At 40.1% G+C, this 72,089-nt stretch overlaps 1 protein-coding gene and 1 long non-coding RNA gene across 3 annotated transcripts; one reads left to right on the forward strand and one right to left on the reverse strand.

Moving 5' to 3' along the window:
• Positions 1-12,552: 12,552 nt before the first annotated feature.
• ZBED5 (zinc finger BED-type containing 5) lies at positions 12,553-18,007 on the reverse strand. 2 transcript variants are annotated; one of them, XM_003254946.2, is made up of 3 exons: positions 17,635-18,007; positions 15,926-16,039; positions 12,553-14,902 (listed from the first exon to the last, which is right to left on the reverse strand). In XM_003254946.2, exon 3 carries the CDS (start codon positions 14,728-14,730, stop codon positions 12,649-12,651), a length of 2,082 nt encoding a protein of 693 aa, XP_003254994.1. In that variant the 5' UTR covers positions 14,731-14,902; positions 15,926-16,039; positions 17,635-18,007; the 3' UTR covers positions 12,553-12,648. The 2 variants fall into 2 exon arrangements, with proteins under 2 accessions (XP_003254994.1, XP_003254992.1); XM_003254944.2 differs by having other exon boundaries at positions 12,582-14,870.
• On the forward strand, positions 17,955-40,760 carry LOC100593708. Its single transcript, XR_001114916.2, has 3 exons — positions 17,955-18,133; positions 26,553-26,619; positions 39,863-40,760. It is a non-coding gene; the product is annotated as an uncharacterized LOC100593708 (long non-coding RNA).
• The last annotated feature ends 31,329 nt before the right edge of the window (positions 40,761-72,089 follow it).

Genomic DNA, 72,089 nt, shown 5'->3' on the forward strand with positions numbered 1-72,089 from the left:
AGGGTCTCACTGTATTGCCCAAGCTAGTCTTAAACTCCTGGGCTCAAGCGATTCTGCTGCCTCAGCTTCCCAAAGTGCTGGGATTACAGGTGTAAGCCGCTGCACCCAGTCATGGACTTTTCTTCTATCACTTCTTTAATATTTCCTCCATAAAATTATCTCATGTGTCTCTCTTTGGAACTATGAGATACTAGAATCCCTGCATTTATTTTACATGTCTCTGAAATCACCCTCCACCATTATCTTTGTTCTTTTGGAGTAACTCTTTAGCTTACTGTTCCAGTTTTGCTAGTTTGCTCTTCATTGAAGAAGTCCATTCACTGTTTAGTCCACCTTTTAATTTTTAAAAATTACATTGTGTTTATTTATTTTTTGGAGACAAGGTCTGGCTCTATGCCCAGGCTGGAGTGCAGTGGCACCATCTCAGCTCACTGCAACCTCTGCCTCCTGGGCTGAAGCCATCCTCCCACCTCAGCCTCCTGAGTAGCTGGGACTACAGGCATGCACCACTACCCCCAGCTGATTTTTGTATTTTTTGTAGAGACGAGGTTTCGCCATGTTTCCCAGGCTGGTCTCAAACTCATGAGCTCAAGCAATCCACCCACCTTGGCCTCCCAAAGTGTTGGGATTACAGGTGTGAGCCACCACACCTCGCATAATTTTTTTAAATGGTAACAATCTGTTTAACTGGTTCTTTTTCATCATTACAATAGTCTCTCCTATTCCTCTGGGGATATTCTGTATATAAACTAAATTAAAAAAAAAAAAACATGTGAGGTGCTTAGAAGAATGCCTGACACCACACCAGGATGCACTAATTATTAATAATTATCATTTCACAGATCCTCTTCTGTTTACTCTGATAACTACTTGCTTTTTGTTTGTTGACTGGTGTCATGCTTTCATGGTACTGGTCTTCCTTGGGCATTTGGTTGTTCCTAATTTTGTTCTCATCTTGTTATTTCCTGTTCTCTGTGTATGACGCCATTTCTGTTTATCATACTTTGCTCTACTGATTGTGAGGGGATAAAATGTAATCCTGGACAGGGTATGCCAGTAGCTAACATTCTGAGTGTGAAATGAGGCTTTCTTTCCTGGACACAGTGTAGCCACTGGGGTACTGCCTGGCTTATTGGCCCCGAGTTTCCAAAGTCACTGTGCTAGCTAGGGGCAAATACCATTCTGGGGTACCCTTGGCTTTGAAGAATGAATGAAGGAAGGAACCAACCCAACCAGAGGTTTCAAATTCCATTCCCCAAAAGTTATCCTTTATCGTTGTTCTAGGACACTATGCCATCCCCACCCCTGCCTTCTACTCCCCTACTCCATCTATCACTTCACTTTTTTAAAATCTATCACTTCTGAGCCTGAACTATTACTCTGCCAATTTGATCCCATCTCCCTTCCTTCAGAGACTCCTCAAAATTCCAAGTCCGCTGGTAATTTGGACTCTGATAATCTTCAATAATCTTGAGCAGACTGGGCGTGGTGGCTCAAGTCTATAATCCTAGCATTCTAGGAGGCCGAGGCAGAATTCCTTGAGGCCAGGAATTCGAGACTAGCCTGGGCAAAAGAGCAAGACCCTATCTTTACAAAAAATTGATAATTAGCTGAGCATCATGATGTGCACCTATAGTCCTAGTTACTCAGGGGGCTGAGGTGGGAGGATTACTTGAGGCCAAGAGTTTGAGGTGGCAGTGAGCTATGAAGGCATCACTGCACTCTAGCCTGGAGTGAGATCCTGTCTCTTAAAAAAAGAGGAGGGCTTTAAAAAAAAAAAACAGTGCCTTGGTCACCTGATAAATTCAGATTCATGGTTCAAGACTCAAATACAGCATTTATCTCTATGAATTTGTCTTTGACTCATACTTCATCATATTTTTCTCTGAACCTACATAGATCCTTGTATAAATCTTTATTGTTATTTGCAAATGTCTGTCCCTGTACCCCATTAAACTGTGAATAAATTAACAAATGAAAGAAATGCTCTCCACAGGTCTATTAGTAACACTAGCATATCAACTAGATTATTTTCCTTAGATGGTCTTGGTGAGAGGTAACTTCTACTTTGTGTGCTTTTAAAAATATGAACTAAAACTTGGAATTTATTATCACAGACTAAGAATGAAAAAGATTTAACTGTCCCTATCTATTAAGAAAATTGATTAGGATGAACAATCCTAGGAAAACATTAGAATGAAGATAACTTATTCTATGACACGAAACAAACTTTTTTTTTTTTTTGAGACGGAGTCTTGCTCTGTTGCCCAGGCTGGAGTGCAGTGGCATCATCTCTGCTCACTGCAACCTCCGCCTCCTGGGTTCAAGCAATTCTCCTGCCTCAGCCTCCTGAGTAGCTAGGATTACAGGCGTGCAGCACTGCACCTGGCTAATTTTTGTATTTTTAGTAGAGACGGAGTTTCACCATGTTGGTCAGGCTGGTCTTGAACTCCTGACCTCATAATCTGCCTGCCTCAGCCTCCCAAAGTGCTGGGATTACAAGCATGAGCCACCATGCCTGGCCAAACATGTTTAATGCTTTAGAAAAATTCATCTCTAAGCAAGTTTATGCTAACCATAAACATAAAATAATATAAAATAAAAATACATACAATTCTATGTATTCACTGAGAGAAGAGTAATAAATGGAAATACTGTGTGCTTTGTAGTCAGACAGATGTAACCTGGAATCTCAGGTTTGTTACTCATTAGCTTTGTAAAACTGGATAAACAACTTGAGCACCCTGATCCTGAGGGAGACGCCTTCTAAAGTGGCTCACTGTGATTTCTGCCTCCTGGTATTCATGCCCTTGTGTAATACCTTCCCCTTGAATATGGGCTGGATCTAGTGACTTGCTTTTAATGAATAGAACATAACAAAAGTGATGGGATGTCACCTCCAAAACTAGTTTACAAAAAATTATGACTTTAGTCTTACTGGTGCTTTCTCACTTGTTCACTTTGATGAAACCTCTGGAATGTTGTGAGCTGCCCTGTAGAGGTCCATGTGTCAAGGAATTTCCAACAGCCTGCAAAAAACTGAATCCTGCCAACAGGAGTAAGCTTGGAAGTGTATCCTTCCCTAGTGGAGTCTTTTTTTTTTTTTTTTTTTTTTGAGACGGAGTCTCGCTCTGTCGCCCGGGCTGGAGTGCAGTGGTGCAATCACAGCTCACTGCAAGCTCCGCCTCCTGGGTTAATACCATTCTCCTGCCTCAGCCTCCCAAGTAGCTGGGACTACAGGCACCTGCCACCATGCCCAGCTAATTTTTTGTATTTTTAGTAGAGACGGGGTTTCACCGTGTTAGCCATGATGGTCCCGATCTACTGACCCCGTGATCCTCCCACCTCAGCCTCCCAAAGTGCTGGGATTACAGGCGTGAGCCACCGTGCCCGGCTCTAGTGAGTCTTGAAATGACTGCAGCTCTTGCTAACACCTTCATTGCAGCCAGTGAGAGACTCTGAAGCTAAGCTCCACCTGATTCCTGATGTATAGAAACTGTGAGCTAACAAATGTTGATGTTTTAAGCCACTACGTTTTGGAGTAATTTGTTAAGCAATATGTAACTAACACATAGCCTTAGTTTCTTCATCTCTAAAATGGGATTGATAGCTTACCTCACAGAGTTGTTATCATGATTAAATGAAATACATATATAAAGCATTTGGCATCCAATATGTGATCAAAAAGAACAAAAAAAAGGTAACTTATTAACTCAAGTCTACTAAAAATCTCTACCAGGGAATATTGTGTTATAACATTGTATTAAAATAATGATATTTGATAATGAGATAACATTTTACACAGGGATTTTACATGTATTACATTATTTGATTCTCAGAGCAGGGCTGTAAAACACAGAATATTTTTCCTCTTAAAAGAGAGGAAGAAACTGAGGGTCAGAGAACTTAAGTGACTTGAACAACGGTCCAGACTAGAAAGTGTCAGAGCTCAGAGTCAAACCTAGTCCTTTTTCCACCACTAACATATCGATACTAAACACCCATTTAATGAACTATTAGGCATCAGGCATTATTTTAGGCCCGAGAATACAGAGGTGGATAAGAAAGTCAAGGTTCCTGCCCTCATAGATCTCACATTCCCTGTTCTACTCTATAGAATTGGAAATAACAATTTAAACTTTTCATTAAACATTTCTTTAGTCTGAATTAGCATGTTTTAAAATATTTTATGACTTGGAAATGCTACATTAACTTTGTCCAGATTCCTAAGCCCATTTCACTAGCAGTGACGTAATACAAGGCAGAGGCATGGTTGTATATTTCAGTGTTTGACTGGCTAAATACAAAGTAAATGCTCCATACATACACCAAACAATTGTTCATTGATTTTCACAATAGAGTTTGTGTCTTGAACTTCAAGCCTTAACAAAGGTTTCATAAGCACTATTCATCTCTCATGTTCTTGCATAAAGTTTAGTTGGTGAAATTCTGACTTTTTTCCTAGAGTACAAAATTAAGCAGAAATAGAATAGGTAGAGTTTAGGGTGCTGCACTATTTAGGAATTGCTGGAATTACTTGATGCATGCAGGAAAAATGTGAGAACTTCATAACTGGTAGTCAGTCTATTGTGAAAATATTATTGTAGTAGGACTCAAAAGAGACTAGAGTTCTATATTATATTTGACTGGATACTGAAGCCTGAGAGCAGCTCGTTTTCTAAAATAAGTACACAGTATGACTGTCAGAAGTGTTTTTCCCGCCCCCCCCCCAAAGTCTTTTTCTGAAAAGGAATGTTGGCTAGTCCTTCAACATAAGTGACATTAAAAAAGAAAATGAAAAGGGATGTCGGCTTAGTTCCTGATGACAGCTGAGTGGCCAAATTATGGTGCTTTGATAGACCATAAATATTTTAAAAAGCTGAGATGGGTATTTGCAAAGTGAGTGTCTGTTAAGGTACATGTATTCTACAGCCATCTCCACTCCTGCCTTTCAAAACAGGCAGTTGGTTGAGGAAAAAAAAAGGTGCATAAATGTTGCTGAATGAACCTGGGAAAATCTGTCAAGAATTCCAAAAACTTTCGAGACTTTGACAATATACCATTTTTTACTTCTTAGAGTATAAGAAGTGATGTCTAACCTTTACATTTATACATCTAAGAATAGCAAAAGCACTTTGCATTTTAAAGGCCTCCTATAAAGTCCCAAAGTGCTTCCGGAAGGTTAGGTGATTCTTCCGTAGCTATAAAATGGTTAATTGCCTAACAACTAGGAAGTGCTCTGGAAATGGACATCCAGAGTGATCCTTAAAATATTATTTTAGTAGCATTGAGAAAAGCCTTGAAATAAAATCTTATTCTGTTATTCCAAGCTTACTCAGTGCTATATTATTCAGATCAGGGTTCCCCTTACAAACTTTGGGCAGGATGATAGGGGCTACTTCTCTATGTGAAGTCTTGAAATCGTATGATTCAAGGTGATTCAAGGTGGAGGGAATTTAAAAATTAAAAAAATAATTCCAACAGTGAAATTCCTAAGGGTGAGTCTTTGCTCTTCTACCCACTAAGAATTCCGGGTTCCTCTTCCCAAAAGAACAGAAGAGTAGGGAAAGATTTGTGACAGCCAGAAGGACATGGTGTAGCAAGCCAACTTGGAAGAGTTACTAGAGATGGCTTAGCAAATATTCATGCCTTCACTCAACTAAAACAAAAACAAAACAAGTCAAATTTGGGCATTTTTTATAGATCACAGGCTTTTGTTTGATCAATGCACATTTCTTTATGACAAAAGGTAACGACAATGATTTTGCATATTCCCAAATTTGGAAAGTTGTCCAATTTAACAGTCTCAAGGAGCCTAACATGGTGCTGTGTGGGATGAAAAGAGGTTCAAAGTATGATCCCTGTCTTAAAATTAAGATACAGAATCTTTCAATTAATATGTATATTTTCTAAAGTGGGGTCCTTAAACTGCTGGATCTCCTCAGAAGTCTTTTGAGGGTCCCAGTATCATCCAAGCTTGGAGCTTCTCAAAAGAAAGGGTATATGATACCAATAGGTCTACAATACTCATTACAATAGCTCTTCCCTCAATTCCCTCATATATTTGTAAATACTCCCTAAAGCAGGTAACCTAACCCTCACCCCTTCCCTATGTTTAAGAACCACAGTGGCTTCCTAACACAGTTGAAATAAAATCCAAACTCCTTATACTGGCCTATAAGACCCTGAGTGCCCTGCCTCCTTCCTACCTACTGACAATTTCTATGATGCATTCCTCAGCACACCTCACTCTTTCCTGCATCAGGGTATTTGTACTTGCTTTCTTTCCCTCTGGAATATTCTTTCCCCAATCTTCATTTGATTGGCTCCTTCTTATTACTGAGGTCTCAGCTCAAATGTCATTTCCTTGGAAAGACCTTAGATCACTCGCAGTAAAGACCCTCCTTCATTTACTCTTTTGAAAAAATTTCCTTGTAGCACTTATTGTCTGTCTCTCCCACTAGAATGTAAATTCTTTGAGAGCAAACACATCTTTTTTGTTTCTTGGTGTTGCTATAGATTTAGTCTAAGTTTGATACTTCTTTCAGCATGCCTGAAATTTTAGCAAGTTAGAGACAAATGTAGGCACTCAGGTTACCACATAAGCCCTCTGCCCTCTTCGTTGTGTTGTGGCTTTAACCACTAGCTGGGTAAATAGAGTGGCATTATCCTTGCTCTCACATACACAGGACACTTATCTCTTCCTTAAGAGTGAGGAAGTATCTCTTTTTAAAGCCACCATACTATTGTCTTTGCTTTTCTCTGGTTTGTATTGAGTCACATACTATTCCTGGACCAATTCTGTGGTCAGAGTAATACTATACCTCCAGTAGGCTTTTATCCAGGTTTCTCAACAATTTTTCTAAGGGCAATTGCATTACACTCACCAGTGTCTTTCAAACAGTGGTCCATAACCTGAGAATGAATTAGGAAATTAACTCTTGGGTTATAACCATTACTTAAAAAATTAACTAGACTATAAAATTTGAAACTGCATAACATATATGACAAGTTAGTATTGTTTTATGAAACTTTGGTGTATACACACAAACACACCTGGATCACCATATAAAATCTACTGGTGGAATGGAGTCAAAAAAAGCTTGAAAGCTACCATCTTAGACAAAACAGGTTGACTCCTAAAGCTGGAGTAGGGTCAGCTTCAGATTATGTAGGGAAAGAATGGATATCTGAAGTAAAATCAGGGTATGATTTAGAAGAGGAAAATCCATGCTGGGGAGATAGCTAACAATTTCCACTACAGCCTGCTTGACACTTTAGTTACTGGATTCCAATACAGTCATAACCAAACATTTTCCCCTCCAATGTCTTCTAAATTTCAAAGTATTTATCCATTCCAAAAAGGCACTTCATTCTTTCCATCCAACAAGTATCCATGATGGGGCAACTCATACATTTTATCATTTGGTTGGTGGAAAGTGTACATCTTATCACCCTAACCTTTACTTATGTTTAAATTTTGACCTTATTGATAGGAACTTTAGAACTCAGTCCATTTATTTATTTATTTTTTTGAGACAGGGTCTCATTCAGTCACCCAGGCTGGAGTGCAGTGATGCAATCACATCTCACTGCATTCTCTATATCTTGGCCTCAAGTGACTCTCCCGCCTCACCTCCTGAGTTGCTAGAACCACAGGCATGCACCACCACTCCTGGCTAATTTTTTTATTTTTGTAGAGACAAGGTCTCGCCACGTTGCCCAGGCTGGTCTTGAACTCCTGGGCTCAAGCAATCTTCCTACCTCAGCCTCCTGAATAGCTAGGACTACAGGTGCAAGCCACCATACTTAGCTAATTATCAATTTTTTTTTAGAGATAGGGTCTTGCTATGTTGCCCAGGCTGGTCTTGAATTTCTGGCCTCAAGGAATCCTCCCACCTCAGCCTCCTGAATAGCTAGGACTACAGGTGCAAGCCACTATGCTCAGCTAATTATAATTTTTTTTTTGTAGAGACAGGGTCTTGCTATGTTGCCCAGGCTGGTCTTGAATTATTTCTGGCCTCAAAGAATCCTCCTTTGGCCTCTCAAAGTGTTGGGATTACAAGTGTGAACAACCATGTCAAGCTGAGAGCTCATTCTAGTTCAACATCTTTCACTGAAGAAACTAAGGCCTAGAGAGGGGAGTGTACTTACCTAAGGCAGTTAATTAGTAGCAGAAAACGTCTGTCTCTTGACACCCACTTAAGAATTCTTTCCATTGTACTAATTAACAGTATACTTATGCCAACTTTTAAAAATAAAGGTAAACAAACGTGTAAGTTCCAGAGGCAGCTAGGTTTACATAGCTGACAAATTCTTTCAAGAATTGTAGCTGACTTACATTTGGGGCAGCAAAGCTGCATTTTTAAGGCAACAGGGGAATTTATTAAAGAAATGCTGCTGGCTGGTGGCTCGTGCCTGTAATCCCAACACTTTGAAAGGCTGAGGCGGGAGAGTTGCTTGAGGCTAGGAGTTCCAGGCCAGTCTAGGTAACATACGAAGACCCAGTCTCTGCAAAAATAATAATAAAAAAGCTGGGCATGGTGGTGCACACCTGCAGTCCTAGCTGCTCAGGAGGCTGAGGTGGGAGGACACCTTGAGCCCAGGAGTGAGGTTACAGTGAGCTATGATTGTGCCACTGCGCTGCAGCTGGGATGAGAGACCCTGTCTCTAAAAAAAGAAATATTGCTTTTGAAGTGTTTGAAGGGCAAAGACTAGTTACTGCCTTATCTGTTTAAGTGAGGTTAAGGCAACCAGCATGCATCACCACACACAGCTAATTTTTGTATTTTTTTGTAGAGATAGGACTTTGCTATGTTGCCCAGGCTGGTCTTGAACCTGTGAGCTCAAGTGATCTGCCCATGTTGGCTTCCCAAAATGCTGAGATTAGAGGCGTCAGCCACTGCACTGGGACAAAGTTAATTTTTGTAATGTTACATACAGTAGGAATTGTGTTTTACCTTAATACTTCACTTTTTAAGCTAGGAAACTCAATTCACTGTTTACGTTTTATGTTATTAGAAATTTACCAAGATTTGTGAATGACACATCATACCTACAAAGAGCTTATGGTGTATTCTTGTACGTGGGGTGGTAGGGCAAGACAAACTTATGAAATAATCATAATTAAGAAATCAAGGCAGTTTCAATTATTGTAAATATAGGGATTAAAAGTGGGAAAGTCCTTTTGCGTTGGACACAATAGGGGAATTTTACTGTTTTATGCATCAGTTGGAAGAGCAGCTATCATTTGAGGGTGCCATGAGAATATAATTTAGTCCCCAAATAGCTCTTCCATTTATTAAATGGAATGCTATTCATTTCTTCCTCTAAGAGTTGTTCTCTCTTTTGTGTGAAAGGGTTTATCAAAGGTTTCCCTCCAGCTCCAGAGAGTGCTTCATTATTACAGTCTCAGGGACATTACAGTGGCAGAAGGGTAACCAAAGGGTTTTGGAAGTATGGAAGAAAGGGAGGCTGGCAGTGCTTGTTACTTGGTTTCCTTTGGTTTTATTTAGAGAAAAAAAAAGCCAATTCTGAAGGGTAGGTAGGGTTTAAATATAAAGGAAAAGAATCTTCTCTTTGGGATTCAGTCACGGTAACTACACTTAGGTTAGGGTAATCTAGAACTAGTTGCTCTTTGGAACTCGACTTGTCTGTTGTCCACCAGACCCACCTTCAGGTGCTAAAAGTCCATTCTCACTAGCTGTGCATGGTATCCATAATTTAGTCCTGATACGTTACAGATGAGGTGAACAGCTGGCATCAAGAACCAAAATGGCTAGGGTCAGCATTAAAAAGGTCTAGTAGCAGACAGCAGGGTCTCAGATAATGGACTTGGACTTAAACGCAGAAATCTAGAGTCTCCAAGGAGGTTAGGGGAAAAGGACTGGATAACAAGAATGGTTTTATATTTTAAGAGGCTGATGTCTTGGACCAATAATCTAATCAAGGGCTCGAACTCAGCAATCGCAGCAGTCTAGTTACCAGGCTTGAGGTATATGCTGGATACAGATATTAAGAAACTGCACATTCTTCTCAAACTAGGGTATAATTCTGGGACTAGTAAATAAAAAGCATTGCATATACAAGAAATTATGATACATCTTCTAAGGAATTAGTAGTTAACAGCAATTTACTCTATATTTTACATGAAAATAAGCAGTCATATTTTAAATTAGACAGCCAATTTTGGGTGAATTTAGAAGTAAACACAAGACTTCAAAGAAATGTCCAGATTCTAGTAGGAAGTTTCACGCTGTACTTCCAAGTCACTGTTTGATAGTCTTAGAAAAAAGTTCCGACGGCAGTGATGGGAAAAAGCACTGTCTTTGGGACTTATTTTAAACTAAATCCTGCTAATTACCTATGACCTAGGTCAAGTCCAAAAATGACTGAATCCCCTAAGATTGTTGTAAAGATTATAGATAAATACAAAGCAACTATTAAAGTGCCTGACGGGCTGGGTGCAGTGGCTCATGCCAGTAATCCCAGCACTTTGGGAGGCCTAGGTGGGCAGATCACCTGAGGTCAGTTCAAGATCAGCATGGCCAACATGGTGAAATCCCGTCTCTACTAAAAATACAAAAATTAGGCCAGCTGTGGTGGCTCATGCCTGCAATCTTAGCACTTTGGGAGGCCGAGGCGGGTGGATCACCTGAGGTCAAGAGTTCGGGACCAGTCTGGCCAAGATGCAGAAACCCTGTGTCTTCTAAAAATACAAAAATTAGCTGGGTGTGGTGGCACATGCCTGTAATTCCAGCTACTCAGCAGGCTGAGGCAGGAGAATCGCTGGGGGGTGGGGGTGGGCGGCGGGGGGGACTGAGGTTGCAGTGAGCTGAGATCACGCCACTTTACTCCAGCACAAACAAAATTAGCTGGGGGTGGTGGTGCACGCTTGTAATCTCAGCTACTTGGGAGGCTGAGGCATGAGAACTGGTTGAACTCAGGAGGCAGAGGTTGCAGTGAGCCGAGATCACGCCACTGTAATCCAGCCTGGGTGACAGAGCAAGACTCTGTCTCAAAGAATAAATAAAATAAAGTTCCTCACAGATAAATAAGTGCTTAATAAGGCAACAAGGGGGAAAAACCTGGGCTAGAAGTATGTAATCTTGTTGCCTTGGATCAGGAAATGTGCCATGGTCTGGTAAACTGTTGAGTCTCCAGAGAATAAAAATCCAGATTAGAAGTGTGAAGTGTAGATTCAAGTTTAACTGGAACATGGTTGGATATTGCAGAGAACTAATATATGCTGTACACCTATTCCTGATCATCTACTGTTAGGAGCTTTATATTTATACATTCACATTTAATCTTGATAACAACCCTTCAAAGGAGGTGTAATTGTAATTTTATAGATGAAACAACTGAGGTTCAAGTTCAGATTACTGTACATTACAAAGTAAAGTAGGTACTTGAACCTAGTCATTTTACCACATTCTGCCTTAATGGTGGAGGGTGGTACCTCTACTCCCTAAAATGGAAGTTTCAATAAATGAGATTAAATAATGGTTATCTACAGTAGTTCTTGACTACAGGAGTAACATAAATATTTAACACTGAGTTGGTGAACTGTGTTGCATGACGTGATGTAGGAAGAGTAGCCCAGAGACAGGAAATTCAGTCAGGAATTTTTTACAATATTATAAGAACAAACTGATTTCTGGTCTAAGCATCTCTAACTACAGTAAAGTCTCATTGATTTATACTGCATGTGGAATTTACAATAATCTATATAGGAACTGAGAAAAAAACAAAGTATCTGAAAATGCTCTTCACACTTCATCCCCTCTCCCTCAATAGTTCAGCCTGAATCATAAAACTATGACATTCCTCGATGACTTCTGCATAATGGTCACATTGAACTCTAGTTAATAGAATAAGTGAGCCAAAAAACCCAAAGGGTAGCAGTGTGTACACCTGCTACCATACCAATCAATGAATGTAGGAAATCCCCTATTCCATTTTTTGTTGGTTCACTTTCACCAACATTTTTTTCCTTTACTGAGCATCTAATTTAGTAAAGCCTTTTTCCAGATAATGGAGATACAGATTTGGATAAGACTCGATAAGACTCTCTAAGAGCTTAGTCTGAAAACGTTGGGAACCATGAGACCATCAAGGAGTTCACAGTTGAGACAGACGCAAACATTAAATACAAGTGTGAAACAGCATCAAAATAGGAAGATATAGAGAATGAAAGTACCTACAAGTCAAAGTGTTGAAGCAAATAGGAGCCTATCAGAAAGTAAGACGGGGACAGAATCGTTTTTTGAGACCTGAAACGATAAAACAGTGTGATATGTTTAGGGAATGGCAAGAAATTCCATGGGATTGGAGAGCTGCAGGGTAGACAGGGAAAGATTGGTAGGGATTAGATCCTGAAGAGATATGTTAAGGGACTGGGACTTTATCTTGTGGATCATTATTTCCCAGTTATGATCATGGAACTCTTTAAAATTACAATGTAAAGAAATACCAATAATAACACAATATGTTTAAAATTTTTGATTCTTTAGCTTTCTTAAAATCTAAATAGTAAAAAAAATTGAATCATTTTATTTAAAACCCCCAAATACCAGAGATGAAGTAAATCATCTTTTATTTTCATCTTACATTTGGTTATCATGAGACATGCAAACTCCTCCAATTTTAATGAGAACAGTGTTTTTGTGTCTTTTTATCACATATCCGCTTAATATTAGGTGTAATGTTGCTAAGTCGGATTCGCATATGAGGTGCAGCATCAAGTCTTTTCCTATATTTTGTTTTTGTTGCAGCGTAATATGAAAACCCCGTTTCACACAGGTGCATTGTAGCAAAAGGAAGAAGTACACGCACTGCACGCCTTGCAATGCTTGGGTATTCCTGAATTAGGCTACTCCAAAAATCATTTAGTGAAAGTTCACTAAAATTTTGCTTCACTTGAGAATCAGATGTTAAATCAATCAGGCTCTCATAGTCCCGTGCTACTAATGAAGCTGGTTTAACAGTAACTGTAAATGGATTTCTAACCCAAGCATTATTGTCATTTGTTACAGGAAAGTATTTTAACAGAGTAGAGCGCAAACCCCTTAGGTGCTGCACAATGGCACTGCAAATATCTTTATCAACTGTAGAATTAATTTCAGTCAAAAAATCACTGAGTGTAGGAAAACAATCAAAGTTTTCTTCTTCTACAGATGAGGCCCAAAATTCCAATTTTCTTAACAATGACGACATTTTATCAAATACTGTAAAAACGGTCACATTTTTTCCTTGCATTGACAAATTAACTTCATTTAATTTAGTAAAAATATCTGCAAGATATGCAAGTCTTAGCAGCCAAGATGAATTTGTTAAACAATCAGATAGTCGAAAAGCAGAATCCATGAAAACCAAAAGTTCACGACGAAGTTCAAAAAGTCTTACAAGAACTTTACCTCGAGAAAGCCACCTCACCTCTGTATTTAGAAGAAGTGCTGTGTGCTGAGCACCCATTTCCTCACATAAAATTTTTAATAGTCTGGATTGATGTGGTCGAGCTTTAATATAATTGATGATTTGTACCGCCTGGTCTAGCACATTTTTTAGAGATGTAGGCATTATTTTAACTGCTAGTGCATGTCTATATAACAGGCAGTGACTACTGGTGCTTTCGGGAGCCACATATTTTATTAAGGTGACAGCTTCAGCAATTTTCCCATCCACTGCCCTAGAAGCATCACTACAAACATCAACACATTTTTCCCATTCAATTTCATGTTTCTGCATAAAACTGTTGATACAGTTGAATATTTCTTCACCGGTAGCATTACTTTGCAAAGATTCACACAGGAGTAGGTCTTCCTCAATAGACTTATTAAACCTGTAACGAACAAACACAAGCAGCACAGCAAGTCCTGAAACATCAGCTGATTCATCTAGTTGCAGTGAAAACCCATCACAAATTTTCAGTCTACAAACAAGCTCTTCTTCAATGTCAGCAGCTAGATCCTTAATTCGACGTGCAACAGTACTGTTTGATAGCTGTACTGCATCTATTTTTTTACTATATTGTTCATCAAACATCCGCATCACTACATCTTTTGCACAAGGTTTGATAAGCAATTCTCCAATAGTATGAGCCTCTCCACTCAGCGCTATATGGTAACTTACATTGTATGATGCTTCTGTAGCACTTTCGTTATCTGTATTCACAATTTTAGGTGTTGGGGGTTTATTATTTTCAGGTGAATCGAGATGTTGCTTGAAAAAGCTTATATCTTTGTCTTTATATGCAGCATGTTTAGTTTCCAAATGTCTTCGAAGCTTACTAGGGGCTAAAGAGCTATTTGATAAAATTTTCTTACATAATACACACTGAGCATGAGGTGCATCTCTATTTCCGAAGTAAGTAAATCCAAAAGACAAATAACTTTCATCGTATTTTCTTCTTTTTGGCTTTTTACTAAATGTTATTTTGTTGGAATTGGATATAAATTTGACCCTGGAAAGCTCGCCTTCTGATTTTTTAGAAACTGAAGGTTGCAACTGTTTATCTTCACTTTGTAATATTCCAACCTTCTGATCATTTGATTCAGACACAATCTGATAACAGAAAGATTCCACTTCTTGTTTAAGACTTCCTTGTTTCAGCAACAGATCCATGGGCAATGAGTTTGCGGTACAAAACATGGTTAATTTAGAATAGACATTGAGTATCGCAAATGTGTTGAAATTATAAGACAGGATACAAAGAAGAGGAGCAATCATCAAAGAGATGATATACAGCAACACATCAGTTAATTTGTAAATGCTGCCTATTCATCAATGCGCAGATGGAACATCATACGTTCATGTATCAGGTGATCTCTCATGCGATTTCCTGGTGCTCTCAGGTATGGTACACCTTTCTTAAAGGTAGATTATCACATAAAAATAAAACCTATAGAAATGAGTTTAGCAGTCTTAATCTCATATTTAAATAAACATATTAAAATCAACCATAAAGAAAAACTAATATTAGCATCAATCTTTTTCTCAAAACATTTATTAACTTAAAGAATATTAATATTCTATAAAACATAATTTGGGAATCACTGAGCCAAGAAATTATTAAGAATTGTTATACATATTTTTAAGAAAGGGACCTTGAAGAATATGTCCCACGGCAGGGGTTGGCAGGCTTTTTTTGGTCAAGGGCCATATAGTCTCTGTTGCAACTACTCAACTCTGTAGTTGTAACATGACAGCAGCCATAGACAATACATGAAAGAACGGGCACGGGTGTGTTCCAATAAAACTTTACATACAAAACCAGACAGCATGGGCCATAATTTATCAGCCCTGTCTCATGGTATGTAGTATTGTGAAATCTCTTTTAGCTTTCGATGCCTACTGCCATTAGATGTATTAGTTGTTGATACTATTATATATCTGAAGTCCCTTCAGGGCTAGCAACAATTCTGAAGAAGTGAATTAAACACACACACAGTTCCAAGTTTTGTGAGATACATAATTCTACTGTATCCTAAATGCTATGTGTTAACAATGAAGAATTAATTGTATATCAAAAGTTAGGTACTGTTTCTCTGGACTTAAGTTATATAAATGTTTACATTATCCAAGTTAAGACTCAATGAAAGTAATGTGTATTTTTATAGATTACTCTGCATTCTATTTATACAACAGGTGAAGACTTAACCAGGACCTAAAAAAAAATATAAACTCTCATTTAAGAGGTTTATTTCTCATATAATAAAACAAATCAAAATTAAAAGGATAATGCAATCTAAGGATTGCTAAAGAATACTATTAACTCTATAAATTAAGGCATAAAATTATGTCTGTCCAAATATAGCTACTTTTGATTTAAACTTTATAACCTGGCTATACAGTAAGTTTTGTATTCTCATGTTAGATCTTGAGTCAAAATGGTTCTCCTATTAAGGGGTAGAGGGTAAGATACCTGAAATAAGGTGTTCTCCTTTCTGTAATCCCTCTCTCCACCTTGGCAGCTTGAAATGCACTCTTCAAAAGAATAAAATTAAAGGATGGGGTGGGAAGGGGAGTAACCAAAAGCCTAGAATGAGAAAAATTAAAATTAGACACAGTAACAAGCAGAACTAACTATAAACCCGTAAAATGGGTTTATTCTTTCTGGATCTAAGCAGTGCAAATGATTCTTTACTGCAATGCAGATCTTGGACTGAAAGAGAAGACGCCTAGCACAGTAAAAATTCTAACATTTTCATCCTGTTCAATATCTTGGCAATTTAGGTGCTTTGAGATGTTCCCCCACCTACTGACTTCATAGAAACATGTTAAAACAACACCACCACCAGACTTTCAAGAACTTAAAACTAAACCTAATTTTTAAAAGTACAGCCTCATCAACATCTCTAAAACTAGGCCTTGAACCTAAAATGGAATTATACATAGAACTATTACATGAAACAGTCCTTTCACTACAATCATTTTTAGCCCCCCAGTGACCAATCTCCTCAGGTAAACGATGTTTAATGACTGATGATTGTTTACTGTATGCCAATTACTGCTAAATCCCTCATACAGGTTATCTCATCTATGAAGAGACAAGGATTAATAACCCCACTTTAGAGATAAACAGACAGAGGTTAACACATCTTGCTAACACCTCTTGTAAGTGAAAAACCAAGTTCAGAGCCCAAAAAGTTTGACTGCATAGCCCATGTGTCTAGCCATTACTTACGTGTTCCTGAATACTTTTAATTCCTCAACTACTAAAAAATCTGGTTACTAGGAGTTGGGCTATGCAGAGAAACCGATGAACAATGGGTTACAACTGCCAGAAAGCCGAGGGTCTCATACTAGCAACAGCATAAAGCCCTACTTCTCATTGGGAGCAAAAAAGCAGATTCTCCTTCCACAGTCTCCTTTTGGATTTTGCAACGGAGAACTTTGTGGAGCTGCTGGTTCACGTAAAAGATTAGGATCCCTCTCGTTGCCAGAGGACACAGAAGAGGAGGAAGCTTTTGTTTTCAGAAAGGAGGTCCTCATCCCCACCTCTTCAAAGGTGTTTCCCCGAATTTCTCGAGGACAATCTGGACTCCTTTGAGAGTAAAGTTTCCTTTCCACTCCCTGAAGAGCGGGGAAAACTTCCGTCTTTAGTCTCCTTCCGGTTAAACTGACAAGTATCAGTCCTTTCTCTCCTATCTTCGGGCGGTTCCGGCTGGGAACAATACCCTCAGGGTCAGGAGGGCAGGATCTGAGTGCAGGCCAGCCAAAAACATGGGAACGGATGCTCCTTCCAACACCTAAATGCTTTTTTAAACGGTCACCTGGATGTGCAGCCAAGGCCAACTATCCCTCAGCTCCTCCCTGTCACAGGTGCGCGCTGCCCACAGACTGCCACAACTGGGGGGCTCCCTACGAGTCGCAGCCCACCCTCGCCTCAGGACTTCTCTCGCGTCCCCGGGCGACCGCCTCCGCTAACGACCACATGAAAACGTCTCAGCACCCAACACCATCTCTCTATTTCATCTCCATCAGCGATGGAGAGAACGGATTTCGCCGCGGCTGGGCTGCACAGCAGCGCCGCGGTCCCCAGCTGAGCCCGCGACCGCCATTTTAGGCAGTTCCAGCAAGCGGCCATTTCAGAGCGCACCGCTTAGCCGCGGCGGCGGCTCTGCTCCTCACCTTCACCGAGGCCTGAACAGGGTCAACAGCCAGTCGTCGTGGACTGGAGGGGGAGGGGAGAGAGGGAGGGGAATGAAAAACAAAACAGAGAGGAAAGAAGGATTCGGGGACAGGGTGATGCTCTCAGCTCAGGGATATCGCCTAGGCCATCTCCATAGAGATCCGATTCGCGGCTGGCGCGGTCGCTGGTCTGAAGATAAATTTAGCACTCTAGAGCACCCGAACCCTACAGTCTTCACGAGCGACTCTGCTGCCGCCCAATCAGCGCCAGATTTGCGTCCCGTCACCAATCCGCGCTGAGCAGCGGGGCGGAACCAAAGGAAAGGACCAAGCTCGGTTGAGGCGCGGCCCAGCCGCAGCCGCAGCCGCAGCTGCCGCTGCCGTTCTGTCTTGGTGATAGCCGAGCGGCTGGATAGGAAGCAATTGTTCTCAAACTTCACTAGCCCCGTCGGCGCGGACGCTTGTCGAGAATGCAGATTCCTGGGTACTGCCAGATACGGTTGGTGATCTTGTAGGGCTGGAGTGGAACCCATGAATCTGCATTTTCATCATTTCTGGCCCTCTGCCCGGACTGGGGTGATTCACGGGGATTCGTAGTGGCCCCAAAGGAGCACGAAGAACCTCGGCTGCTGTGCATTTGCCACCTCTTTTGTTCCCGGAGGCCGCACCCCAGGTCCAGTTTACACAGCTGCCAACTCCTTTTCTTGGTTCCCACTGGAATCTGGGAAGAAAACTCGCCCTTTGCTTCTCCGCCCCACACCCGACGACGGAGTGTCTAGGGGTCTGGTCGGCCTTGGCTGTGCGGAGGGTTAGGCCTGACGAGCGGGCGCTGATGCGGCGCAGACCCCGCCAGACCTCTTGGGTGGCCCGGGGTAGGCTGGGGAGCAGCGGAACAGGACTGGATAGGGAAAGCGGCCCCGCAGCGTCCACGGGCAAGCTGAAAGTCTGCTTGATGTCTTTGCATCACGGTGGCGCCCTCCCCGCAGGAACGCCCGGCCGCCTGCACCGGGCGGTTGCCTGCAGGGAACGGCCAACCCGCCCTGAAATACTTTTTTTGTGGGCTGCAGCTTTCGGGTATTTTAAGCCATGGTTCTGTGCCCTTCCTTGTTTTCAAAAACACCACAGCCAAAGGCTGCGGGTTGTGTGCTTTGGTTTTGTGTTAAGTTCTGTGGTGGAGACCTGGAGTCTGTTTTTCCAAATAGGCACCTTGAAATAGATGCGCTTCTTAAGGAGGGAAAGTACGAGTGGGTCCTATTATTTGCGATGTTTTAGCCTTTCCAGACTCCGTACAAATGACTAAATGAATATTGGATCGTATTTTCAGGTACTGCACCAATGATGGAAAATTCCCAACTTGGGGTCAAAAGCAAGGGCAGCTTTCGTTTTTCTTAAATATGCTTCTGATCAAATATCTAAAGTGTTGAAAGAAACGTAACCCTTAATAACACAATTTACAGGAGTGCATAATTTCCTAGGACTGACATTTAGTTCCAAATGTTTTAAAGTCAATCACAACATCATCTCACCCTGTAGTAAGCTGTCCGTATATTCTCATTATTATTTTTAAAGTATTTCTGTTAAATCAGCTTCATTTGAACTTTAACCATAAATGCATAAATCGTTTTTGGGAAGGGGGTACAGTCTTGCTTGAAGAGCAAAGGATTTTATTTTGTAATTGCAGGAGTTGTCTCGCTTCAGAATAATATTGGAATAATATATTTTCATGTTTCATATTTTAGAAAAACCTTTTACATATGTGCTCCGAAACCAATCTTTTTTTTATTTTTTATTTATTTATTATTATTATACTTTAAGTTCTAGGGTGCACAACGTGCAGGTTTGTTACATATGTATACATGTGCCATGTTGGTGTGCTGCACTCGTTGTCATTTACATTAGGTATATCTCCTAGTGCTATCCCTCCCTCCTCCCCCAACCCCGCGACAGGCCCTGGTGTGTGATGTTCCCCACCCTGTGTCCAGGTGTTCTCATTGTTCTATTCCCACCTATGAGTGAGAACATGTGGTGTTTGGTTTTCCTGTCCTTGCGATAGGACAGGAAACATCAATCTTTACACATCTAGTTTACATCTTCATGAAGAGGGAAAACCCAAAATATTAAACTGTTAGGCAGAATAGTGTTTAAATAAGTTTAGGAATTAGGTCCTGATATGATTTGACTCTGTGTCCCTACCCAAATCTTATATTGAATTTTAATTCCCACGTATGGAAGGATTAAAGTGATTGGATTATGAGGACGGTTTCTCCCATGCTGTTCTGACAGTAAGTGAATTCTCACGCGATCTGATGGTTTTATAAATGGTAGTTCTTCCTGCGGTCTCACATGCTGTCTCTCACCTGCAGCCATGTAAGACCTGCCCTGTAAGACGTGCCTGCTTCCCCTTCCTCCATGATTGGAAAATTTTGTGAGGCCGCCCAGCCATGAGCAGCTGAGTCAATTAAATCTCTTTCCTTTATAAAGTACCCAGTCTTGGTATTTCTTTATAGCAGTGTGAGAATGGATTATAGGGCCCCAAATCTGAAGTGTCTCATAATTAAAGTTCATGAAACTTAACTTTTTTTGTAATCGTTTTATCAAATTATTATAGAATATTGATGAGACAGATAAGAAAAAATACAGACAATGTGGAACTCAAACCAGTAATACATAGCTAGCATTTATTGAATACATAATGTAGGCCAGGGAGCTATTGTATACACTTTTTTTGTTTTTGTTTTTGTTTTTTTGAGTCAGGGTCTCACTCTGTTGCCCAGGCTGGAGTGCAGTGGCACGATCTTGGCTCCATGCAACCTCAACCTCCTGGGCTCAAATAATCTTTCCACCTCAGCCTCCTGAGTAGCTGGGACTACAGGTGCATGCCACCATGTCCGGCTAATTTTTGTATTTTTTTATAGCGATGGGGTTTTGCCATGTTACCTAGGCTGATCTCGAACTTCCAGGCTCAAATGATTCACCTGCCTTGGCCTCCCAAAGTGCTGGGATTACGAGTATGAGCCACCAGGTCTGGCCTATACACTTGTAAATGTATTAAGTCTTTTACTGTTCACAACAATTTTATCAGATGATTAACCTTATTTTACAGATAAGGAAATTAAGCACAAAGAGGTAAATAACTTGCCCCAGTTCCAAGAACTAATTAGTGGCAGAACCTGGATTAGGTGTGATGCTGGTTGTGGGAACTACAAACTGTGTTTATGTGCATACTTGATTTGTATTAGGCAGAAAACTATTGTGAATAATATTACGGTAATGTATTAGGTAAGGAGGCTGAGCCTCACCATTAAAAAGGACTCAGTACCTCTCTCAGTTCTTGGGGAAAAAAAAGGACTCAGTTTGTTAACCTGTGGCTCAAGTCAAATAATCGCTGGAAGTAGTAACATGAATTGTAACTGAAACCCCAAATTTGCAGCCTCAGTTGCTGTAGGACATCTGAGATGACAATTGTGTTCACGTTGGTTTTATGAGTTAATTTGTGTTGCACTAGGTTTTCCAGAAGCAGATGATGAGACAGAAAACTATGTAGCCAGTATTGTAGGTTAGAGTGTATCACCCATAACTTTATAGTCCTCCTATCCTCCCTCAGTTACTAGATGTGGGCTGCCCTGGGAAGGGCATGACTGCAGCTGAGGTCCCAAGCAGGGCAGAGTCCTTGCTTGAAGGAATGTCTGAGTGGCGCATCTTCATGTTGGCCACAATTTGGAACCTTTAATATAAAGATGGTAAATTAATATAGTTTCATTATTTTTGTGAAAGTTATCATTATTGGGGTGTTGTGTGCTTTGTCAGCCTTCGAGATATATAAAACATTTAAGAGAATTTCATGACCACATGTATGATTGGTTTATTGGTATTATATTTGCAAGAGTTATGTGTTTATAAAAATTTCACTGGCTAGATGTTAGATATATTACATTTGTAATTGTAGTTTAAAATGTCTAAGAAAATGTGATTAGTTGATTATGCAAATGATGTTAAATATTTAAGGAATATTTAGTCTGTTAAATTAGACCATAGCAGAGCATAAGTGAAAGTGATTGTCCATGTTTTTATACAAAAATTATGAGATTTATAAATAGACATAATATTTATACATTCAGCTTAAAGGCTTGTGAAATACAATTTTACAATTTCAATATATTTTGCCTATGAATAAACAAACTAATGTCAATTATTAACTTTTTTCTTTTTTTTTGAGACAGGGTCTCACTTTGTCATCCAGGCTGGAGTGCAGTGGTGCCATCACAGCTCACTGCAGCCTTGACCTCCTGGGCTCCAGCAATCCTCCACCTCAGCCCTGCGCAAGTAGCTGGGACTACAGGTGCCAGGCGTACACTACATATAGGCGTATACTATACTACGCCTGGCTAATTTTTTTTTGTATTTTTTGTAGAGACGGGGTTTCTCAATGTTGCCCAGGCCTATGTCAATCTCCTGAGCTCAAACAACCCTCCTGCTTCAGCCTCCCAAAGTGTTGGGATTACAGGTGTGAGCCACCAGGCCCAGCCATGTCTGACTCTTTATCTCTTGATAGGCCCTATCTGCATGGCAGTATGGTGGCCTCTGACATCCCAAAACTTATAGAGAAAGCATGTTCCCCCAACTACATTGGAAGAAAGTTTTCATTCATTTTGGGGTTACATCTGTGAAGTAAATACACTGGCCAGTCAAGGAGTGCTCTGAATGGCCAACTTGGGAGACATGTCTCCTTCAGTTTTGAGGACATGAGTTTTCTGTGCCACCAGAATTTCATGGAGCAGGTGAGTGAGCAGTGCCTAAAAGAAGGGATTCTGGGCAGATGGAAAAGTGAGAGATACCTACTAAATTTCCTTTCCTTGCCCCTTATATTTGATCAGCCACCAAGAAGTCCTTGGCCAGGCATGGTGGCCCATGCCTGTAATCCTAGCACTTTGGGAGGACAAGGCAGGAGGATTGCCTGAGCCCAGGAGTTCGACACAAGGGCAACATAGCAAGACCCCATCTCTATAAAAATAAAAAAATGCGTAAATAATACATAAAATAATAATAACAAGAAAAAGTCCTCCATTGTTCTAATCTCTAAGACTAACTTTTCTCTGCAATTCTTCTGCCATCACTCTAGGCTTACTATCAATTTCCTTAACCAATCTCTTAGCTACCAGCCAATCTCTATCAAATTTATCCTGCACACAGAAAAGCACTTTATCTAAAATACAGACATTAAAGTCTTTTTTTTTTTGAGATGAGGTTTCACTGTTGCTCAGGCTGGAGTGCAGTGGTGCCATCATGGCTCAGTGCAGCCTCAACCTCCTGGGTTCAGGTGATCCTCCCACCTCAGCCTCCCAAGTAGCTAGGACTACAGGCACGCACCACCACACCAGGCTAATTTTTATATTTTTTGTAGAGATGAGGTCTCGTCATGTTGCCCAGGGTAGTCTTGAACTGGGCTCAAGTGATCCTCCTGCCTCAGCCTCCCAAAGTGTTAGGATTACAGGTATGAGCTACTGTACCCAGCCTAAAGTCATTTTTTTACTCAAAGTTATCCCTTTGTTGGGGTGATCAACTCTTTAACTGGGCATTTAAGGTTTTCATTAAACTGGTTTTGCTTTTCTTTTTTTCTTCTTATAGAGACAGGGTCTTGCTATGCTGCCCAGGCTGCTCTCAAACTCCTGGGCTCAGGCAGTCTGCCCGCCTCTGCCTCCCAAAGTGCTGGGATTACAGGCATGAGCCACCACACGGACCCAAAACTGGTTTTGCTTTTAAAATTTGTTTTCAATGTTACACAGTGACCATGCTAGGTTGGAAGTAAGGCAACTATGGACAGGAATGTCTGGAGCTCCCTCTCGTTAGCTAGTGGTCTTGTGATGTGTAGTTTACTTGTTCTGGCTTAAAGGCCCAAGTTTGAGGTATTCTTTTTGTTGTTTTGTTTTAATTTTAATTTTTATCCAAGCAATGCAAGCATAGAGTTTAAAAATTCAAGTAGAACTAAAAGTATTACAGACAATAACAAAAAAACATTTCTTGGCTCCTTCTTCAGATGCAATCCCTTGTAACATTTTATGCCATTCAGGAGTTCCAGACCAACCTGGGAAACATAGCAAGACCCTGTCTCAAACAACAACAAAAACAAATCCAATAACTGTTAGGTTTGTGAAAATTGTCAGAATCAAGATAGAGTCACTAGTGTGGGGGAAAAACAAAAAACAAACAAAAAAAACCCAGACAAATAGAACCCAGGAAGGCCATTAAGAGAGCATTCTCATGCACAGATGCCTGCTAACAAAACCTGTCACAAAACACTGCAAAACCACGACCTTGCACAAACGCTGCCAAAATCTTACACAAAAAATACTTCTTCAAGGACATCTCCCCAGCAACTCCCTGTGCCATCTTGGACTGGTGTCACCCTTGTTACTGATCTTTGTAGCCAAAGATAATTATCTCAAAATAATTATTATAATCCTCCACATTTTTTCCTTTAAAAACCTGTCTTCCCTTACCTCCCTGAATGTGCACATAGTTTACTATGGCACACATATTCCCACTGGAATGCTTTATTCCCAAATAAACATCATTTTCTTCTAGAGAGCCTCCCTCTGTTATTTAGATTGAAAGAGTAATACTATTGTTTTTAGTTTCCACTTCCCTGAAGCAGGAAAAAATCTATATTCCTCTACTTGTGTAAGAATTTGCCTATGCAAATGTTAATTGGCTCTATAGTTACTGATTATTCCAGTGATATTTCAGTGCCCCTTTCAGATACATGATTTGGGCAACTCCCCAACTGCTCACCTTTTAATCCAGATCTGGTTGTGGTTAAAAAAAAGAGCAGGAATATACAAAAATTAATTGGGCATGATGGGGTGCAAGCCTATAATCCCAGCTGCTCCGGAAGCTGAAGCAGGAGAATTGCTTGAACCCAGGAAGTGGAGGTTGCAATGAGCTGAGATCACACTATTGCACTCCAGCCTGGGTGACAGAGCGAGACTGTCTCAAAAAAAAAAAAAAAGGCCAGGCACAGTGGTTCATGCCTGTAATCCCAGCACTATGGGAGGCCGAGGCAGGCAGATCACCTGAGGTCAGGAGTTTGACACCAGCCTGGCCAACATAGTGAAACCCCGTCTCTACTAAAAATACAAAAATTAGCTGGGTGTAGTGATGCACGCCCGTAGTCCCAGCTACTCAGGAGGCTGAGGCAGGTGAATCACTTGAACTCAGGAGGCAGAGGTTGCAGTGAGCTGAGATTGAACCATTGCACTCCAGCCTGGGCAACAGAGCGAGACTCCGTCTCAAAAAAAACAAAAAGGCAGGATTGGTATGTACAGCAGGTACAGCAGAAGGTGAAGGAGGGCAGTTCACTCAGAAAAGAACTGTGGCAGATATTGCAACATCTCTAGTGTAATTCTCTTTGATTTATAAAAGGCTAATCACTTTGTTACTTTAAATCATGAAATCATGACACACCTCACAAATAAATGTCATATACTCCTTTTCTAGACACTGCAGTTGAAACTGTTGGTCTAGAAAATAAACTAATTATTGGGCCCCAAATTGAGAGGCTTGAATATTACAAATCAGACACTTTCTTGTATTTTCGGGGAGAAGGACAGGTTTACTTGTATTGAGAACCCAAGTTTCAAATAATAATAATTTAATTAAAATAATTTTTTTGAGATGGGGTCTCACTCTGTTGCCCAGGCTGAAGTGCAGTGGCACAACCTTGGCTCACTGCCACCTCCGCCTCCTGGGCTCCAGTGATTCTCCCACCTCAGCCTCCCTGGTAGCTGGGACTACAGGTGCCCACCCCCATTCCCAGATTTTTTTTTTGTATTTTTGGTAAAGATGGGGTTTCACCGTGTTGCCTAGGCTGGGCTCAAACTCCTGAGCTCAAGTGATCTGCTCACCTTGGCCTCCCAAAGTGCTGGGATTACAGGTGTGAGCCACTGCACCTGGTCCATTAATAATCATTTGTCTGGAACTTATACAGAGTACCTTCACAATCTCTCTCTCGTTTGAAACTTGAGACAACTTATTTAATTAAGCAGGGAGGTATTCTCATCCCTATTTACAAGGAATGAGGAATCTGAGGTTTAGAGAAGTTGATGGGTTTATGCAAAACTATATGCAACATACAGTTTTTGGAATAGGCAGTGCTTGGATCAGTTTTCCTGATTCAGATCAGTGTCTGTTATACTTTTCTTAAGAAAGTTTTCAGGATTGGGATAATGCAGTTACAGAGTACTTCTGCTAAGTTATTGATCTTGGGCTAAATAATATAGTCAGAACTGTCATTTGGAAAAATAGTATGTTCTTCCAGAGTTGCCCTCTTATAGAAGGTGAAAATTAATCTTACTCCCTTAACTTTCTCGGGAAGGTTGTTAAACTTTTAAAAGCCACCCCTTTAAAAAGAATGCTAGATATAGACAATTTTTAAAGCCAAAGTGAAGGTTTACAAGTCATTTAAACACTCAATTACTTGGGGAGAGACTGAAATGCCAGCGGATGGGGTTATTTATAGCACTGTGCTGAGAGCCAGTATATATATTTATTTGTACGAGAGTGGAATCCTGGCTCTGGATCATTTCCTGACTTGTTTGAGACTCTGAGCAAGTCATTTATTATGTCTGTATTTTGGAATTATAGCTTTTCCTCAAAGGTGTGCTCTATGATTAAATGAACTTCCATTTGTAAATCTTATTTAAATTTCTCTGATGAAAGGCATATCGGTGTTGATAGTTGTGGAGGATAAGAATGCTGACAATAATAATGAGTATGATAATATCAGTGCCTTGAATTTATGCAGTATCATTACTTCGAGGCTTTGCGTGCCTCCTATGTAGCATGTAGTCTATAACAAAAAACTGTAATTACAAACATTTCACAAGAAATCATTCTTATTGTGATTTTTTTTTTGCTTGCAGAATTGAGCATACCACAAAAAAGTTCTCATTTTGTGTCCTCCTATCCCATACTCCTCACTAACCAAAGGTAACCAGTTAATTGTTGTTTATATATCCAGATGTATATGTATACATATTAGTGTATATGACTGATATAAATATTTCATAAATTATTCCACAATTTATGAAATATTTATAATATTTTGGCCTTATCAATATGCCTTGAAGAAATTTTCATGTCAGCATGTAAATCTTTCTTTTTAATAGGTGCATAGTTTTCCAGTTGATTTATTTAATCATTCCCTTATGAAAAGATTCTTGAGTTGTTTCTAATTTTTCAACATTAGAAACAATGCTACAGTGAATGTCCTGTATATACATCTTTGCACATCTATGTGTGTACTTCTGTAGGTTAGATTTCTAACATGGCTTAAACTTTCAGGCTGAAAAGATATGTATTAAATTGTACCCCAGAAAGCCTTACCAACATACACTTCCATAAACAGCACCCAAGAGTATCTTTCTCCTATGGTCAACATTGCTTTGTATAGTATCAGTCTTTCTAAATTTTGCCATGAAGATTAAAAACTCATTTTAATTTTCTTAACTACTAATGAGGTTGAGCATCTTTTTGTAAGTTTATCAACCATTTACATTTATTCTGTGAACTGCCTGTTCAGAGATGTTCCCATTTTCCCTATGGGGTGAGTTTCTGTTTCTCTTTCTTTCTTTCTCTCCTTTTTCTCTCTTTCTTTCTTTCATTCTTTTCTTTTCTCTTTTCTCTTTCTTTCTTTCTTTCTTTCTTTCTTTCTTTCTTTCTTTCTTTCTTTCCTTCCTTCCTTCCTTCCTTCCTTCCTTCCTTCCTTCCTTCCTTCTTTTTTCTTTCTCTTTCTTTCTTTCTCTCTCTCCTTTCTCTTTCTTTCTTTCTTTCTTTCTTTCTTTCTTTCTTTCTTTCTTTCTTTCTTTCTTTCTTTCTTTCTCTTTCCTTCCCTCCCTCCCTCCCTCCCTCCCTCCCTCCCTCCTTCCTTCCTTCCTTCCTTCCTTCCTTCCTTCCTTCCTTCCTTATTTCTTTCTGGACAGGGTCTCACTCTGTCACCCAGGCTGGAGTGCAGTGGTGCAGTCATGACTAACTACAACCTCAATCTCCTGGGCTCCAGTGATCCTCTTGCCTCAGCCTCCCAAGTAGCTGGGACTACAGGCACATGCCACCATGTCTGGCTGATTTTTATTTATTTATTACTTCCATTTTTTTGTAGAAATGAGGTCTCACTAAGTTGCCCAGGCTGGTCTGTGTCTTATTGATTGTAAAATCTCTTAAAATATTTTCATTATGAATACTGGGTTAGGTATGTTTCCCACCTTGCTGTTACATTGGTATCTTTTTTCTTGCTGAAGAAAAAGTTTTTAATATTTATGAAATCAAGTCTGGTGTGGTGGTGCACACCCATAGTCTCAGCTGCTTGGGAGGCTGAGTGGGGAGGATTGCTTGAGCCCAGGAAGTTGAGACTGCTGTGAGCCATGATGGCACCACTGCACTCCAGCTTGGGTGACAGAGCAAGACTCTGTCTCAAAAAAAAAAAATAAAATTATGAAATCAGTCTTTTCATTTGTCAGGCTTTTAAATAATTTTTAAAAAGTCAGGCTTTTAAAGAATTAACGTTAGTTAATTCTCAGAAGTTACAATGTTAGTTTTATTCAGAGTCTTACTGAGCATTGCAACCTGGGAGAGTCTTTCAGAGAGTCTCTGTTAGACTGCTGCAAAGCAGCATTTCAGCCCTCAGCTTCTATACAGGCGGTGGAGGTTCTGCATGTGCTCGGAAGTTACCTAAAGGTGCTCAGAGGTTACATTAGAGCAAAATCTCATCAAAGTCCAGGAGCGAGAGTACATCTGGTTATGGATTACAGAGGTATATTCATTAATCCTGTCAGATGTTACCTTATGGATAGGAAAAGGCAAGGGCTCATTGAACTTATCTTTTCCAAAAATGCAGTGATTCAGACATGGGAAACTGCTCTATCCTGCTTATGGTCTTCAAGCATTTTTCCAGAGAGCTGAGCTCAGTCACTGAGTCAGGGGTTTGGGAAGTTTATGCTGACAAGCAGAATAAGCAAATGTTCTTCACAGCAAGGGTGGACCGTGTGGCTAGCCAGAGGCAGATGTTTGCTACTTTGCCTCACACATTTATGACTTTTGGGATTTGTGTCTTCTTAAGAAGGAAACTCTTCTACTACCCCTACCCTAAGATTATAAAATAGTGTCCTCATATTGTTTCTGCTATTTTTAAAAGCATCAAGTGCTCTTTAATCCTTGTGAGGTGCATTCTGAATAGCTGTGAGAAAGGAACCTATTTTATTATTTTACCAAATGTTTAGTCAGTTGCTTCAAATATGCTAATTAGTTCATTTTAATCCCAGTAATTTGAAATGCCATCTTTCAAAAATATCAAACATTCATAATTCTTGATTCTATTTCTAGACAGAGCCAGTTGCCTAATTCAGTATTAATATTGCATTATTTAATTTTTACTATTTTCTGCAACTGCATAATCTATCTTGATATCTGATATACAATGTTTTCCCTCATTCTTTTTTCCCCCCAGAATTTCAGGGCAAAATCTTGTGCATTTTTTCTTCAATAGTAACATTAGAATGAGCTTTTTAGACTCTATAAATAATAACACTGGGATTTTGGTTAAGAATTATAGATTAAATGTAGGAGAGTTGGCATTTTTATAGTAGTGAGTCTTTTCAGTCTGGATCATCGTGTGTTTTTCCATTTATTTAGGCCACCATTTAGGTCTGCTTTTGTCTTTTTTTTAGGGTTTTCAGTATATTTATGTAATTTTCTTTATCTGAGTCTTAACGTTTATTACAAAGTTAATTCTCTGTTATTTTATAGTTATGGTTTGTATCATGAATACAATTGTAAAGTTCTATTTTCTAATAGTTAATTATTGATGAGAGAAGAGTTATTTATTATTAATATTTTTTCTGTATCTTACCGGATAATTTAATTTTTCTTTTATTATGGAAGATTTCAAATATATACAAAGTAAACAGAATAGTTATGAACTGCCACGTACCCACCCCAAAGTTTCAACAGTGATCAACATTCTGCCATTCTTGTTTTGATTCCCTTCCTACTTTCCACTCCCAAAATTGCTCTTACTTTTTGCAGTTCTTTTTTACCTCTTAGATTAAAAAAATTTAAACAGTTTATTTTGAGATAACTGTGGATTCACATGCAGTTGGGAGAAATAATACAGAGAGATCTCATGTACCCTTTACTCACTTTTCCCCAGTAGTAAAATCTTACACAACTCCAGTACAATATCACAACAAGGATGTTGACATTGATACAATCAAGATAAAGAGAATTTCCATCACCTCAGGAATCTCTGGTGTTGTCCATTTATAGTTACACTCATTTCTCTGCCACTCCCACTTAACCCCTGGCAACCACTAATCTGTTCTCCATTTCTGTAGTTTTGCCATTTCAAGAATGTTATATAGGCCAGGTACAGTGGCTCATGCCTGTATTCCCAGTATGTTGGGAGGCCGAAGCAGGCAGATGGTGTGAGCTCAGGAGTTTGAGACCAGCCTGGGCAACATGGTGAAACTCCCATCTCTACTAAAATACAAAAAATTAGCCAGCACCTATAGTCCCAGCTACTCAGGAGGCTGAGGCAGGAGAATTGCTTGAACCCTGGAGACAGAGGTTGCAGTGAGCTGAGATCATGCCACTGCATCGCAACCTGGGCGACAGAGAGTGTTATATAAATGGAATCATACATTATTAGATAATTTTTGAGATTGAAGTTATTTCACTTAGCGTAATTCTCTGGAGATTCACCCAGATAATATAACAATAGTTCATTCCTTTTTATTGCTGATCAGTATTCCATGGTATGGGTATACCACAATTTGTTTAACTCGTCACATGTTGAAGGACATCTTGGTTATTTCCAGTTTTTGGCTATTATGAATAAAGGTGCTATAAACTTTTGGGTACAGGTTTTGTGTGAACATGAGTTTTCATTTTCCAGGATATATGCCTAAGAGTGCAATTATATGCATGGTATAGTGGATGATAATTGCATGTCTAACTTTTTAAAAAATTGAAAAACTATTTTCCAGTTTGGCTGTACCATTTTACATTTCCATTAGCTATGTATGAATGATCAGGTGTTTCCACATTCTTGCCAATATTTGGTATTGTTACGATTTATGTTTTAGCCATCCTAATAGGTGCGTAGTGATATCTTACTGTAGTATTAATTTGTATTTTTCCCATGGCTAATATGTTGAACATCTCTTAATGTGTTATTTGCCATCTGTATATCTTAATTGATAAAATGTCTCTTCATGTCTTTTGTTTTTGTTTATTTTCTAATTGGATTTTTTTTTTTTTTTTTTACTGTTGTGTTTTAGGAATTTTTTTTGTTTTGGTTGGGGGACAGGATCGTGCTCTGCCACCCAGGCCGGTGTACAGTGGTGCAATGATAGCTTACTGGAACCTTAAATTCCTGGGATCAAATGGTCCTGTGGCTTCAGCCTCCCAAGTAGCTAGGATGCCTAGCTAATTTTGTATTTTTTTAGAGACAGAGTCTCACTATGTTGCTCAGGCTGGTCTCGAACTTCTGGTCTCAAGCAGTCCTCCCTTCTTGGCCTCATAAAGTACCGGGATTATAGGCATGAGAATTCTTTACATATTCTAGATGCTAGTCCTTTGTTGAAGTTTAATATTGTTCTGTTTGTCTATTTTGGTTTTTGTTGCCTGTGTTTTTGAAGTTTTAGCCATAAATCTTTGCCTGGACTAATGTCCCTGAAGCATTTCCTCTATATTATCTTCTAGTATTTTTTATAATTTTGGGTCTTAAGTTTATGTTTTTTAATTCATTTTGAATTGATTTTTGTATGTATGATGCCTCCAGCTTTGTTCTTCTTGCTTAGGATTGCTTTGTCTATTCAGGGTCTTTTTTGGTTCCATATGCATTTTAGGATTTTTTTTTTTTTTTTTTTTTTTTAGTCAGAGTCTCTCTCTGTCACCAGGCTGGAGTGCCGTGGTGCAATCTTGGCTCGCTGCAACCTCTGCCTCCTAGGTTCAAGTGATTTTCCTGCCTCAGCCTCCTGAGTAGCTGGGACTATAGGCACCTGCCATCATGCCCAGCTAATTTTTGTGTTTTTAGTAGAGACAGGGTTTCACCATGTTGGCCAGGATGGCCTCTATCTCTTCACCTTGTGATCCCCCTGCCTCGGCCTCTCAAAGTGCTGGGATATGAGCCACCGTGCCCAGCCCAGGATTTTTCTTTTTCTATTTCTGTAAAGAATGTAATTGGTATTTTTATAGGGCTTGCATTGAATCTGTAAATTGCTTTGAGTAGTATGGCCATTTTAACAATATTAATCCTTCCAATTCATAAGGATAAGATGTCTTTCCATTTTTTTTGTGTCCTCTTCAATTTTTTTCATTGGTAATTTATAAATTCCCTTGTAGAGGTCTTTCACTTCCTTGGCTAAATTTATTCCTAGGCATTTTGTTTGTAGCTATTGTAAGTGGGATTATTTTATTGATTTGTTTTTCAGCTGGTTTGTTATTGGTATATAAAAATGCTACTGATGTTTGTATGTTGATTTTGTATCCTGCAACTTTACTGATTTCATTTATTGGTCCTAAAAGTTTTTTGGTGGCATCTTTAGGTTTTTCTGTATATGAGATCATGTTGTCTACAAAGAGGGACAATTTGACTTCCTCTTTTACTTTTTTTTTTTTCCTGAGATAGAGTTTTGCTCTTGTTGCCCAGGCTGGAGTGCAATGGCACGATCTCTGCTCACTACAACCTCTGCCTCCCGGGTTCAAGCGATTCTACTGCCTCAGCCTCCTGAGTAGCTGGGATTACAGACACATACCACCCCACACCTGGCTAATTTTTGTATTTTTAGTAGAGACGGGGTTTTGCCATGTTGGCCAGGCTGGTCTTGAACTCCTGACTTCGGCTGATCTGCCCACCTTGGCCTCCCAAAGTGTTGGGATTATAGGCGTGAGCCACGATCCCGGCCACACTTCCTCTTTTTCAATTTGGATGCCTTTTATTTCTCTCTTTTGCATGATTGCTTGGGTAGGACTTCCAGTACTATGTTGAATAAGTGTGGTGAAAGTGAGAATTTTTGTCTTGTTCTAGTTCCTAGAGGAAAGGCTTTCAGCTTTTCTCATTGAGTAGGTTTAGCTGTGGGTTTGTCATATATGGCCTTTAGTATGTTTTGGTATGTTCCTCCTGTGCCTAATTTGTTGAGAGTTTTTATTGTGAGGGGATCAAATGCTTATCTACATCTGTTGAGATAATCATATAGTTTTTTTGATGTGATGCAACTGTTAATGTGATATATTAATTCAACTGGTACCATAACAATCAATGAGTGGTAGGAAACTCCCTATTCCATTTTTATTTGTTCACTTTCATCAACATTTTTTTTCTTTATTGGGCATCCAATTGAGTAAAGCCTTTTGCCAGATAATGGAGATAACATTATTCTTTATCTGAGGTGGGAAGATTGCTTGAGTCCAGGAGTTTGAGACTAGCCTGGATGTCTTGGCAGAACCTCATCTCTACAAAAAATACAAAAATTAGCTGGGCATGGTGGTGTGTGCCTGTAGTCCCAGCCACCCAGGTGGCTGAGGCGGGAGGATTGCTTGAGCATGGGAGGCGGAGGTTGCAGTGAGCCGAGAACAGGCTACTACTGCACTCCAGCCTGGGCAACAGAGTGAGACTGTCTAAAAACAAACAAACACAAATCAAAAGTTATTATTGATAGGTGAGAACTTATTTCTGTCATTTTGTTGTTTTCTGCTTATCTATATATCCTTTTTCCCTTTCTTCCTCTTTCACTGTTTACCATTGAGGTTTAGTGGATTTCTGTAGTAGTAATATTTGACTTCTTTTTCTATTTATATATCTACTGTACCAGTTTTACATTTGCATGTGTTTGCTTGTTGGCAAATATTGTCCTTTTGCTTTCAGATATAGGACTGACTTAAGCCTGTCTTGTAGGACCAGTCTAGTGGTGATGAATTCCCTCAGTTTTTGCTTGTCTGGCATTTTATTTCTCTTCATTTTTGAAGGACAGCTTTGCTAGGTTTAGTATTTTTGGCTAATAGTGTTTTTCTCTCAGCACTTTAAACATACCATTGTATTCTCTTCTGGCCTGTAAAGTTTCTGCTGAGAAATCTGCTGTTAGACTGATGGGGATTCCCTTATATGTGACTTGATGCTTTTATCTTGCTCTTTTTAGAATGCTCTGTTTGTCTTTGACTTTTGATAGTTTGACTATAATATGTCTTGGAGAAGACCTTTTTGGGTCGAATCTATTTGAGGATCTCTGAGCTGTATCTGAGATGTCTGAATCTCTTGCCAGACTTGGGAAGTTGTCAGCTATTATTTTGTTAAATAGATTTCCTATTCCTTTGCTCATTTCTCTTCCTTCTGAAACTCCCAGAATTTGAACATTTGGTCACTTTATGGTGTTCTATATGTTATGTAGGCTTCCTTCATTTTTTTTTTTTCTGAGCTGTCTTCAAGTTCAGAAATTCCCTCCCCTTCCCCTTCCCCGTCCCCTTCCTCTTTCTTTCTTTCTTTCCTTCCCTCTTTCTTTCTCTTTCTTTCTTTCTTTCTTTCTTTCTTTCTTTCTTTCTTTCTTTCTTCTTTCTTTCTTTCTCTCTCTCTTTCTGTCTTTCCCTCTCTCTCTCTTTCTTTCTTTCTTTTTTCTGAGATGGAGTCTTACTTTATCACCCAGGCTAGAGTGCAGTGGTGCAATCTCAGCTCACTGCAACCCCCGCCTCCTGGGTTCAAGTGATTCTCCTGCCTCAGCCTCCTAAGTAGCTGGGACTACAGGTGTGTGCCACCACGCCCAGCTAATTTTTGTATTTTTGGTAGAGACATGGTTTCACCATGTTGGCCCAGCTGGTCTCGAACTCCTTACCTCAAGTGATCTGCCCACCTCGGTCTCCCAAAGTGTTAGGACTACAGGCATGAGCCAGTCTGCCTAGCCAGAAATTATTTCTTATGCCTAATTTAGTCTATTGTTGAAGTTGTCTATAGTATTTTTAATTTTATTCATTGAATTCTTCAGTTCCAGGATTTCTGTTTGTTTTTTCTTTCTTTTTTTTTTTGAGACGGAGTCTCGCTCTGTCACCCAGGCTGGAGTGCAGTGGCACGATCTCAGCTCACTGCAAGCTCCGCCTCTGAGTTCATGCCATTCTCCTGCCTCAGCCTCCTGAGTAGCTGGGACTTCAGGTGCCCACCACCACGCCCAGCTAATTTTTTTGTATTTTTTAGTAGAGATGGGGTTTCACCGTGTTAGCCAGGATGGTCTTGATCTCCTGACCTCACGATCCATCCGCCTCGGCCTCCCAAAGTGCTGGGATTACAGGTGTGAGCCACCACACCTGGCCACCTGTTTGTTTTTTATTAAATGATATCTATTGCATTGTTGAATTTTTCATTCAGATCATAAATTGTTTCCTTGATTTCTATTTTTTACCTGTGTTCTTTTGTAACTCACTGAGTTTCTCTATTCTTTTCAAGCATTTCATAAATTTCCTTTTCTTTCAGATCTGTTATCAGAGAATTATTGTGTTCCTTTGGAGGTGTCATGTTTCGTGTGTGTGTGTGTGTGTATGTGTGTGTGTGTGTGTGTGTGTGTGTGTGGTTTGAGACAGGGTCTATCTTTATCACCCAGGCTAGAGTGCGTAGTTCGCTGCAGCCTCAAAGTCTTGGGCTCAAGGGATCCATCTGCCTTAGTCCCCCAAGTAGCTAGGACTATGAGCATACAACACCAGGCCTGGCTAAGTTTTTATTTTTCACAGAGATGGGGTCTTGCTATGTTGCCCAGGCTGGTCTCCAACTCCTGGCCATAAACAATTCCCCTTGTCACCTTATTAAGCACTTACTTGTAAGGCACTTTATTTTATTTTATTATTATTTTTTGAGATGAAGTCTTACTCTGTTGCCCAGTTTGGAGTGCAGTGGCATAATCTTGGCTCACTGCAACCCTGCCTTCTGGGTTCAAGCAATTCTCATGCCTCAGTCTCATGAGTAGCTGGGATTACAGGCATGCATTACCATGCTTGGCTAATTTTTTGTGTTTTTAGTAAAGACGGTGTTTCACCATGTTGATCTTGAACTCCTGACCTCAGGTGATCTGCCACCCCCAGACTCCCAAAGTGCTGGGATTACAGGTGTGAGCCACCACACCCAGCCTCCAGTGCCTTTAAATAATTTTAATTTTTTTCCAGATTTTATTATTGTTATCTAAATGAGGGTTAGTATAACCAAGGTACTCTGCCAGTATGGGCAGATGAAAGTCCCTAGTTACTGAATTTTGTGTGTTGATCTTTTTTTTAAAAGTTTTAATTTTAAAACATTTAAATTGTTTTTGGAGTACAGGACAAGTTCTTTAGTGGTGATTTCTGGGATTTGGTGCACCTGCCACCTGAGCAGTGTATATTGTACCAAATATGTAGTCTTTTATCCCCCTCCCACCCTTCACCCACCCCAAGTCTCAAAATTCTGTTAATTCATTCTTATGCCTTTGTATCCTCCTAGCTTAGCTCCTCACCACTTATAAGTGAGAACATATGATATTTAGTTTTCCATTCCCGAGTTACCTACCTTAGAATAATGGCCTGCAGCTTCATCCAAGTTGCTACAAAAGACATTATTTCATTTATTTTTATGGTTGAGTAGTATTCCATGGTGTATATATACACCATATTTCTTTATCCACTTATTGGTTGATGGGTACTTAGGTTGGTTCCACATTTTTGCAATCGCGAGTTGTGCTGCTATAAACATGTGTACGTGTGTCTTTTTCATATAATGACTTGTTTTCCTTTGGGTAGATACCCAGTAGTGGGATTGCTGGATTGTATGGTCGTTCTATTTTTAGTTCTTTAAGGAATCTCCATACTGTTTTCCTCAATGGTTGTACTAGTTTACATTGCCACCAGCAGTATAAAAGTGTTCCTTTTTCACCATACCCACACCAACATCTATTGAGTTTTGACTTTTAAATTATGCCCATTCTTGCAGGATTAAAGTGATATCTCATTGTGGTTTTAATTTGTATTTCCCTGATAATTAGTGATGTTGAACATTTTTTCATATGTTTATTGCCTCCTTTTTTTTTTTTTTTTTTTTTTTTGTGACAGGGTTTTGCTCTGTTACCCAAGCTGGAGTACAGTGGTATGATCTCAGCTCAGTGCAACCTCTGCTTTCTGGGCTCAAGTGATCCTCCAGCCTCAGCCTCCTGAGTAGATGGGACTACAGGTATGAGCCACCATACCTGGCTAATTTTTGTACAGATAGATTTTCACCATGTTGCCCAGGCTGGTCTTGAACTCCTGAGCTCAAAGTGACTCACCTACCTCAGACTCCAAAAGTGCTGGGATTATAGGCTACCACACCCAGCCTGTATATCCTCTTTTGAGAATTTTCTATTCATGTTCCTTGCCCATTTTTCAATAGGCTTATTTTTTTTTCTTTGTTTGAGTTCCTTCTAGATTCTGGTTATTAGTCCTTTGTTGGATGCATAGTTTGCAAATATTTTCTCCCACTCTGTGAGTTGTCTGGTTACTCTGTTGATTATTTCTTTTGCTGTGCAGAAGCTCTTTGTTTAATTAGGTCCCATTTATTTATTCTTGTTTTGTTGCATTTGCTTTTTGGTTCTTAGTCATGAATTCCTTGCCTAAGCCAATGTATAGAAGGGTTTTTCTGATGTTATCCTCTAGAATTTTTATGGTTTCAGGTCTTAGAGTTAAGTCTTTGATCCATCTTGAATTGATTTTTGTGTAAGCTGAGAGATGAGGATCCAGTTTCATTCTCTATAGGTGGCTTGCCAGTTTCCCCAGCTCTATTTATTGAATAGAGTATCCTTTCCCCAGTTTGTGTTTTTGTATGCTTTGTCAAAGATCACTTGGCTGTAAACATTTGGTCTTATTTTTGGATTCTCTATTCTGTTCCATTGGTCTACATGCCTATTTTTATACCAGTAACATGCTGTTTTGGTAACTATAGCCTCATAGTATAATTTGAAGTCAGGCAATATGATGCCTCCAGATTTGTTCTTTTTGCTTAGTGTTACTTTGCCTATGTGGGCTCTTTTTTGGTGCCATATGAATTTAAGAATTGTTTTTTCTAGTTTTGTGAAGAATGATGATGGCATTTTGGTGGGAATTGCATTGAATCTGTAGATTGCTTTAGGCAGTATGGTCATTTTCACAATATTGATTCTACTCATCCATGAGTATGGCATGTGTTTCCATTTGTTTGTGTCATCTATGACTTCCTTCAGCAATGTTTTATAGTTTTCCTTGTACAGATCTTTCACCTGCTTGGTTAAATATATTCCTGAGTATTGTATTTTGCAGCTGTTGTAACAGGGATTGAGTTCTTGATTTGATTCTCAGCTTGGTTGTTGGTGTGTAGCAGTGCTACTGATTTGTGTACATTGATTTTGTATCCTAAGACTGTACTGAATTCGTTTATCAGATCTAGGAGATTTTTGGATGAGTCTTTAGGGTTTTCTAGTTATACGATCATATTGTCAGTGAACAGCAACAGTTTGATTTCCTGTATTTCTATTTGGATGCCCTTTATTTCTTTCTCTTGTCTGATTTCTTTAGCCAGGCCTTCCAGTAGTATGTTGAATAGAAGTGGTGAAAGTGGCATCTTTGTCTTGTTCCAGTTCTTGGGGGAATGCTTTCAACTTTTCCCCATTCAGTATTATGTTCGGTGTGAGTTTGTCGTCTATGGCTTTTATTGCTTTGAGTTATGTCCCTTCTATGTTGAGAGTTTTTATCATAAAGTGATACTGGATTTTATAAAATGCTTTTTCTGCATCTATTGAGATGATCCTATGATTTTTGTTTTTAATTCCGTTTCTGTAGTGTATCGCATTTACTGACTTGTATACATTAAATCATTCCTGCATCTCTGGTATGAAACCCACTTGATCATGATGTATTATCTTTTGATATGTGATGGGATTTAGTTAGCTAGTTTTTGTTTTTGTTTTTTTAGGATTTTGCATCTATGTCTATCAGGGATACTGGTCTGTAGTTTTCTTTTTTTGTTAAATCGGCTCCTGGTTTTGGTATTTGGATGATACTGACTTAACAGAATGACTTAGGGAGGATTCCCTTTTTCTCTACTTTTGGAATAGTTTCAGTAGGATTGGTACCAATTCTTCTTTGAATGTTTGATAGAATCCAATTGTGAATCCATCTGGTCCTGGACTTATTTTTGTTGCAGTTTTTAAAAATTACTGATTCATTGTTACTGCTTGTTATTGGTCTGTTCCAGGTTTCTATTTCTTCCTGATTGAATCTAGGAGGGTTGTATATTTCCACAAATTTGTGTGTTCATCTTGTATTTGCCCATTCTTTACTAAATATCTTATTCTAAAATTTCAGCTGTAAATAATATTTCCCTTTCTCATATTGGTACCTCTTAATTACTTTTCTTATCAAATCTCATTGTCTACAACTTATAGTCTAAACTTGGAGATGACACAGCAGGTATCCTTGTCTTAGTCCTAACTTTAGTGAGAATACTTCCAGTGTTTCATCATGAAAGCATGATATTTTATGTAGGCTTCTAATAATTCTTTGTGAAGGAGTTTCTCTTTTTAAAATTAGTAATAAGTATTTAATCTTTACAATGTGTTTTTAGCATTTACCAAGATGAACACATGATTTTCTCCTTCAGTCTGAGTTTATGTAATTAATTACATTATACATTTCCCAATGTTGAGGCATCCTGACGTTCTTAGAATAAATCTTACTGTGTCATGATGAATTGATTTTAAAAAATATTATAATGTTAGATTTAATTAGGTAATACATTATTTATAATTTTAAAATTCATATTTGTAATTGAGATTTGCCAGACATTTCTTCTTTTGTTTTCATGGTCTATTGTCCTCCAGCTTTGACATCAGGTTTATACTAATCTTTAACAGATACTTAGCCTGCCAACTCAATGTAATCCACAGTAATGTCACCCTATAAGATTTCTGAAGAGATTGGTGTGAGGTAGATATTATTATCATCATTTTTTTTTCAGATGTGGTAACTGAGGTACATTGAGAATTATAGTGTCTAATGTTTATGATGTAAGTCAGTGACTAGCAAACTACTTATTTATGAAAATACTACAATTATTCTTTTAATTTCTGGGGTTGAGAGTAGAGCAAAGAATAATTACTCCTCTGATCCTCTCCAGCTACTCAAACTAATATTGTTGTTTATTTCTGTTTCTCTCTATTTTTACTAGGCTAGGAATTATCTGTGAATGTAGGACTACTGGATTTGCAGTCTTCCTCTGACACTGTGGAGAGTTTCTAGGAATGAAACAGATATATGGCCTTGGGTCCCCTTTTCCTTTTCTTTTTTTTTTAAATAGAGATGAGCATCTCACTATGTTGCCCAGGGTAGTCTTGAACTCCTGGCCTCAAGCAATCCCCACCCGACCCACCTCTCAAAGTGATGGGATTACAGGCATAAACCACCATGCCTGGCCAGAAGGTGCTTTAACACCAAATCTGAAAATTGTTCAGAAGAGAAACATTGAGCATGAACACCATCTGTGCGAGTCATTTACCTATTGCCCCTCACCTCTAAATCTACCTTCTGTACTCTTCCCTGTAATTGATGGGGCTAGTTGTCCTCAAACTGTTTCTGACTTCTTTGTAAGCTTGCTTCCTGTTCAGTTCTGCCAATAGGGGTCACTAGAGAGAGACTGGGAGGCAGAAGGAGAGGAGAACATGCTTCCTGTTTTTTCTGTTCTTGTTAATGTTGCTTACAGGACCAGCAATGCTTCTTCACCTAGAGGCACTTCCCCCAGCAGTGGCAGTTGGTTCTAGCCTTCAGCTTCTTTCAGCACTACTGGAATCAGCCTCAGTGATTCCCTCTGTACCCGCTCAGAGATTACAAACAGCAGCCAGATGGTTCTACCTTCCACAAAGATTGTGGTTGCAATTCTGGGCTTCTAAGTTCTGGTTACTTCATATTTTTCCTTTTGTTCCTCCAGCCCTAGAGGTGGTAGCTGCTTCCTGAATTTATTATTTCTAGATGACTTTTGCTTTTTCAGCCTTTGTATTTTGCTTTTCAGCCCTCTAATGCCTGTATGACCAATTTCCCTGTAATAAATAAATTTCCTCCATTGAAATACCTAGTGTGGCTTTTTTTTGTTTGTTTTTCTGACTGGACTCTGACATAAAGAGGACTGCTCATTATATGCCAGCTCAGAACCACTTAATTATGAAAATAGTATATTCATTCTTTCCACTCCTCCAAAAATTCTGAGATTAATTTGTAGATGTCGCCGGCCTTGAATGAAGTGCTTAGTTCCTTGCCAGTGGAAAACAAGATTCTGGTAATCTATAACATAAGTAGGATCATGATTAATTAAAGTATCATCTATGGTTTCTTGGGAAAAAATGCCTATTGAAGTAGTTGCCTTCAGGGATCAAGTGGCTGCTGCATTTTACCATTGTGGTAGTACAGATAACAACAAGGACTGTGAGTGGGATGACATCTATGACTGCACTGGAAACCTTACAGACAGAAAATGACAAATTGAAGGCTTTGAAGTCTAAGTTCAAGTCAAATTGAGACAGAGAACTTCTATAGCAACTTTGAAAAAAGTTTCTGATTTCTTATAGCTATAAGATCAACATTATTAAAAATATAACTAGGTGGGTTGCAGAATTAAAATGGAAATTAAATTTAGAGACTCATCAAGTCATTTATGTGACAATCAGGGCACTGGGAGCAAGCGGGATTCTAAGACTTGCATTGGACTTGGATGAAGCTAAATGCCCAGGTCTCTCTGAATAAGCAGAAGCAGCCCCTCTTATAACAGAGAAGACTGCTGGGCGCGGTGGCTCATGCCTGTCATCCATTACTTTGGGAGGCTGGGGAGGGCGGATCACCTGAGGTCGGGAGTTCAAGACCAGCCTGACCAACATGGAGAAACCCCATCTCTACTAAAAAAATACAAAATTAACCAGACGTGGTGGTGCATGCCTGCAATCCCAGCTACTAGGGAGGCTGACACAGGAGAATTGCTTGAACTCGGGAGGCTGAGGTTGCAGTGAGCCGAGATCACGCCATTGCACTCCCGTCTGGGCAACAAGAGCGAAACTCCGTCTCGGGAAAAGAAAAAAAAAAAGACCGGGCGTGGTGGCTCACGCCTGTAATCCCAGCACTTTGGAAGGCCGAGGCAGGTTGCGGTGAGCCCAGATCGCGCCATTGCACTCCAGCCTGGGCAACAAGAGTGAAACTCTGTCTCAAAAAACAAAAACAAAAACAACAGAGAAGATTGACCTTTCCTTCTTGAAAACTCTATAATCAGTTCATCTGAAGCAGCTGCCTTACAAGGGATACTTATTATCCTCAAGACCCATCCCCATTGCTGATTATTTTTTAGTCTAGACCTAAACTTGAGTTAGATCTCAGCATGCTCAAACAGAATGGAGATTCAGACCTGGGGAGAAATTGCCTATACCTAAAAAAAAAAGGCAGGATTTTGATAATTCATATAGAAGAAACCAAGAAAATATGTGTGAGAATAGATTCCAAGGGTGTTAGGCTAAAAGGAACAGAATACAATTTTGTCTCAGGATTAACATATTGATATAAGAACATTTACCAGATAGTCTAGATTTAATGTTTTAGATAAAGCTAGAAATGGCTCTAATAGCTTTCTGGAATGACTACATTTTTGACTCATTGATGGCCTACATTCAATGAAGTTTGGTGCCAGAACTTCTCTTGCATAATATATGAAAGGATTCCAAAAGCTAAAGAGATAGGAATGTTGGAATAGATTTTCATATGAGACCAGTGTACCCATTTCTCTCTCCTACATCTTTCAAGAAGTCTCAGAGGAGATTTCCTTCCCTAAAGCAAAAAGAAAAACATTAGTGAGGAAGATATGAGGATCCTTGACAAGCTCTGTGGTGTGCGTTCTTTATAGCCCAGGAATGATCATGGAAGATATTGGCATTGAAATGGACATAATACCGCCGTTTATTCACCTTAATAATATTTCTCTGCCCGCTTTTCTTTCATAAACACACATGAAGTCCTATTCTCCTGGAGCAAGAGGAATTGCTAGAGGAAGTGAAAAGTGTTTGCATTTCAGATCTCTATTATTTTTGCCACTGACTGCTGAAAAGTTTTGTCTAGCTACACTAGGGAGAGGTGGGAATTTCGAAGATTGTTGAAGATAATAGCAGACCTGGCCCAAGTGTTCTCAAATCCTAACTCTTAGTTACTGAAATGAGATGAAAAATGAGGTCAGTTATACAAGAAACTAAGACGATGTGTTATCAGTTAGGACTGCCATTTTTCCAATTCTCCCAGGACCTGTAACTCTACCAGTGACACCCTTTTAAAAATTTCAAATTAAGTTACCAGAATTGAGATAGAGAAAGTAGTTAATTTTATCACTCTTCAAAGAAACTACATTGGATTTTTCTGGAGAGCCAAGCTATTTCACTGATAATTTTAGAATGATTCGCATGTTCTCAGAATTGTTGAAACATTATTGATTTACTGAAGGGCCTTATCACTGACATAGTAATAATTTGTTTCTTTCACTGAAAATAAGAAGTCACTTTTAAAGGAAAATAAAATTTGTGATAGTCTGAAGCAGAATGTATCTTGTAGCAGATTCATATATATCTAAATTTAAAAAATTCAATACCAACTTTTTCTTGTCCACAAATGCACCAAACCTTGGTTAATACATAGAACTCTTGGTGATTAAATGCTTAGCCATCATCATCTGTAAGAATTCGAATGCTTGTCCTGAGGTTTTGCCTGTGCCTTAAAATCCTGCATATTAGTACTTTACCATCTTTATAGCTCAGGGCTTGTAAATCCTAGGGCGCTAGGGGAAGAAAGTACCTGCCAGGGTATACAAACTCATGGTACGTTTGCCTAAGGGTAGGGAGTCATAAACTGGCAGCAGGTGATTTTCTTTTCTTTTCATTATAGGTCATGCATTTGATCTCCCTACTTTTCTCAAATTTGTATGGGGCCGGGCCAGCAGCTCTGCGTATGAGTGGGTTGTATGGGAATGCTTTCATTTTCTCCCCTAAACCTGCTCTCAAATGATCACTTTCTAGCATCTACTGATGGATCTTAGGGATGTTCATGTTTCCTAAGAAATTTAGCCCCATAAAAGGTATGAAGAGATTTACCCAAGTAGCAGATAAAGTTAAGGGATGTCACTTCCATGATGTGCAACTCTCCCACTAGGGTTGCAGCTGGGACACTATCAATGTTCGCTTTTCCACCCCTCCCATCTCCTTTTTACCCCTAGCCATGGCAAACATGGAATAAATACAGCACCGATTCTCCACATTTTTAATCTCAAGACCACTTTGCACATTTAAAAATTGAAGATTCAAAGGGCTTTTGTTTGTGAGGGTTATATCTATTGATAGTTGCTGTATTAGAAATTGAAATGAGAGAAATTTTTGAGAATTGATACATCCTAAAACACAATAACAAACCTACTACATGTTAATATAAATAATATATTTTATGAAAAAGTACTGTTTTTCAACACAAGAAAATTAGAAGAGTAGCACTGTTTTACATTTTTACAAATTTCCCTAATGACTACTTAACAGAAAACAGTTGGATTCTCACATCTGCTTCTGCAATGGGTCTATTGCAATATATGGCTTTGGTTGAAGTATATGAATAAAATCCCACATTACACAGATATGTACTTGAAAAAAGGAGGAGTGTTATAATAACTTTTTCAGATAAATGGGGATAATCTTCTTTGATACTACACCAAAACTGGACAAGTCCTAGCTAGTTTCTTAAAAGATGGTTCCAGTGTGGAATCTGAAACCATAGCAGTGAAGGTTATATAGTCTATTATGTTAAAATCTAGTGCCCTATTTCGTACCTTGAAAATTTCTATTACCCATGCATGATTTTGTACCATGATGCACTGGCCATTTGGAAAATATTGGTTCATTGAATTATGCATATCTTTCAAATGTTGACACATTTCTTTGTACATTCTCAAAAACCACATTCATTAATATTACCACTGATTTCATTAAAAAAAGTCATAGTGTTGGGATGATGTCAAGCTTATAGTGGCATATAAAAGTTTCCCAAAATTCTAATTTTTGCTTGAAAGCTAGAATGTTATCATTGGATACAAATACTGCCAGTTGTTTTTCTTGCAGACTCACTTCATTCATTTTTGAGAAAATGTCTGACAGATACCCAAGTCTGAATTACTGTAGTTTGGTATCTGTTGTTCTTTCAAGAAAAAAATGGTGTTTCATAAAAAAAGCAGCTAATTCAGCTTGCAGCTCAAACAGTTAATTGTACAAGTGCTTTTTCTTGAGATAATCATTAAATTTTGGTATTCAATAGAAGTGCCTTATACATCCCATTTGGTCACACAGAATGTTAAAAAGACCCAAAGGTTGAGATTTTGATGACATTAATAATTTTTACTGCTTCACTAGGGCATTCTTATGTGAAACAGTTTTTTTTTTTTCCCCTCTCCTGTGAGTACCTGGCGATAAAGAATATAATGACTATTAATTAAGTGTCTGCTTTGGTTTAAATGTTATTGTTTCCTCTAAAATTCATGTGCTGAAAACTTAATCCCCATGGCAACGGTATTGGGAGGTGTATGGATTAATGATGTTATAAAAGGGCTCACAGGAATGAGAGTGGCTTTCTCTCATTTCTGCTCTTCTGCCATGTGGGGACCTGGCCTTCCTCCCCTCCAAAGGACACAGCACTCAGGTGCCATTTTGGAAGCAGAGAAACTGGGCCTTCACCTGCCAGTGCCTTGATCAGCTTTCAGAATTGTGAGATAATTAATTTCTGTTCCTTATAAATAATGTAGTCTCAGTTATTCTGTTATATTAGGTTGGTGCAATTACTTTTGCACCCACAATTTTTTTTTTGCATTGTCTATTGGGGGAACCAGCCCCCAGTATTTCAATGTAGGTTCTTTCTATTTTCCCTAAGTGTTGGCCGGTCTGAGAAGTAAAGAGAAAGAGTACAAAGAGAGAAATTTTACAGCTGGGCCTCTGGGGGTGTCCTCACATATTGGTAGGACCATGATGGCGACCCTGAGCCACAAAACCAGCAAGTTTTTATTAGGATTTTAGAAGGGGAGTAGATGTATGAATAGGGATTAGGTCACAAAGATCACATGCTTCAAAGGGCAATAAAAGATCACAAGGCAAGGGTAAAATTAGAATTACTGATGAGGGTCGGTCCATGTCCTGCTGTGCATGCATTGTCTTGATAAACATCTTAACAGGAAACAGGGTTCCAGAGCAGACAACCGGTCTGACTAGAATTCACCAGGCTGGAATTTCCCAATCCTAGCAAGCCTGAGGGCATTGTGGGAGACGAGGGCGTATTTCAGTCCTTATCTCAACCGCATAAGACAGACACTCCCAGAGCAGGCGTTCATAGACCTCCCCCCAGGAATGCATTCCTTCCCCAGAGCTATCAATTATTAATATTCCTTTCTGGGAAAACAATTCAGCAATATTTTTCCTACTCACACATCCGTCTATAGGCTTTCTGCCAGAAGAAAAATATGGCTCTGTTCTGCCCAATCCTGCAGGCAGTCAGGCCTTATTGTTATCTCCCTTGTTCCCTGAAAATCGCTGTTATTCTGTCCTTTTTCAGGGTGCACTGGTTTCATATTGTTCGAACAGATGTTTTACAATTTGTACAGTTAATGCAATCATCACAGGGTCCTGAGGTGACATACATCTTCAGCTTACAAAGATGATGGGATTAAGAGATTAAAGACAGGCATAAGAAATTATAAGAATATTGATTGGCGAAGTGATAAATATCCATGAAATCTTCACAATTTATGTTCAGAGATTGCAGTAAAGACAGGTGTAAGAAATTATAAAGACATTAATTTTGGGAACTGATAAATGTCCATTAAATCTTCACAATTTATGTTCTTCTGCCGCGGCTTCAGCTGGTCTCTCCATTCAGGGTCCCTGACTTCCCACAACAATTATCAAAACAAATGTCAATAAAGTGAAAAAGGCAAATAACAGCTTAGTATTATTTTGAAAATAGTTTTTATCTCACAGGCCTCACACATTTAGAAGCACTGGTCTATAGGTTTAGCATATGAGACAGTGACACAATTCTAAAATGTAAGTCTTTTAGTGTAATTCTCTTGAGCTTCCCACAGCCTACTTTTTATGTTCTTGCTGTGCTAAGTCTGATTTTTTTTTTTCTATAGGTCTTTTGGGGAAACCTATCTACTTACTTCCCTATTCTCTTCTGCCTGTGTTGAGTGCTCACCCTTGGCACTGACTGTCTTTTTGTCAGTTTGCTCCATTAATCAAATATTTATATTTAGACATATGTTAAAAATATACATCAAGAATTATATTTGTCCTGTCTGCTTCATATCTTCCAGAAATTCAACACTTATTTGGGGGTCATAGAATTCTTCCTGATTTTTTTAGTGTTACTATTTTTTTTCTTTTTATATCTTTATTATTTCAATGGCATTTTTGGAAAAAGTGGAAAAACTTTGATTCCATTTGTCATTTTTTTAAATCCAAAAGTATTTCTTCTATTTGGAAATAATGGGAATTTGGACTTTCCATTAGTTTGGATGGATCTTTCTCCCAACTAGTTGACTTGAATAGTGAGGTTTTAGGTGCTTTATGACTTGGAGGTGCACTCTTCACCTCACTGTCAACTTTGGTTGTGCTGCTTCCCTCCAGAGTTCACATCAAGGGCAGGGAGGTTATACAAGCCAGAGATGTCATGGTGTATCAGTCTTTCTAGTTGGCTCAATCCCAGAGCAATGCTCTGTTTTTACTCTAAACAATCCCTCACTGAATTTGGCAGCAGGGATTGAGTCTGGTTTTTAAGGTCTTGTTTAAAAAATATCTATCCTTTTCAGAATGTTTTCATGACTTCTTTCATGTTTTCTGGTATGAAATTAAGATAAAAATATCTTTCTTTTCACCAAATTTGAAATCAAACAAATAAATGGAAATCTTTGTGGGAGAGCTATTGGAAGGATGGTTGTAGCATGAAAGGAGGCTATGTATCATTAACTGACTGACTAATGCAGAATTCAAGAAAAGGTCATCATTCACAATGAGTTTTTTTTTATTGCAATTATTAGCAACATATTGAGGTCTTCAAGGCCAGGAAAGATTAGACTCTGTATTGTATTTATATTGGATACTTTAGTAGTGATAAAATTCACAAAGATTCTTTCGAAGGGTTGAAATTTTCTACAATAAGTCTAAAATTCAGATGTCAGAGAGATTTTTCTTTTAGGAAGATTTTCAGAAAAGGTATATTAATTCAGTTCCTATTGATGGTGTCAGATCCACTTCTGGTGCTTTGATGTAGTCTACAGACATTTTAAAAAGTTCTTATCCAATACTAGAAAATAAATTATATTGAAGCAAAAGTTCTTCTTGAGCTGATAATGCTGCTCAGCTAAGAAAAAATTGGTGAGTTGAATACTTGTTGACTGAATCTGGGTAAAATAGCTTTGAAGAATCTGACATTTCTAAATGGTTCTTAGTAGTTACAAATACAGTAAGAAGATGAGTCTTACTCACTTATAACCAACATGATTGATAACAAGATATTATTGTTTGGCATCCATAGCAGTAACCATAGCACCATTTCTCAAAGCTTTTCTCTAAGAGGGCTGTGAAGTAGTAGATTGTTGTTCAGCAAATATTCATTCCTTCCCCTCTAACTGCTATAGTAGGGTTGTATTCTTCCTTTTCCTACTGATGTTGGACTTCGTTGTGTGACTTGCTTTGGCCAGTGGAATGTGGGTGGAAGTGATATCATATAAGATCTGAGCCTAGGCCTTAAGAGGAATTATGTACCTTCCCTCATTGCTCTATGAGCTTTTGTCCTCTGCCATGAGAAGAAAATGCCCCTGGGGGCTGTGGCTCTTTCAGCCTGACTATCCACAGTTTCTTCACAGAGCTGCAGCCTGAAGCAGCCTATTATTCTATCTGAAGACTTGTGAACATGAGAATAAATGCTTATTGTTGCATGACAGAGTTTTAGAATGGTTTGTTATTCAGCACAATCTGACTTGTATAGGGACACAGATCATTTCCTAGACATCATCCAATAGCGGCTTTTAGGTTATTAAGGTGGTAGGTACTATAATTACTAGATTGCTCAAAGAGGCAGAATTTTCAACATTTTGCCAATCACTTCTTTGACACATTGATTGTTAAAGAGTGTGTTGTCTAATTTCCACATAGTTGTGCATTTTCAGATTTCCTTATGTCATTTATTTCTAGTTTCATTGCATTATGGTTGGGGAAGATTCTTTATATGATTTTGCAGAGGCAGAAGCAACTTCATTTTGGATGCTAATCTGCTATATTGACTTCTGATTAACTCCAGTTCTGGGAATGCCTCTGAGATTTCTAGTTTATCTACTGTGAAGAGCACATACTTACCATAAACCTTGCCCTTAGGTCAAAACAACCTTGATGATGCATTTTTTAAATAGATATATGAAGCACATATACCCTTTCCCTGTGGTATATAAGCCCTGAGTATAGGGGTTAATGGTGCAGGGATCTACTGTTTTGTGGCTGCCTGAGTCAGAGTTTCTGTTTGTAAGTCCCTTTTTAATGTTTCTTTCTGGCTAGGAGCAGTGGTTTATGCCTGTAATTCCAGCACTTTGGAAGCCAAGGCTGAAGGATGGCTTGAGGCCAGGAGTTTGAGACCAGCCTGGGCAACATAGCAAGACCCTGTTTCTACAAAAAATAACAAAAAATAGCTGGGTGTGGTGGTGTGCCTGTAGTCCCAGCTACTCAGGAGTCTGAGGTTGGGGGATTGCTTGAGCCTAGGAGTTCGAGACTGAAATGACCTACATTCATGCCATGGCACTCTAGACTGGACAACAGAGTGAGACCTTGTGTTTATAAAACAAACAAACAAACTGTTTCTTTCTGAGAAACTGGATTTGCTAGCCTCTTTCTTTGGCCTCTTGGCCTTTAGGGGTAGGTTTGCATAGACCTGCTCAGGGTGGAACAGATTTTAATCTTTTAAAATTTATTGAGACTTGTTTTGTGGCCTAGCACATAGTCTATACTAGAGAATGTTCCATGTGTACTTGAGAGAATGTGTACTCTGTTGTGGTTGGGTGGAGTGTTCTGTATATGTCTGTTAGGTCTAGTTGGCTTATAGTTTTGTTGGCAAGTCCTTTATTTGTTTCCCTGTTGATCTCTTAATAGTTGTTCTATCCTTTATTGAAAGTGGGAGTATTGAAGTCTCTAACTGTTATTGTAGAACTGTCATTTCTGCCTTCAATTCTGTCAGTTTTGCTTTACATATTTTAGGGCTCTGTTATTACATATGTTTATGTTTATAATTTTTATACCATCTTGATGGACTGATCCTTTTACCAATATATATAATACCTTTCTTTGTCTTTCTGTTCATAGGTGCTTTCTAATATAAAGTGGTACATGGTGGATATTCAACCCATCTAATTGCCCACTAACATCTACTTTAAGCTTATCTTTTACGCAATAAATTCCTTAACATTTGCTGCACAAAAAGGTACGAATGAGATTGGTATTTAAAGAATGGAAAGAAGACTAGTGTGGCTAACAGGGGTATCAAGGGGAGTCAGAGAAGTGGGCAAGGGCTTTGTAAAATAAGGTAAGAATGTGGATTTTATTGCCAATGATATAAATATTTAGTGGAGGATTTTAAGCATGAGATTTACAATTTAAGAAGATCACTCTGGGGACTGTTTTAAGAATGGGTCATAGACAGGTAGGGAGAGGGGTAAGGCTTTCTCTATAGTGCAGGCAAGAGATGTTGATGGCTTAGACCAGAGCAGCAATAATGAAGATTAGGGAAATGTAGGCTTTTAAGATATATTTTGTATATAGAGTGGATAGAACTTAATGATGAGTTTCTGTAGGGCATGGGAGAGATGACTCAGGGATGACTCTTGGTTTTTTTTGTTTGTTTGTTTTGTTTAGTTTTTTGGTTTTACCTTTGTAGTATTTCCTCAGACAAGGAGAGCATAAGCGACAGTGGGTTCACCTTGTCCACTGCCTAGACAGAGCCCATTTATCAAGACAGGGGAATTTCAATAGAGAAAGAGTAATTCATGCAGAGCTGACTGTGCAGGAGACCAGAGTTTTATTATTACTCAAATTAGTCTCCCCAAGGATCAGAGGATCAGAATTTTTAAGGACAGAGTTTTTAAGGATCAGAGTTTTTAAGGACAACTTGGTGGGTGGGGGGAAACCAGTAAGCCAGGTGTGCTGATTGCTCAGGTCAGAGATGAAATCACAGGGAGTCAAAGCTGTCTTCTTGTACTGAGTCAGTTCCTGGGTGGGGACTACAAGATTAGATGAGCCAATTTATTGATCTGGGTGGTACCAGCTGATCCATCATGTGCAGGGTCTGCAAAATATCTCAAGCAATGATCTTAGGAGCAGTTTAGGGAGGGTCAGAATCTTGTAGTCTGCAGCTGCATGACTCCTAAACCAGAATTTCGAATCTTGTGGCTAATTTGTTAGTCCTACAAAGGCAGTATAGTCCTCAGGCAAGACGGAGGGTTGTTTTGGGAAAGGGCTGTTATCATCTCTGTTTTAAACTATAAACTAAGTTTCTCCCAAAGTTAGTTCAGCCTGTGCCCGGTAATGAACAAGGGTAGCTTAAAGGTTAGTAGCAAGATGGAGTCAGTTAGGTTAGATCTCTTTCACTGTCTCAGTCATAATTTTGCAAAGACGGGCTCAAGAGGAGGAGTAGCAGGTCTTTTTGTTTGTTTGTTTGTTTGTTTGGCTAGTTCCTTGGTGGAGGAAAATAAATCAAGTGTTCTTTCTGTTTGTTTGTTTTTTAAGCCTGAGATACATATTTTAGTTTAGACAACCTTTCAAGAAGGAAGGATTAGTTAGTTGGGTCAAATGTTATGAGACGTCAAGTAGGATGGAGACCAAGAAGTGACCACAACTTTGTCAATATTTGAAAAGATCAGTCTCTGGTATAAACAGACAACCACAGAATGAGAGAAAATTTTTGCAAACTATGCATCTGGCAAAGATCTAATATCCAGCATCTATAAGGAACTTAAATTTACAAGAAAAAAATAAACAACCTCATTAAAAAGTGGGCAAAAGACATGAACAGACACTTTTCAAAAGAAGACATACATGTGGCCAACAAGCATATGGAAAAAAGCTCAACATCACTGATCATTAGAGAAATGCAAATTGAAACAACAATGAGATACCATCTCACACCAGTCGGAATGGCTATTATTAAAAAGTCAAAAAATAACAGATGCTGGAGAGATTGCAGTGAAAAAGGAACACCTATATGCTGTTGGTGGGAATGTAAATTAGTTCAACCATTGTGGAAGACAGTGTGGTAATTCCTCAAAGACCTAAAAACAGAAATACCGTTTGACCCAGCAATCCCATTACTGGTATATATCGAAAGGAATATAAGTACATGCATGTGTACATAAAAATACATGCATGTGTATGTTCATTGCAGCACTATTCACAATAGCAAAGACATGGAATCAACCTAAATGCCCACCAATGATAGACTGGATAAAGAAAATATGGTACATATACACCGTGGAATACTATGTAGCCATAAAAAAGAATGAGATCATGTCCTTTGCAGGAATATGGATGAAGCTGGAGGCTGTTATCCTTAGCAAACTAACACAGGAACAGAAAACCAAATATTGCATGTTCTCACTTATAAGTGGGAGCTAAATGATGAGAACTCATAAACACATAGAGGGGAACAACAGACTTTAGGCCTACTTGAGGGTAGAGGGTGGGAGGAGGGAGAGGATCAGAAAGAATAACTATTGGGTTCTAGGTTTAATACCTGGGTGATGAAATAATTTGTACAACAAACCCCTTTGATGGAAGTTTACGTCTGTAACAAACCTGCACATGTACCCCTGAACTTAAAAGTTAAATTAAAAAAAAAGGAACAATTTCTGGTAAGTGATGGGGGCAGAAACTTGATTGGAGTGGGCTGAGAAGAGATTGTGAGATGATGGGGTGTAGACAGTGTTCATATATAACTCTATCAAGAAGTTTTCCTGTGGTGGGTTTGAGTAGTTCATAGTAGTTGAAGGAGATTGCAAGGTTTAAGGAAGTTCTCCTTTTTAAAATAAGATAGAACATAATCCCCTGGCCTCCACCAAATGCCGCTAGGGCTCCATGGTCACTGTGACATCAAAATGCATCATCATTTGTTTCCAAATTTTCCTTGGAGAGGGAAATTGTGTTCCTCTCCACTTCCTCGACTACAACATGTTTGTGTAACAATGCAAATAATCTAGTAGAGAGAGAAAGAATGTGGAGAGAAATGGGACGATTGCAGGAGTGAAGACTGAGAATGCCATTTAGATGGGACAGGGATATTTTGTCCATTGTGAAAGAAAGCAAGCAAAGCAAATATGTACTGAATGAGAAGGTTGGTATTTTGTCGATGAGAAGATGAGGGAGATCTGTTAATTGCTCTTTTTCAAAAAAAATGAGGCAGGAGGGTAGATTATCTGCTGGGTATAGGGGCAAGTATTGGGGCAATGAATTTGAAGAGGGAGAAGATGGGACCTACTCATTTTGAACGTGAATGCTAGGAGAGTGTTCTTGGATTGAAAGAAGCTTGAGCATCCATTTAAGATTTGATTGTGGTCTGTTTCCATCATTCAACCTAGCTCCATGAGTTCAGAAACCCTGTATCTCTTGTTGTACAATAGCATACCTATACCACCTGACATGGTATCTAGTGCCTTGTAGGTACTTGATAAATATTTATTCTATAATTTAATAGTGCTTGGCTTCCTGTTGAAATTGCTATCCTAGAAAACACCTATTCACCAACTTTACCAGTATTCCATAGACTGTTAATGCTGGTCGGTTGTGCCTGAATTCCAAAGGGAAGAGAGGATAATGAGACATGTCTTTCTCTCCCTACCCATCATGGCCTGACCTAGTTTTTCAGGATAACTTTGGAATGCCCTTGGTTGGGCATTCTACCAAGGAAGCAGGCAGGTTTGAGGGGTGTCCATTCAGTTTGGTGGGAAGCTTAGAATTTTATTTTTGGTTTATGAAACCCACATATTCTCTGAAGAATTCCAGCTGTATTATATATAATATATATGTATTGTAGAAAAAATAAGAAAAAACAAATATAGCATCTTAATACGGAAAGTATCTTTCTCAGACACCATCTGGTAGATTAATTGCAGTCATTCACTTCCTCCTTCTTAGCAAGTGAATGATATTTCCTCTTTCCATTGACTCAGGGCTTGGCCATATGGCTTGCTTTGGCCAATGAAATGTTAGCAATATGACATATGCTATATCTGAGCAGAAGCTGTAAACATGACTGCCTGATTTGGCTTGGCCATTGATGTTTCTGTTCTCTGCCACGAGCTAAGCATGTTTCAGACCCTTCTGCCTGGGTCCTGGCATAAGAAGAAAGGTGGAGAGGACTCTGTCTAGCCCTAGCCCATAGCCTTATCCTCCATGTGGAGAGAAATATGCATCTGTGCTTCTAAGCCACTGAAATTGTGCGGTTGTTTTTTGTTATTGAAGCAAGGGTGAATACATGTTCCTTCCTCCAAGAATTGACTGTCAAGCTCAATGCTTTCAATCAACAACAGGGATGTCATACAAGGTGCCAGACCCTCCTCTTGTACCCATTGATCCGGGCATTCTTCCCTCTTGAACCCAAATATGACCTCAGAATCCTTTTGAATACAGGGCCCCAAGGAGCTATCGCCAATCAAGTGGATGTGGCTGGTGAGATGAAACCTGTCTGGTCTGATTCCACTACACTATTCTGTCTTCTAAGATTGATAACTTTTGCTTAGATGGGTCCTCCAAAGTAGGAATGTCCTTGGACATGCCAATCAGAACTGCCTGGCTCAGAAAACTCATTTATTATTTTATTATTTATAATATTTTGTAACATTTTTAATGCTTACCATATTATTAGTGTCTTGGAATCAATAATACTGTAATACTAATAGTGCTCAAATTCATGAAGATGTGACTTGCTCAAGGTCACACACTCTAGTCTGTTTGTGTCTTATGACCACAGTCTCTACATTATCCTTATGGGTCCCAGGTGTGGCTAAAGGATTCCACTGGCTACAGCCTTTGAATTTCTTCTTTCTCTGGGCCCCAGACTTCCTTATTTCCTAGATTCCAGAGGACTGAAGCATATGGATCCTTTAGATCCCTCTTCCACAAAGAGCTGATATCCAAGTGTCTTTACAGGTGAAGAGAACTGCAAAGGAATTGTATTAGAAAGGAGTTATTAGTGGAGCCAGGAGAGGCACATGACTGGCTCAGGAGGCTTCTCCTTCTGGCAAAAGCATATTCCTGAACTTAACCAAAGTGGCATCAGAGGCTTTACTGAGAAAACTGATGAGGAAAGCCATGTATCCTCAGCATGTTATTGAATGTCAACATGTCCATTAAAAAGGTACAGTGCAGGCTCTGTCAAAACATGGGGTTGGTGGACAAGGTAACTAAGATCCTCACTACTTCTGGGTAATGGAAAGAAATGCTGAGATTCACTGGGGTTGTGGTCCATAGTTTTACCTGCAAGGTGACTCATCCATGGGACAGTCAATCATTATAATCAGGGTTAATCATTTATAAAAAGAATTTTCTGCTGAGACAGAGCAGCTTCATGGGGTATCAGGCCAGATGTTCTTCTAAGCATTTACAGCTCTGTGATGAGGTTGCTATTGCCCCATTTTATATTTATTTTTCAACTGATGTCATTTTTTTCAAAGTGGTTATGATTTCAGCCTTGTCATTTCTGCTACTAGGCAGCTTCCAAATTGTCCATTCTTGGCAATGTTTAATGCCTTGTCCCCTGTCTTGCTGTCAGGGGCAGCTCATCTGAGCTGCCAAGAGGGCCTGCTTTATTGCTCAGCCAGCCAAGGCCTAAGCTGCTTTATGACATTTCAAAGTGAATTGATGATAGAAATTTCAGTTTGTTTCAGAAGAGAGTTATCAACAGACCTAGAGCTCAGAAAATGAGTGACCAGGTCTTTAAAAGGCGTTGATTTGAGTGTACATAGATGAAAGACACCCTGAATGCTGTTTCAGCATGTGTTTAGTCTCTGAAATTTATCCTTATTTATATGTAGTTACTGCTTCTGAAGAATGCTTGGGTAGCCTAATACTGCTGATTAGAATTCATTCTTGTCTACTTTGATAAATGTGGTGATCATAGGTTGTTTTTGTCTGTCCCTTTGGGGGACTACCATACCTCCACCCTCAGTACCTGTGGTTTTGATGGAGCTAATTTCAGACCTTTGTCCCAGGGGTAGGCCTGCCCAGTGAGACACATGGATTTGTCTTAGGGATAGACATGTTAGCTGTATCAGTCAGGATCTTGGAAACAGATGACACTTTCAAAATGGGTTATCAAATAACCCTTCCATGGAGGTGTAGGTAGAGTGTGGGAAAACCGTAAAGGATAGTGCAGTTTCTGGGGCTGCTCATAGTAGGGCATAGTACTGCTTTTAGGTTGCAGAGGCAAAACTGGGAAGCCATTACTGGAACTCAAAGAGAGAAGATGTGTGGAGAAGCTGCAGGCAGGACCTGTGACTATTGGCTGAGAGATATAGCCAACTCATGTGGACCCTTGCAAGGGGTGCTGGGGGAAATTAACATCCTGACTTCATTCTTATCTCTTCCTCCAGCCTCCCACTGATCTTACTATTGACAATACCCAATGCAAGGCACACAGGAAAGGAGCCATTGATACATCCAATCTCTCACCTACCGAGCTGGAACAAGAGTAGAGAGTGGCCAACCTCTCAGCTACCGAGCTCGAAGAAGAGGAGAGAGTAGATTTGGAGGTCAAGCTGAGGATATCTGGCAAATGAGCCAATTTAGGCCAATTGAGAGTTAGTTCTGGGACTTTTAATGGAACAATTGGGCAATAAGTTCTTCTTTCTGCTGAAATTTCTGTGAAATAGGCCTGGTGGCCATCTCATCACCAACCTGAAAAGAGGGCAAAAAGATGGGGACAAATTCCTGGTGATATCATTTAAGCACTTGAACCCAGTTACACTTGAGGACTACCCCTAGAATTTTCAACTAGGGGCCAATAAATCCTACCTCTGCATTAGCTAGTCAGGCTTCTCTCACTTGCATCTGAAAGAGGCCTGACAAACAAACAGTCTACACGGTTCTACACATTGCAAAACTCAGTTCATGGAGCCATTGAGATGATCTCCTGCTACATGCAGCAGTGGGTCTAACATACTCATTCCACTAAATCTGAGTTTTCTTGGTGCCAGTCCCTGTGCTTTCGTAACCCTCTCCAGCTGTAGCCTCAGTTCCACCCTGTTCCTTTGTAGTCTTAACTAAGATAGCCAGGATGTCACTGGCCCAGAGGCATCATTGAGCAGCATCTGGAATTTTATGAATTCAGTGTGTTTTGGAGACAATTTTTTTTTTTTTTTTTTTGAGATGGAGTCTTGATCTGTCACCCAGGCTGGAATGCAGTGGTGCAATCTCAGCTCACTGCAATCTCCTCCTCCCAGGTTCAAGCGATTCTCCTGCCTCAGGCTCCCAAGTAGCTGGGACTACAGGCATGCGCCACCACACTCAGCTAATTTTTGTAATTTTCTTTAGTAGAGACAGGGTTCCACAATGTTGGCCAGGATGGTCTTGATCTCTTGACCTCGTGATCCACCCACCTTGGCCTCCAAAAGTGCTGGGATTACAGGCGTGAGCCACCACGCCTGGCTGAGAGACAATAATTTCAAACATGCAGGGAAATAATGCAGGTCCTCTTTAGTAGAAAAAAAAAAGGCTGGAATTAATATAGACTGAGGTTTGGTGATTTAATTGAAATATTGAAATGTGTGCAAAGCTGGTAGATGTTGGGCCAAATCAAATAATTCCATGAGAGAATTATTTTAACATAAGGATAGGCCTAGTCTATGGACTCAGGTTGAGTAATAACTTTTCTGAAACATACTTAGCATCAAAGGACATTTGGTAAGTCCTTGGTTAGCATCTTTGATAGGTTACAGGTCTTTTATTTACAGAGAGTCCCCTTCTTGGAGTGAGTGTGTGTGTGTGTGTGTGTGTGTGTGTGTGTGAGATTGTATGTATGTGTATGTATAAAACAAAGTCATCTTTAAATTATGCTTTTCACTAGCAGGAAATAAAAGGAAAGAGTTTGTAGGCTGAGGGCCAGGAATGTCCCATCCCCTTCAGGGTAGTCCTGCAGATGGACCTTCCCCCTAGGCTCATGTGTGTTACCTTCCCTCCTTTCACACAGGGCAAAGAGTGAAAATCCCTATCTGCATGCACACGGGGCTGGGAGTGGGGAAGGGCTGAAGCACAGCATGGCAGAGCAGAAAGAGCACACCCTTGAACCAGACTAGGTTTCCAGCCTCTTCTATTCATGATCTGTGAGGCCTTCACTTAATCTCTTCAGGTTCCCATTTCCTCCTTTGTAAAATGGGGATACTAATATCTTCCTTAGGGCACTATTGTGAGGATTAAATGAGATCGAGTGAACAAAGCTTCTAAAGTCCTGCTGGGTGAATGTCTTCATAAGCGGCCAAGACAATAACAATGATGACAAATCTGGGCAGGTCAGATCAGCAGCACATCCAAGGTTCACTTTGAAGCCTGTAGGATGATGCCTGGTGCTCAATAGCAAATGTTAGTTCCTGTCTCCTTCTTCCTGCTTTCCCTGGGAGTGTTCAGTCCCTCAAATAGAATCCTCTGCTGACTGCATCTCAGGGATGCATGAGATAATAGGAACAATGAGAGCTTCGGAAAGCCATAGTTTGCTTTTTTGGCCCAATAACCCCATCTGTGAGAATTAGCCTAAGAAATCACCTGAAAGAAAAAAAAGTCATTTCTGCCAAGAGTTTACTACAGAATCATTTGTAATAGCAAAAAAACCCTACCAATATTCAATGATGATGTCAGTTCAATTATAGTAATTCAACTAAATGAGTTACTCTACAGTCATTGAAATGATACTTTCAAAGGCTATACAGCAACACGGAAACTGTTTATGATTTAATGTTAAGTCAAAAGATACAGGGCAAGGTATGGTGGCTCACTCTTGTGATTCCAGGACTTTGAAAGACCAAGATGAGAGGATTGCCTGAGGCCAGGAATTTGAGACTAGCCTGGGCAACATAGCAAGACCCCATCTCTACAAAAAAATTTAAAAATTAGCTGAGCATGGTGGTGCATGCCTGTAGTCCTAGCTATTCAGGAGGCTGGGTGATAGGATCACTTGACAGGAGTTTGAGGCTGCAGTGAGCAATGACCTTTGATAGTGCCACTGCACTCCAGCTTGGGTGACACAGTGAGAACCTGTTTCTAAAAAAAATATACCTACAGAATTGTGCCTGTACAATGTCATACTATGATACAGGCCTGTATCCATAGGAGGTGCACTACTGGGAGTTTCTGTCCCCTGGGTGGTTTATTTTTGTCATCTTTACACACTGGGTTTGCGTATTCAGATAGGGAAATTCTCTAACCTTTTACAACTTAGTTTATTTTTTGACCAGATATGAATATTTATTATGCATAAACCTTACAAGGCCAGGAGAGAGAGCACAGAAAAAAAAAGTAAAAACAGTTTGATTCTTTAAAGTAGCAAATATTGTGATGAATTTCGACAATGCATTTCAACTCCTGTTGATGGAACTTATACAATAAATATTAATGATACTTTAAATTAGAATTACAAAATGATCCTTCTGTCTCTATTTCACTTTGCTTAGGAAAAAATGAATTATTGGATGTAAGGTATTTAGAGTAAGACCTGACATACAGTGAAAAATCAATAAATGAGAGCTTGCGCATCACGGCACTTGTTACATGGAGGCACCATTTTTATACTAATTCATGTGTATATGGCTCACAGCAATGCAGTGGGATGGGGACCATTAGTATTCCAACCTCAGAGATGAGGAAACGCTATAGAGAAGTTCCATCACACGTCTAGGGTCACATCACTAGCAAGAGGCAGAGCTGGAATTCCCCTGTGGACCAGGCACCAGAGTCTTGGTCCTCACCATTTTACCGTGGGGCATTCTCATTAAGCAAAGCTACTATCTTTAGGGCTTCTGGGAAAGAAAACCAAGTGAGTCCCTGAGCTTTTAGGGGAAGATGGTTTTTGAGTGCCTTGGCCCCCAGGGAAGGGGGTGATGAGGGCTGGAGAGGAGGAGGGGAGGAGGCCCTTGTTTCTGCTCCTTCTGGAGTGGAGGGAATGGAGACATCAGGAATGGGGAGCCTTGGGAGGACTTGTTTGTTCACTGGTGCGGAGGCTGGAGGTAGAACATCCTTGATAGACGTGTTGCTAAAGTCACACATGGAGTCAGGCGGACAAGGAAAAGGATGTGAGCCATATAGGACCAGAGGGCTGCCTCTGCTCTTCAGCTGCTCTGAGCTCTGAGGTTTTAGAACTGAATGCTTGTCTGCACTATTTGAAGCAGCATCCTCTTCCCTACACACAACTGAGAGTCCTCAAGTGCCTTGACTTATGCTGTCCCTCTAGGCTATTCCTCATAAATAATCACTACATCCAAGGACAGAAAGATTCCCAGGTAGCTGTGAGACTCCCCACAGGCTCTGTGCCCCATCAGGGCTCCATTTGAGGCAGTGTTGCCCCTTCCCTTCAGAAGCCTGAGAGCCTCCTCCACTCTGACCTCAATGAGATAGTGAGGGGTGGGGGTTGGTGTAACTGGGGCAAGGCCAGCATGAAATCAGAAACTGAGTTCGGGACAGAGCTGTCCCAGGTGAGTGAGGGACTCAGAGGATAAGGACCTAAGTTGAGGCCAATGCCCGGGTGCATGACCAGGGAAGTCCAGCTGCTGGAATTGAAAGACAAGGCAAGGTTGAAGGTGAGAAGCCAGACAGGGACCCCAGGAACAAATCCCTCACCCTCTGCCTCTTCTGGGAGTGATATCAGTGGAGGGGGTGTTCAGGGTCTGGGGCTGAATCATGGGGTACTCACCTGAGACCAGGAGTGATGCTGCATGGCAGAAGCAAGTTGAGTCAGAAACATGTGACAGCTGTGGTCTAAAAAGGGAAGCCTAAAGGGTCACCAAAGTGAAGGGGCCAAAGGAGCTATGGCAGCTGGGATCCGGAGCCAGGAATCTGAGAACCAGGGAGGTGAGTGCAAAAATAGTAGGTCCAGGGTAAACAGGGTTGGTTTAGAACATGTGTGGCCTGTGGCTCACTCTGGTGGGCCAGCTGGGCATGGTGGGAGTGTGGATCTGCTAAATTTAAAGGGCCAGAACAGACACCACTGTGCAGGAGACTGTGCATCTGTTTTAGCCTGGGAACCTCTTATGATAGCTCAGGCTGAGTCCAAGAAGGTCTAAGTATGGTTTGCCCTGAACCTGGAGCTGGGAAAGCAGACCAAGTCTAAATGGGAGGGGAAGGCAGTGTTGGAGATAAGGACAAGCTGTGATGGGTGCTTGGGTGGAGGGACAAGTCTGGGCGCTGGGGCCTGGGCACCATGAGGCTTACATGCTCAGGCCTGCAGGAGTAAGTTAATAGTGCTGGGGGAGACAGAGGCAGATGAGTCACAATCCCAGATGTGAGCAGATGCTCTGGGAAGATTTGGGCTGCTTGTCAGCAAATCTGACCGCAGCCTGGATGGGCTGTCAGGCTCAGGCCACTGGCCCTACTCCCAGCACAGAGAAAGCCTAAGAACATGCTCCTCTGTGAGCGATCACTCTTTGAAATGTTTCATAGCCCTATATGGAACCACATCTGGGAGAGTAAATGTATTTCCTGAGCCAGGCTTTATAAGTTGATTTTATGACGCATCTAGGCAGAAGGTGAAACGCCCCAGTCATTAACTCACTTCCCCTTGTGGGTGAATTCCGCAATACGTTTTTCATCTGAGCTGTGGAACAAGTTTCTCTAGCACACACAGACCTGTCTGTCAGTGGACATTTGGCTGTTCAGATAAATCCTTGGCTCTTCAGAGGCTGTCCCTGGTTCACCTCTCAGGCCACGTGCTTTCTCTTGCAGGCAACTTTGCTGGCTCTTCCTGGAACAGGCCAAAACACAGGGATGAAGTTCTGTGATTAAGGCTGCCTGTGTCAGAGGGGCCTTGAGCACACATTCGGATTCTTAACCACCAGCTTACCAGATAGCTTGCTGTGTCTGTGTGTGTGTGTGTGTGTGTGTCCTTTAAAATTCTAGCTTAATGGCCACATGTTTTAGGCCACTTCTGTCCTCCTAAAATAGGGCTCTGAGCATGTCTCCAAAGGAGGGCCCCTGAAGCACAAGCAGTGGGCCGGCTGCCAGGGCTGGCAGAATGAGACACAGTACTTGAAATAAATGCAGGGTGTTTGCTTACAGATTCTTCACATCATGGATGAGTCAGATGACTTCTCACCCCAGATTCTGTTTCTACCCTCTTTCCTACTCAGAGCTAGGGGTGGGAGGATTGTGTAAAGTTTAAAATATATCCCCAAATTATATACTTCTGTCTTTTGAGTTTTAACGTACAATAGGGATCCTTTCATTCTTCGACGTGGTCGAGAATTATGTTTAACTTTTTCAGTTTCATTCTGTTTTAATTTATACCTGGTTGTGGAAAGAGCAGTGGGTTGGAAATTGAGAGACTTAGGATCAAGTCTCTGCTAGTTAGTAGCTCTGGGATTGGGGGCAAGTCAGTCCACCACTCTGAGCTGCAGTTTCCTTACTGATAACATGGGCTGTCAGTTCCCCGTGGAGGCTATGAGTTTGCATTGGGAAGGAGCGGCTTTCCCCATTCAGTGGCCCTGGTTTTCTGAGCCCCTGTCCTTCACGTGGGGTTGCTTGTCATGACAGCAAGTTAGATCACTCTTGGAAGTGTTTTGAAAACTGAAATGCTACCTTCTTGTGAGGGATAATTATTACTATGTGCCACGCCAAAAACAAAACAAGAAAAATCCTTTTCTTTTCTTCAGCCTTCTTCACACTCAACTTAGCCTCATCTGTGCTAGAGCTTCTTCAGTATTCCAGGAAAATCCCTTCTCTCTGGCTTTCTGAGGCTGACCTAACCCCCAGCTCCACTCATAACACCTCTGCGTCTGCTTCTGCTACTTCTTTTTTTTTTTTTTCAGGGTCGTCCATACGTTCTTTTATTATTTATTTATTCATTTCATTGTAGTAACATATAAGAATATAAAACTTAGCATTAAAATATTATAAATTTTTTTATTGCAAAATACTTTTAAAAATTGTATTTTTAAAATTGACGCATAATTGTACATATTTATGGGGTACATAGTGATGTTTTGATACATATAATACATAGTGATCAGATCAGGGTAACTGGCATAGACGTCCACCTCAAACATTTATCATTTCTTTGTGTTGGGAACATTCAATATCCTTCTAGCTATTTGAGTCTGTCTCTTATTGTGAACTATAGAACACTACAACATATTCGTCCTATCTAGCTGTCATTCTGTATCTTTAACAAATTTCCCCCTGCCCCTCCCCACACTACCCTTCCCAGCTTCTAGTATCCTCTGTTCTACTTTTTACTCCTTTTTTTTTTTTTTTTTTTTTTTGAGACAGAGTCTCCCTCCGTCACCCAGGCTGGAGTGCAGTGGCATGATCTTGGCTCACTGCAAGCTCCACCTCCCAGGTTCACGCCATTCTCCTGCCTCAGCCTCCTGAGTAGCTGGGACTACAGGCACCCGCCACCACGCCCGGCTAATATTGTTTGTATTTTTAGTAAAGACGCGGTTTCACCGTGTTAGCCAGGACGGTCAGGATGGTCTCTATCTCCTGACCTCGTGATCCACCCCCCTTCGCCTCCCAACGTGTTGGGATTACAGGCGTGAGCCACTGTGCCTGGCCTGCTTTTTACTTCTAATATCAATTTTTTTTTTTTTTAGCTTCCACATATGAGTGGGAATATGTGGTATTGAACTTTCTCTTCCTGGCTTATTTTACTTAACATAATGTCCTCCACTTCCATCCATGTTGCTGCGAATGACAGGAATTCATTCTTTTTATGGCTGAGTAGTATTCCACTGTGTATATGTGCCACATTCAAAAATCTGTTCATCTGTTATTGGACACCTAGATTGATTTCATATCTCGGCTAATGTGAGTGGTGCTGCTAGAAACATGGGGGTGCAGATGTCTCTTTAATATACTGATTTCCGTTCCTTTGGTTACATGCCAAGTAGTGTGACCACGGGATCATATTTAACCATTTTTAAGTGTACACTTTAGTGGCATTAAGTACATTTACGCTGTTGTGCAATTATCACCGCTATCCATCTCCAGAACATGTTCATCTTGCAAAACTGAAATTCTATCCATTAAACGACAACTCCCCATTTCCTCCTTTCTCCAGCCCTTGGCAACCACCATTCTATTTTCTGTCTCTAAGAATTTAACCACTTTAGGTACATCGTATAAGTGGAACCATACAATATGTGTCCCTTTGTGTCTGGCCCATTTCACTTAGCACAGTGTCTCCAAGGATCATTCATGCCTGCTTCTTTTCAGAGAGAGAAAGTCTTCAGAAACTTTTCAACAGTAGATAGAAAAAATGATATTGTATCTCAGAAACTACTATAAAGTGGGAAGCTGAGTGGATACATATACTTCTTTGTTTAGGTGCTGCTTATAGCTGTAAAGTAACTTCCTTAAATAAAAAATAAAATGTATTGTGTATCTGTATCTGGGGAATCAGACGAGATCGGGCGTGTTCAGAATGGTGTGGCTGTAGAGGTCTCAGCTGGGCAGGAGCTGAGTGAGACTTCATCTGCTATGCGGATTTGGGCAGCACCCTTCCTCCCATGCATTTAGCTGGTCCAGCAGGACCAATGCCTATCCATGCTTCAAAATTTTCTTAGCCATGTATCTGATGACTTACCTAAGACCAAAGAAGTCCTGAGCAAGAACGCTTAAGAAGCTGATAGTGGCCGGGTGACGTGGCTCATGCCTGTAATTGCAACACCTTGGGAGGTTGAGATGGGTGGATCACGAGGTCAGGAGTTTGAGACCAGCCTGGCCAACATGGTGAAACCCTGTCTGTACTAAAAATACAAAAATTGGCTGGGTGTGGTGGAGCACACCTGTAATCCCAGCTACTCGGGAGGCTGAGGCAGGAGAATTGCTTGAACCAGGGAGGCAGAAGTTGCAGTGAGCTGAGATTGTGCCACTGTACTCCAGCCTGGGCAACAGAGCAAGAATCTGTCTCAGAAAAAAAAAAAGAAGAAGAAGAAGCTGATAGTTCGGGGGGTCTGACAGAACCAGGTTTCAGGAAGGTGATTTGGTTCCTTGAGGGAAAAGTCACTGAAAGGGAGAAAGTAGGCTGGCAAGGTGGTTCAGACCTGGTAGTGGGGCCTGGGCACAAAAGAGGAGTGGCATCAAGACCCCCGAGCACCCTGGAAGCAAGGGCCAGGTGTAAAAATTCGAACACCTGTTTAAGTAAACTCTGTGATGGTTTGGGGCCCAAAGGAAAGGAAGGGGAAGAGGGGAGGGAAATTATAGCAGGACTCCTGCTATGGCTTATGAAAAGTCAAACATTCTCCTCTTCCCACTGGCAGTGACTGGGGAGCCGAGTAACTCCGTCATGAACATCAGTGGTTCAGTCATTGGTGTTGGGAAGAGGGTCTCCATCCAGCTCAGCAGAGGCAGTGCAGTGACAGTGGTGGGCTTCTACGTCACAGTGATGGTGTATAGCAGCAGGACCACCAGATCTCAGGCTAGCAGAAGGTGCGTTAGCAGCTCTGGTTTGTACGGATATAGGCCAGCAACATGGGGGGGCCTGAGCTGATTTGGGTTCATAGGTAAGGTCCCACTCAGGGACTCCTGGAAGGTCTTGGGGAGGAACTTCGTCAGAGACTGTAATTCTTGCCTGACTGGATGGGGTGCTAAGCCAGTGAGATTCAGATGATAATGTGAACACAAACCTAATTGTACCTATTGGCTGGTGAGGGGCAGCAACCTTTGGGTTAGGTATGTTTTGAATTGTTAATAACACAATTATTATGCAGTTTATTCTCACAATGATCAATTCATTAATCTCATTTAATTTATGATGTTTGCTCCAAGCAGAGCTACTAATTGTCAATATGTAGGAATGATAGACCTCTTACTTTTGGCTAGATAATGACACTCATGAGGGACTTTGAGAATAGATGAAATCGTCATTATTACAGTCTGTTTTTTTGGACTTGGTCACATTTTCAGAAAATAAAAAGACATTGAGAAAAGAGGAGGCAAGGGAGCCTTGAAATTGATGAAATATGACTTATCTGTGTGGAAGTTTGTCTAATCAACATCTACTTTAGAGTGGCTGCACTCTCAGTGGTTTCTGCTTCTTCCAGGACTTCTTTTATTGTTGTCCCAGACTTTTGGGAACCAAAGAGGAGTTTGCTTGGAAGTGACAAGCTTCTTGAGCCACTTCTATGCTAGTTTTCTTCAGAAAGGTGTTTGAGTATTTCTATATGTCATGTGGCTGGGTCTTAACTACTATTGACTCTAGGAAAAATCTCAAAGTGGTTTCATCTGGTTTTATCCAAGTACAGGCAGTGGAGGGTAGGATGCTAGGTAGGTCCCCATCCTTCCTTTGGTGGGACTTACAAGTGTCCCAAGCCATCAAAATTTGGGGTTTTCTTATAGCATGGATCTCTTGGGCTAAGAAAAGTTTGAAGCATGGATGGGCATTGGTCCTGCTGGACCATATATGGCTACCCAGAGGCAGCTGTTGGTGGGATGTCCTCACTCGGGGACAATGAGTGCAGCAAAGGACTTATCAGCCCAGGTAGTAAGTGTTGGTTGAATTCTGGGCACTGGATGATCTCTCATGTAGTACCCTGGCGCTGTCTACTGACCACGCTCACCTGGGCTCAGGTGGGGCAATCTCTTGAAGCTGACCTTCTTAGTCACATGCCACTCTAGTCCTGGGGGCTCTACTGACTTCCCTCCTCATGCCCCTGCTTTATCACTCATGGCAACTCCAATACTCACCTTTGAGATTACTTTTGATCTTCATCTCTTCTCTTTTCAAGCTATTTTTAATTTTTATTTTATTATTATTTAATATTTTAATTTGAGATGGGGTCTTGCTCTGTCACCTAGCCTGAAGTGCAGTGGTGCAATCATAATTCACTATCGCCTTGAGCCTGGGCTTAAGTGGTACCCCTGCCTCAGGCTCCTGAATAGCTGGGAGTACAGGCATGTGCCACCAAGCTTGGCTTCAAGCTATTTAAAAAACTATTTATTATAGACATCTTCAAGAATACAGAAAAATGGAAAGAACAGAACCATGGCACTCATATTCACTTAATCTTGATTAAACAATTGTTAACATTTTGTCATGTTTTCTTTAACAGAATATATATGAACCACTTCAAAGTAAATTGTAGACTTTTCATTCATAAACACTTCAGTATTCAACATGCATCTCTTAGGAATACAACATTCTTTTACATAATGACAATACTATTATCACACCTAAGAAAGTTAATAGTAATTGGCTAATATCATCCAATTTAAATTGTATATTCATATTTCCCCAATTGTCCCCAACATGAATTTTTAAATTGGTACTTTAGAATCAGAATTTAATCAGAGTTCATTCATTGCATTTAGTAGTATGATTTTTACTCTCTTTTATTCTAAAACAATCCCATTCATGTTTTTAAAAATTATATCATCATGAGCTAGGGCAGTTGTAATGCAGAATGTCTCACCTTCTGATTTGTCTGACCATTTCTTTGTGGTATCATTTAACTTAAAAAATACATATGTAGCCCTTGTATGTTCTGTAAACTGGAAATTAATTTTAAAAGCTTGATTAGATTTGGTTAATAATTTTAGTAGAGGATGCTCATTTTTTTAAATGAACAAATGTCATGCCCTAGTCCCTTCAGGGTTTGCCTTTTGGATTTCAGTATGTTCTCTTTCTCCTCTTTTCTCTCAAAAAGCTTATTTGGAAAATTGCTTTTTTTTTTTCCCACAGCTATTACTACTGAACTATTTCACAAACCCATTTTGAAAGTCAAAAACTGAGCACTGAGTCTTTCTCTTTGTAATCCAGCTACACCAACCCTAATCTTCTCTGAGGTGATGCACAGCTGTCACCTGGGAGAAATGGAATGCCAGGAAATGCACAAAGGAAAAGCATCCTGACGAATGTTTTCAGCCTTATGCGCCACACCACTAAAGAACATTGCCACCTGCTGTAGGATATGAAGCTTCTGAAGCACATGAGAAATAAGAGGAAGCAACGGTCATGCCCCCAAAGGTCTCGCTTTGGGGACACGTTCTGAAGAATCCCGGACTGCATTCCAGATGCACCCCATGGAAACATGGGACTTTGGTCCTTTTCCAACACCAGGTCACAAGGAGAAAGCTCATTTTGCAGCTACTCACAGTTACAAGCAGGGCCATCATGCTTAACATTTTTCTGTTGACTCAGATCTCAGTGATTTGTAGAAGGATAAATTATCTAAGTATGAATTTCCTCTTAATTCTGAATAGAATCTTATAATAGCCTCTATCCTGTTATGACTTTCCCAGTAGTCTTATGAATTCAGTGGGGAATAAACCAGCTGTTTCCATTTCATGGGGGGGGCAACAATCTTGGACTTTTTCTTTTTTTCAACCAATGTTTATTTAACCCTTATTGTGAACCAGGAGCTGTATTAGGCTCTGAGAATACACAGTTAGCCTGGACCTACATGATGCTTATACTAGGGAAGAAGATATATAAACAGATACTTTTATTATAAAATGGTAGAAATAATTACTAGGTGTCAAAGGTTCAAAGTTGAAGGGTATAACTCAGCTTTCCTGGAGGAGCTGAGACTTGAGCTAAGACTTGAAGGATGGGCCAGATGCCAAGTGGGGAGAAGAGCTCTGTCGGTCTGTTCATTTTGGTATCCCTACCACCCCACCACATGGTCTAGTACATGGCAGACATTTAATACAGTGAATGTGCAAAAAAAATCTCAGCAGAGGAAATGTTATAAGCACAAACAAGGCATGGGAAACTAGAAATAGTTTGGATTTACCAGAAGATTAATCCTTATAGGATCATAGATTTCTCTGAAAAACTAATAGAAGCTATGGTCCTTCTTCCTAGCAAAATTAACATACACTCAACGTTTAACAGGTAATTTTAGGGGGATACAGATATGCCTGAAACTTGTACACACTGAGAAATCTCTGTTATAGGGAATTGGGGACATTGAGGTTTTTAAAAACACCTTTATTTTATTTATTATAAAGTAGGGGAATGACATAACTTAGAGTTACTTTGGATGCATTGTGAGGGATGGGCTTGAGGAAGATAAGACTAGATGTGGCAGTTCACTTAAGAGGTTGCTGAAATAATTCTAGGTGAGTTAGCCAGAACTAGGAGTGAAGACATGGGCATGGAGAAGAGTAGTGGGGTGAAGAATACTTTAATCGGTAAAACTGGCCTTGCTGGTGTTTGGTTGGATTTGAGAGCAAGGAATGAGAAAGAGCTAAGGTTGACTTTCAGGTTTTTTGAAGAACAGGGCGGATGGTGGTGCTAGTAATTGAGATAGGAAACGCAGGAAAAGAGGTTTGGGTCAGGAATGGGCTGATGGAGAGTCTGGGAATGGGAGAAATGAGGAGTTTGGGTTTGGCCATGTTGAGATCACTTGAGGCGACCAGGTAATGACAGATACGAGCGAAGTGGAAGGATAATGGGGAGATGCTGTAAACTTTAAAGAGCAAAGGATTACGGGAGAGGGGAGTGGGAGTCCAGCATATGTTTTCACTTAATTGGGCAGTGAGGAGGACTGATGGCCACTGAGTCTGAGGAATGTGGGGAGTAAGATCATAAGGCAGCTCCTCAAACAAGGGTTGGCAGAGGGCCAGTGTCTTCAGGAGCTATGTTAATTTCCCAGGGCTGCCACAACCAAGCACCACAAACTGGGTGACTTAAAAAAAGTGGAATTTATTGTCTCACAGTTCTTGGGGCTAGAAGTCAGAAATCAGGGTGAGGCAGGAGAAGAAGGTCTGAAGGCAGGGAACCTAAGGCCATTTCATGCAGACTTCCTAGAACTAAATTGAAAGGAAAACCCTAACTTTCTTTTTTTTTTATTATTATTATACTTTAGGTTTTAGGGTACATGTGCACAATGTGCAGGTTTGTTACATATGTATCCATGTGCCATGTTGTTTTGCTGCACCCATTAACTCGTCATTTAGCATTAGGTATATCTCCTAATGCTGTCCCTCCCCCCTGCCCCCACCCCACAACAGTCCCCGGAGTGTGATGTTCCCCTTCCTGTGTCCATGAGTTCTCATAGTTCAATTCCCACCTATGAGTGAGAACATGTGGTGTTTGGTTTTTTGTCCTTGCGATAGTTTACTGAGAATGATGTTTTCAGTTTCATCCATGTCCCTACAAAGGACATGAACTCATCATTTTTTATGGCTGCATAGTATTCCATGGTGTATATGTGCCACATTTTCTTAGTCCAGTCTATCGTTGTTGGACATTTGGGTTGGTTCCAATTCTTTGCTATTGTGAATAGTGCCACAATAAACATACGTGTGCATGTGTCTTTATAGCAGCATGATTTATAGTCCTTTGGGTATATACCCAGTAATGGGATGGCTGGGTCAAATGGTATTTCTAGTTCTAGATCCCTGAGGAATCGCCACACTGACTTCCACAATGGTTGAACTAGTTTACAGTCCCACCAACAGTGTAAAAGTGTTCCTATTTCTCCACATCCTCTCCAGCACCTGTTGTTTCCTGACTTTTTAATGATGGCCATTCTAACTGATGTGAGATGGTATCTCACTGTGGTTTTGATTTGCATTTCTCTGACGGCCAGTGATGATGAGCATTTTTTCATGTGTTTTTTGGTTGCATAAATGTCTTCTTTTGAGAAGTGTCTGTTCATGTCTTTTGCCCACTTTTTGATGGGGTTGTTTGTTTTTTTCTTGTAAATTTGTTTGAGTTCATTGTAGATTCTGGATATTAGCCCTTTGTCAGATGAGTAGGTTGCAAAAATTTTCTCCCATTCTGTAGGTTGCCTGTTCACTCTGATGGTAGTTTCTTTTGCTGTGCAGAAGCTCTTTAGTTTAATTAGATCCCATTTGTCAATTTTGGCTTTCGTTGCCATTGCTTTTGGTGTTTTCATGATCAAGTGGGCTTCATCCCTGGGATGCAAGGCTGGTTCAACATATGCAAATCAATAAATGTAATCCAGAATATAAACAGAACCAAAGACAAAAACCACATGATTATCTCAATAGTTGCAGAAAAGGCCTTTGACAAAATTCAACAACCCTTCATGCTAAAAACCCTCAATAAATTAGGTATTGATGGGATGTATCTCAAAATAATAAGAGCTATCTATGACAAACCCACAGCCAACATCATACTGAATGGGCAAACACTGGAAGCCTTCCCTTTGAAAACTGGCACAAGACAGGGATGCCCTCTCTCACCACTCCTATTCAACATAGTGCTGGAAGTTCTGGCCAGGGCAATCAGGCAGGAGAAGGAAATAAAGGGTATTCAATTAGGAAAAGAGGAAGTCAAATTGTCCCTGTTTGCAGATGACATGATTGTATATCTAGAAAACCCCATCGTCTCAGCCCAAAATCTCCTTAAGCTGATTAGCAACTTCAGCAAAGTCTCAGGATACAAAATCAATGTACAAAAATCACAAGCATTCTTGTACACCAATCACAGACAAACAGAGAGCCAAATCATGAGTGAACTCCCATTCACAATTGCTTCAAAGAGAATCAAATCCCTAGGAATCCAAGGGATGTGAAGGACCTCTTCAAGGAGAACTACAAACCACTGCTCAATGAAATAAAAGAGGATACAAACAAATGGAAGAACATTCCATGCTCATGGGTTGGAAGAATCAATATCGTGAAAATGGCCATACTGCGCAAGGTAATTTATAGATCCAATGCCATCCCCATCAAGCTACCAATGACTTTCTTCACAGAATTGGAAAAAACTACTTTGAAGTTCATATGGAACCAAAAAAGAGCCCGCATTGCCAAGTCAATCCTAAGCCAAAAGAACAAAGCTGGAGGCATCATGCTACCTGACTTCAAACTATACTACAAGGCTACAGTAACCAAAACAGCATGGTACTGGTACTACAACAGAGACATAGATCAATGGAACAGAACAGAGCCCTCAGAAATGATGCCACATATCTACAACTATCTGATCTTTGACAAACCTGACAAAAACAAGAAATGGGGAAAGGATTCCCTATTTAATAAATGGTGCTGGGAAAACTGGCTAGCCATATGTAGAAAGCTGAAACTGGATCCCTTCCTTACACCTTATACAAAAATTAATTCAAGATGGATTAAAGACTTAAATGTTAGACCTAAAACCATTAAAATCCTACAAGAAAACCTAGGCAATACCATTCAGGACATAGGCGTGGG

Source organism: Nomascus leucogenys, chromosome 15 (assembly GCF_006542625.1).
Source record: "Nomascus leucogenys isolate Asia chromosome 15, Asia_NLE_v1, whole genome shotgun sequence".
Classification (NCBI taxonomy): domain Eukaryota; kingdom Metazoa; phylum Chordata; class Mammalia; order Primates; family Hylobatidae; genus Nomascus; species Nomascus leucogenys.

What these genes read in the sequence shown, in the direction of transcription:
- ZBED5 (XM_003254946.2), bottom strand. Translation starts at nt 14,730, where the DNA reads ATGATTGCTCCTCTTCTTTGTATCCTGTCTTATAATTTCAACACATTT.